General features: G+C 48.3%; 1 protein-coding gene across 3 annotated transcripts; it reads left to right on the top strand.

Annotated features, from left to right (window-relative positions):
• Positions 1-2100: 2100 nt before the first annotated feature.
• On the top strand, positions 2101-55637 carry MKI67 (marker of proliferation Ki-67). Of its 3 annotated transcripts, XM_088452207.1 has the most exons (21): positions 2273-2442; positions 6563-6674; positions 7163-7244; positions 8919-9034; positions 9226-9292; positions 9385-9415; positions 9501-10343; positions 10978-11207; positions 11675-13268; positions 13579-13700; positions 13781-13952; positions 20438-20566; positions 21134-21837; positions 22449-22491; positions 23117-23206; positions 30259-32067; positions 32146-35064; positions 35319-35495; positions 48993-49079; positions 49316-50896; positions 53393-55637. In XM_088452207.1, the coding sequence occupies exons 2-21, from the start codon at positions 6583-6585 to the stop codon at positions 53479-53481; spliced, it is 10977 nt and encodes a 3658-aa protein (XP_088308333.1). In that variant the 5' UTR covers positions 2273-2442; positions 6563-6582; the 3' UTR covers positions 53482-55637. The 3 variants fall into 3 exon arrangements, with proteins under 3 accessions (XP_088308332.1, XP_088308333.1, XP_088308331.1); XM_088452206.1 differs by lacking the exon at positions 2273-2442 and adding an exon at positions 2101-2226 and having other exon boundaries at positions 30259-35064; XM_088452205.1 differs by having other exon boundaries at positions 30259-35064.
• Positions 55638-71844: the final 16207 nt, after the last annotated feature.

Consider the following 71844-nt stretch of genomic DNA (forward strand, 5'->3'; position numbering starts at 1 on the left):
CGCTTGCGACGAGACCCTTGTGGTAGGGTTTCATTGCCGCAAGCCCCAGAGAGATTTCGGCTCTAACAGAGCCGAAATCTCTCCGGCCCCAAACGGAGGCGTTCACATGGGAACGCCTCGGTTTGGGCAGCCACTCCCCCACCAAAGGGGGCGTGCTGTCACTCAACATCGACAGCACGCACCCTTTGGTACGAGACCTGGAGCGACAGCTTGGCGTTCGCTAGCCGGGTCTCGCGCATGCGCTCTGGGCCACCATCAACCCGCTTGCGACCGGGTCTGAATTAGGCCCAGAGTCCTCAAGGCACCCAAACAGTTCAGGTTATAGAGATGTCCATGTTTGGGCACAGGTAGTTAAATCAAAGTGACTGAGGTACTAATTAATTCACCTGTAGTGAAGCAGAGATATCCTTAAGACCTGTACTGTTAAGGCACACATCCACTAGAAGACAGGCAAAAGACCGCACGATTACATTGTAATTGTGCAGTCATTTGTCAGTCTGTGATGTGACTACACTGAACGAGCAGTCGTTTAGTGTAGGAACATCAATCTGTAAACATGCTGAACCTGATGTCGTCAGGTTGTACAACATATTTGTTCGATGATAGATGTCTAAACAACCAGCGGGAGTGCATATCACTGGTTGTGTTAGACATTAACCTTAACGATTTTCAAACGATTATTGAACGATATCACTCTTTTTAAACGATTATTGAACTATATTGTTCAATTTAATCGTCTAGTGGACGTGTGCCAGTAGAGTACCTAGAGGACCACATTTAGGAACCTCTGCTCTATGAAACACTGGGCCTGATTCAGTGATGGATGCTGTTATCATTGCTGCTGCGTCTTTCAGCATACACCATCCCCTTAAGGGGTCTATTCATGTAGATTTGCTGACTACGGAGGGGCAAATTGCAGATTCCTGATCGGGAATCTGCGTGTGCGCAGAACATTCTGCGAGTCCCTCCTCTGCTTGTTCTCCTTCGTGAGACCGTGCAACACCATTCCAGGATGACGTTATTTTTTCAAAGAGAACGGTAAACTGAGTTCACTTTTGCTTTATGAATTGCAGGCAGATCGCTTTCCAATACTTGTGTATGGGGGAAGGGAAATTTTATGAAAACAGGGAAACAGCAGAAGAAATCTGCGATGTCTCCGCAGTACATGAATAGCCCGAAGCTGTGAAAAGCTTTTTTTTTCTTCCCACAGCTATAGAATGAAAATGGGCTTTTAACCGTTTATGCACTGGACGATTCACCCTACTTTCCTAAAGGCCACGAACAGCCATCTATAGGGTCCTGCAGTCTCATTTTTGGGGTCCAGGGTGGTTTCCCGACATTTTCATGCACTTCTCCCAGGTCACATTATGTAGAATTAGTCGCACGACCTCGCTGCGGGTAACCGTGAATTGGCTTTTTCCAATGGGCTCTCGCGTTTCAAGGGCGGGCGCACGCAACATATGCAAGTTTCCCAAACCTCGCTCCTTAATTGAATCGACCCCTCTACGCATTGGTTCCTGCATGTGCTCCAATAATTACGCTCTAATAAAAAGCAGCGTATTATTATTACACCGTACAGGGGCTTCACGTGCTTAATCTCCCTCATTGCTCCCCAATAATACAGGGACACGTGCTCCCGCACAGAACTGCCCCCTGCCATGCGGGCAATGACAGCTGCACGGTAACCCAATAACGTCGGGACGACCCAGTCACTGTGGGGAGCCCTCGCGCCTCCCTTCAAGGTTAATGGGGTTTATCCTTGCACACCAGGGAGCCCGGTGTCCGCCGCTGCTAGTACAGGGGCTGCGTCTCCTTCTCCCAGGCAGCTGGTACTTGTTTGCCGCCATAATGGATCGCATTCACTTCCCTCACTTTTCATCATCTTCTTTGTCTGAGCCGAGGACGGAGACTGCGCGCCTTCCCACCCACCCCCCCCTTCCGACCCCGCCCATCGAGGCCTCAGATTGGCTGCCGCGCCGCTCACATGCCCGCCCCAGGGCCAATAGCCGCTCTTCGCGCTGTTTTTTGAAAGGCTTTCAAATTTAATAAATATTCATCGTATACTTGCGCCGCGCTGAAGTAGTTCGGCCGGGCGTGATCTTGTCGCCCGCCCAGAGTTTGGTCAGTCGTGGAGGGTTGCGTTCTGCCGTGGATAGAGGGTCAAGACTCGGGGGAGGGTTCCGTGGGTCGCTGTGACCTGTCGCCAATGAAGAGATCGCCGTGGAGGTGAGTGAGTCGGCGGAAGGATACGGAGCGGCGGTTTGGCGCTGCCTGAGAGGGAGTCGCGCGTGCGCAGTGTGCGCTTCCCGAGCCCTGACGCGGAGGCGCCGATTCGTCAGTAACGGACGCGGCGGGCTGAGCGCTGCTGCTGGGATCCTCCTCCGCTCCGGTGCCCCCTGACCGTCCCCGGGCTCATGGACTGAGCGCCCCTAGTCTCCTCAGGTCAGTGTCCCCCCGCCGCTGCGTTCCTGCAGCAGAGAGCTGGCCGCTCTGCGTTCTCTTGTTTATCCCGCCATTTCCCGGGGTTCGTGCTGAGTCCTTGTGGTTCACTGCTACTGGCTGCCCGCACTGTCCCTGACTGCGGGGCTCTGCCAGGGACACGTGGGCACTGTGTATGTGTGTGTGCGCCCGAGGTACGAGATGGGCAGCAAGTGTGGGCGCCCTGGGTCCCTCTGTGGCTGCCATATGGGCTCTGCGAGGGAAAGTATAAGGGGGGCAAGTGCTGTGTTTGTGTATAAGGTGGTGGGAGGGGGGCACCCGCCGAGTGTGTGTGCGCCCGGGGTACGAGATGGGCAGCAAGTGTGGGCGCCCTGGGTCCCTCTGTGGCTGCCATATGGGCTCTGCCAGCGAAATGTATAAGGGGGGCAAGTGCTGTGTGTGTGCTTGTGTATAAGGTGGGAGGGGGGCACCCGCCGAGTGTGTGTGTGTGCCCGGGGTACGAGATGGGCAGCAAGTGTGTTCCCTGTCTGTGGCTGCAGTATGGTCACTGCCAGCGTAATGTGCACACTGGTATAAGGGGGGCAAGTGCTGTGTGCTGGTGTTTAGGGGTTAGGTGCCGTGTATATACCTGGGATATGAGATGGGCGGCTGGTATGTGTACCTGGGATATGAGATGTAGCTGTTTGTGTGTGTGTACTTGGGGTATGAGATGGGTAGCTGTGTGTGTGTGTGTACTTGGGGTATGAGATGGGTAGCTGTGTGTGTACTTGGGGTATGAGATGGGTAGCTGTGTGTGTACTTGGGGTATGAGATGGGTAGCTGTGTGTGTGTGTGCAAGAAGGGTATGAGATGGGTAGCTGTGTGTGTGCAAGAAGGGTATGAGATGGGTAGCTGTGTGTGTGTGTACTTGGGGTATGAGATGGGTAGCTGTGTGTGTGGGTACTTGGGGTATGAGATGGGTAGCTGTGTGTGTGGGTACTTGGGGTATGAGATGGGTAGCTGTGTGTGTGGGTACTTGGGGTATGAGATGGGTAGCTGTGTGTGTGGGTACTTGGGGTATGAGATGGGTAGCTGTGTGTGTACTTGGGGTATGAGATGGGTAGCTGTGTGTGTGTGTACTTGGGGTATGAGATGGGTAGCTGTGTGTGTGTGTACTTGGGGTATGAGATGGGTAGCTGTGTGTGCACTTGGGGTATGAGATGGGTAGCTGTGTGTGTACTTGGGGTATGAGATGGGTAGCTGTGTGTGTACTTGGGGTATGAGATGGGTAGCTGTGTGTGTACTTGGGGTATGAGATGGGTAGCTGTGTGTGTGTGTGTACTTGGGGTATGAGATGGGTAGCTGTGTGTGTGTGTGTACTTGGGGTATGAGATGGGTAGCTGTGTGTGTGTGTGTACTTGGGGTATGAGATGGGTAGCTGTGTGTGTGTGTGTACTTGGGGTATGAGATGGGTAGCTGTGTGTGTGTGTGTACTTGGGGTATGAGATGGGTAGCTGTGTGTGTGTGTGTACTTGGGGTATGAGATGGGTAGCTGTGTGTGTGTGTGTACTTGGGGTATGAGATGGGTAGCTGTGTGTGTGTACTTGGGGTATGAGATGGGTAGCTGTGTGTGTGTGTGTACTTGGGGTATGAGATGGGTAGCTGTGTGTGTGTGTACTTGGGGTATGAGATGGGTAGCTGTGTGTGTACTTGGGGTATGAGATGGGTAGCTGTGTGTGTGTGCAAGAAGGGTATGAGATGGGTAGCTGTGTGTGTGCAAGAAGGGTATGAGATGGGTAGCTGATGTGTGTGTGTGTACCTTCCTGGGATATGAGATGGGTAGCTGGTGTGTGTAATAGGGGTATGAGATGGGTAGCTGGTGTGTGTACCTGGGATATGAGATGGGGCCCTGGTTTGTATTTGTGCACCTTGGTATGAGATGGGCAGCTGGTGTGCCTTTGTGCCAAGGAAATTAGATGGGCTACTGTGTGTATGGCCTGGATACAAGATGTGCAGCTGTGTATGTCCATAGTATGAGTTGAAAGCTGCTGTGTGTGTGTGTGTGTCAGGGGTATGAGATGGCTAGTTGCTATGCGTACGTGTCCCAGGTATGAGATGGGCAGTTGCTGTGCATGTGCCAGGGTCTGAGATGGGCAGCTGCTATGTGTATGCGCTTGGGAATGAGATGGGCAGCTATAGAGTTCATGTTGCCGTAAAGAAGTTGATTACTATTCCCTGATTTTACTATTGGGATAAACAATTATTATGCAGATTACCTCAATCATCCATAATGTAGTATTTTATGACAAATGATTATTTATGGAGTCTGTAAGTTCATACCAATGTTTAATTGAGATGATAAATGCCAGGAGAGGGGCCACATGAAAATGTTGTTTGGTGGCTTCGTAGGTTTGTTAGATGTGCGGTTTGTGTCAAACTTATAATGGTAACACTATGTGGTTTTATGGCCTGTATGTTGTGGGCACGTGTAGCTGTGTTGTGACAGTGATCCCAGTTACTTAGAGGCCATATATAGCCTGTCAGGATGGAGGGAGCTGGACTTTGGTCACATGCTGTCTGCTTACCATCATTGCCATGTGCTTATCTCTTACTTTTTGTCAGTAGTGTCTCTAAAGGAGATTGTTCGTTTTATATTAAGTATTCAGATTCTAGTTGCCCATACACGTGGAGCCTGCTTTTCACCCACCTGTTTGAATACAACACAATTTAAAGTAGATTTTTTTTTTTCCCCCCTTTTATTTAACTTACAATCTGGCTCTTACTGCAATTTGAATATTGTCATCTGTTCCCTTGATCCTAAATACATTAAAGATAGACACTGAAAGATGAGAGGATTTATTTTTTATTTTTCTGGAGGCTGTAACGATCCAGAGTATATACAGTTTCCTACATACACACTACACAATTATAATTTCTATATGAAATGTATAAATTTTCCTGAAGATCGTTGTCGTGATGGTTTTTACATGGTTTGTCAGACGATGTCTGTATGCACTGCATTTGCTACATGATATTGGCTCGTCGGGAATGACCAATGTCATATAGCGCTCCTGATGGTGGGAGCCGATCTGACTGGTTCATGAACAGTATTCTCCCCAGAAATTTTTTCCAGCTGGGTGGCATCAAGAAGTAGGCGGTTGGCATCAAAAAGTAGCCGGGTGGGGACATTCGCAATAATAAAATGTTTTAAACTCTGACCTTATAGTGATTTAAACTTGAAATAACATTAAATATTAATTCTCCTTCTTATTAGAGGCCCAGTCGTCTGATTATGAAAAAGCTGCAAAGTCTATAGGATCTGTTCCTTTTTTATACAGCTCCCAGATACTGTCACCACTTGCAGGCTCCCAAAGTGCCGGGTGGTAGGCTGTTTCTTTTCGGGTCGTGCACCCGAAAAAACAGCCTGGGGAGAACACTGATGAACGACAAACTGCTTCTGGTAAAAGATCGGCCCGTTTATTACACATTATAGTGATGTTAACAAAGCTGTAACACCCAAAACTCTAATGGTTTTATCCATGGGGGGCGATTCAGTTGTTTAAGGCACTCTAATGGGTGCCCAATGTTGCAATTCCATTTGTTTTTGGGTGCCAATTATTGCACTTATCGAGCCTAATTATGTTGGGTTTAGCCACCTAAAATAGCTAAGCCTGTCTATAGTCCTGGTTAGGGTGCCCAAAACCAGATCTCATCGAATATTTTTGCTGGCCTCCTCAGGAGGGGGCGAACAGGAATGCTGGCTGTTATTGTGCCCAAACAAGGCAGCAATTTAATTGCTCTGACCGCCGCTGGCGAGGAACAATTGAATTTCCCAATATGTCAACGTTGTTAGGTCATTAAGCTTAACTTTTATATAAGCTTGTCTATTTGATTATTTTGAGTTGTTACATTAAGTTGCACATGTATGAAGGAGGAGCTAATGTTTACGTGATTGGGTGCAAAACTATTGTGGTGTAGTGGGTTTTGTTGCTGATGTATACTCTTCACCACTTACTCTGGCATATAGTACACCAGAGTAACATAAGTCATAGCTGCATTATCAAAATTATGTGATCATCAGCAGCTTGGTGTACCTCAAATGTCTAAACATTGTTGACTTGTTTTCGTTTGTTTTTCTTTTTAGGCAAGAAGGTTACGTTAAAGATGCCTCGCCACGGTGAAATTGTGGTCATTAAAAGAAATGGTACTGATGGAACACACTTCCCATTGACTGCAACTTCATGCTTATTTGGGAGGTACGTGGGTTTTATTGGGCTTTTTATGTGGTGTAGTGTTCACTCTAGGGCAGGCAGTGGACAGGGCCTTTCAGAAAATGGCCCTTCAGCACGTTCCTGAAAAAGGTGCGTGGGTCACTCAGAAAAGAGGTTGTGGCCTTGAGGTGCACCCCTTTTTGTCACTGTAGGCGGAGTGCCCTGCACTCTCAGATGTCAAGCTCTCTTCGCAGTGTGAATAGATGTCGTGCACTCCATCTATTCACTTGTCGTGAACTCACACCCCACCCCCACGGGATGCTGTGGCCCTTGGATGGGGTGGCGTTTTCAGTGAGGTGACACCATTAGGGCAGAAAGCATTTCAGATCTTTCAAATCGGGTAGGGCTGGGTGCCCCGCTAAACAGCCTAGCAGGAACACTGAGGAGTATATTTACTAATGTGCGGGTTTTTAGTAAATATACCCCTAGATGTGGTCAAAATGTACACATGATAATGTTTTTTCAATATACAGGAAAACTGAATGTGACATCCGTATTCAACTGCCACACGTCTCCAAAGAACATTGTAAAGTTGAAGTCAAGGAGAATGGGGAGGTAAATATTAGTTTACCTTTTTAACTTGTCATTAGCTGTAAAATTGTCGCATTATTTACATAAGGTGTTTTTTTTTTGTTTTGTTTTTGTTTTTCAAAAGGAGTTTCCATCTTCCCCATCTGCTGTTTAAAAAGCTAAATCTTACTGATTGCCTCATCTTGTGTTAGTAGTTTTGTGTGTTTGCTATGGAAAGACCCAGCCATTTCAAAAAGTAGTTTCTTGTTTGTACAATTTGCTGGCCTGACTGGCAAGTGATCTTTTTAAATATGAAAACAATGGAGACTTTGTGCATGAAGATTATTTTCTACAGAACAAAATGCAGTTTTTGTACATATGCTGCTGCAGGGTTTTATGTATTTAAAATTTACTTTAATGCCTTTTAATTTTTATTTAGTATTTCAAGTTTGTCACTTAAACATTTCAGGAAGCAGGAGAAGTAATTATTAAATTTTTCAGAGATGTAAAGTTATACTTAGAATCCCAAGCAGCTTTTCACAATTTAATTGAAAGCTTCTCTCTGTAATCTGCCATTAACTATAGGTGCCTAACGAGCATCCTGTTACCTTTAAGTGAGGTAGCCAGCTGCTTGTTGTGTGAAGGAAATTATCCCGTTCAGACTTCACCCAGAATATTTAGTTTTGATAAACTTTAAACATACGTTTGTTACCATCATTCCCTCTCCATGTCACAATCGTTTGACCCCATTCAAAGTGTCTGACGGAGGAATTCAATTAAATGCCATGTTGAATGGTGCCGGGAATCAGTACATGGAGCTATTGAAATTAGCTGTTCTGTTAACCTGCCTACTAGAGGATTTCTGCTTGCACTCTTCTGCTTGCGAGCAGAAATCCAATTAATCTACTGCCGTGATGCGGTTGCAGGCTTAGCTTGTACGCTAACAGCATCTCAGCGGGCACTTAAGACAGAAAATTACTTTTACCATGACTAAACCTGGAATTAGGCGCCGTAAACGGCATTATCGTTCTTAAGTACAGAGCGCAATGCAGTCAATTGAATAACTCCAGAGACTCATTCCCGGTGCTATTCAACATCACATTTAATTGAAGTTCCTACTAACAGTTAAAGAAATGAGACAATATATTATTGCTTATTTAAAAACTCAATCACTGATACATGATTTTGATTCATGTTCTTTGTGGGGAATTCAATAGTTTTGTGCTGCCCATAGCTCTGGTCTAAAGTGATAGGAGCAATTCAATTGTTTTTGCAAGTGGGCACCCATTACTTCTGCTCCTGAGCAAAAATCTGTGAAAAGGCATGCTCTTTGGTGTCGAGCCCAGTACTTTGCACTGGTTTAGCTGCTTTATGCTTGTATAACCGATGCGTTTGGGCGTGATGTGCGCGATAAGTAATAGGTGCCCATTAACTCGTGCCCACCGCAATAAACAATTGAATATTGCCCAGTCGCTTTAGATGGGAGATTGGGCAAAAAAAAAAAAAAGTTTAACACCCCTTTAATATTTGCATGCTCATACCTAAGCATTTGAAACTTATGCATGTTCTTTTAGAGCAGTCTAAACTTATATTTGCCTGTAACATTAAATTACTTTCAGCTGCATGTTGTCTTTTGAGATGTTGATGTTTGTTTTTGTGAGATAAGGACTAAGGTGGTAAGTTTATTTTACTAACACCGATACATGATTACTGTTTTAGGTTTTTGTTATCAATTTAAGCAACGTGAACCCAACTCAGCTGAATGGAACTGCTATTAAACACCCGGTATGCCTCAAGAATGGCGATGTTCTCACCATTATTGATCGATCGTTTAGGTAAGTGACTGCTGACTTGCATATCTGATGCTTTAAAAATGAAACCTTTCTGTTTAGCATTCCAGTAGCTAACTGTTGAGCATTTCTGATATTCCTGAAATTGTTTAGTTGAACTGCTTCAACAAATTAGGCTATAAATCTTTAGGAATGGGCAGAAGTAATGACGACAGTATAACCTGACTTTTTAACAGATTTCTGAAACCTGAGGCACATCAAGGAAGACGGCGATCCACAGGGCTCGATTCTGACACTTACAAGGTAGTTGTGTTTTCTGTGAAAATGTTTGAGATCGTTGCATTGTGCCAGTGTATCAATTACCTAATCAAGTTTTATTTTTCTCCCCCCTCCAGGTGTTTGCAAGTAACCAGTCTTCAGACACAAGTATGACTCTTATAACTTTATTCCAAAGTCTCTCTTCACTCCCTCCAGCCTTGTTATTAACAATTTCCTTTATGTTTTTAAATAGATGAAACTGTCCGGATTGATGAATTTATAACTAGTAAAACCCGACGAAAATCTGAAGGCAATACCGCCAAAACTACTCATACACGGCGATCAGTGCAGACTACTTCATCGGAGGCTTCAAAAGAGCTGTCGCCTTTTGGAGAACTATATAAAATGTTGAAAAGTGAAGTTGTGTCCCCAAAAAAAGAAAATAAAACGCCACTGAAGGATGGTGTCAGCTCCAAAAAATCACCTGTTCAAAAAAATTTCCATGCTAATGATAATTCCCAAACTCCTGTGTCCAGGCGCAATTCCCGAAGTCAATCAAGTGACAGCGCCACAACTCAGAGCAAAGAATTTGATGTGCAACCTAGATCGCTTTCTTCCGGCAGAATTAGAGGATCTTCTAAAAGTCCGTCAAGAAGTCCTAGCACTTCACAGAAACACAGCAATGCCATGGAGACTGAGAGTCCTAGAACCTTAACTAAAGCGGTACAAAATGAGTCATCCCATGGAGTTCTTGTACCAGAGCCTGTCCAGACTCCACAGAGAAGATCGGACAAACGGAACTCCGCGTCCCTGGAGCAAGCGATGCAAATTTCAAACGCAACTTCAGAGAAACGATCTCCCAGTAGGTCTGTAAGTGCTGAGCTAGCCAATGTAGCCTCTCCATCTGGGATTGATGGCAAAGCATCTGACTCTTCAAGTCATTGGCGAAGCAGTCACTCCGTTCCTGAACAAAAAGTACTGAACAATCCAGGTGGCAAATCTCCTGCACACGGCAGACGAAGTGTGTCTAAAGATGAAGCTGCTAAAGAATCACCATCCAAGACCGTCGCAACGAGAGATAAAATAAGTGGTGAAGGTATAGTCTTGCAGCACTATAAGTTTTCAACATTCTTACAATCTGACGTGTGGAGGAAACTGCCTGCGGGTAGCAATTGAATGTTTGTAGGCCTTCCCTACATGTGTACACAGAGCTGTTGAGCTGTCGCAGTGCTCCAGAGTCTGAGCACAGATAGCATGTGATATCTGCATAGGGGAGGGAGCTTGTTTCCGCCATATTGCCTTAGTACGTGGTTGGATTGATCACTTAAGCTTGTAATGCCTAGATAGTCACATGCGATGACAGAAAAAACACTATGTAAAGGGTTTAGGTAGGTAAGCTTTTCTGATTAAGTGCAGGTGGGGCAAATATTAATGATTTTTGGCCATAGAGTGGTGAAAACTCTGAAGTGTTCACCTGATTATTGCTGCTAAGTAGTCTGTCATATAAATGTTTCTCTTAATGCGACTAGTTTTATGCCCTATGGGCTGCCAGTTGTGCATTCTGATTTGCAGTGTTGAGCAGCATTATAAAGTTTTTTTTTTTTTTTTTCTTATACTTTTATTAAGTATGCATGTAATAGGTTCCAGTGTAACAGTTAACATTAAATGTGCTGAACATTGAGTACAGCTTTCTTATGCAAGGTCTCCACTGGTTTTATTCTTCATAATAGTTGAGAAGAGGAAATCCCCTAGAAAACGAAGAAGTGATGAACTTGCCCTGCCAGAACCGCCATTCAAAAAAAAGAGGGTCTCGTTTGGTGGACAGTTAAGTCCAGAACTCTTTGATAAGAGGTTGCCTCCAAATTCTCCACTCAAAAAAGGTGCAACTCCTGCTCGGCGAAGCTTGTCAATCAGTACTGTTACGAGGAAAAGCTTTGGCCTCAAGCAAGCAGTTATAAAGGTAGATAGGTTTTCTCTTGGGGTTCTTTTGTTTATTTTTTTAGATGCTTTTTTAGTATGATTACATTCATATCAAATTGAGCTCAAAGGGGTCAATCCTATTATGTGCGAGATGCTGTTGCAACTGCGTTAAAACGCCAGCAACGGACCGACACCCTTCGCTGCCCGCTCTGAGCACGAATTCAGCGAACCCAGACTGCCGTAAAGAGATCATCTCGGCTACTAGGATTGACCCCAAAGAATGCATAGCTATATTCAACAGATATTTTTATTTGTTTTAGCAATTTTTTTAGGTACCTTGCTTCAGTATTAAAAGTATAAACTAAAATAGCAATAAAAATGGTGGCTACTCTTCAATTTACAGTGTGAAATCATTGTCATTTTGCACTCTTCCGGTTTACAGTAATATTGGATATCACAGATATTGGGTTAAAGAACTGTCAGTTAAGTATCAGTTTTTCTCTTTAGGAAATTTTTGAAAAGTCTCTAAAGCAATCTGCAAGCTCTACAATGTCATCGAGACCAGCCAGAAGATCACCATCTTCAAGTCCAGCAAAAAGTCCTTTGGCTAGAAAGACACCAGTTAGTACTCCGTCCACAGTCTCTGCCAAGAGAACACCAATTAAGCAATCTCCGTCCACGAAGTCACCAGTAAAATCTCCGTCCATGATAACTGCTAAGTCTCCAATAAAACTCCTTTCCAAAACACCTACTACAGAGGCTCCGGCCAAGAGGTCGCCTGCCGCAAAATCCCCTACCCCGACCAAGAGGTCGCCTGCCGCAAAATCCCCTACCCCGACCAAGAGGTCGCCTGCCGCAAAATCCCCTACCCCGACCAAGAGGTCGCCTGCCGCAAAATCCCCTACCCCGACCAAGAGGTCGCCTGCCGCAAAATCCCCTACCCCGACCAAGAGGTCGCCTGCCGCAAAATCCCCTACCCCGACCAAGAGGTCGCCTGCCGCAAAATCCCCTACCCCGACCAAGAGGTCGCCTGCCGCAAAATCCCCTACCCCGACCAAGAGGTCGCCTGCCGCAAAATCCCCTACCCCGACCAAGAGGTTGCAATCCCCGACCAAGAGGTCGCCTGCCGCAAAATCCCCGAGGTCGCCTGCCGCAAAATCCCCTACCCCGACCAAGAGGTCGCCTGCCGCAAAATCCCCTACCCCGACCAAGAGGTCGCCTGCCGCAAAATCGCCGACCAAGAGGTCGCCTGCCGCAAAATCGCCGACCAAGAGGTCGCCTGCCGCAAAATCGCCGACCAAGAGGTCGCCTGCCGCAAAATCGCCGACCAAGAGGTCGCCTGCCGCAAAATCGCCGACCAAGAGGTCGCCTGCCGCAAAATCGCCGACCAAGAGGTCGCCTGCCGCAAAATCGCCGACCAAGAGGTCAAAATCGCCGACCAAGAGGTCAAAATCCCCGACCAAGAGGTCGCCTGCCGCTAAATCCCCGACCAAGAGGTCGCCTGCCGCTAAATCCCCGACCAAGAGGTCGCCTGCCGCTAAATCCCCGACCAAGAGGTCGCCTGCCGCTAAATCCCCGACCAAGAGGTCAAAATCCCCGACCAAGAGGTCGCCTGCCGCTAAATCCCCGACCAAGAGGTCGCCTGCCGCAAATTCTCCTACTCCGTCCAAGAGGTCGCCTGCCGCAAAATCTCCTACTCCATCCAAGAGGTCGATTGCCGCAAAATCTCCAAGCAATGTAAAATCTCAGTCTAAGACCCCTACAAAAAGAATGCTTGCTGCTAAATCTCCCACATCAGCCAAGAGGTCTCCTGTTGCAAAGAAAGTGTCGCCAGTAAAATCTTTATCCACAACTGAGACCCCTATAAAGCATTCTCCAGCCACACCATATACAAAGGGACGGTTTTCTGTTTCGCGTATCGGTACACCACCAAATGTTCTAGAACGAGTTGCAAGTGAATCACTCACAACAAAGACTCCAAAACAGTCGAGGAAATCAATAACTCTGAAGAAAACGCCGCAAAGAAGAAGTCGGAAGCTTGAAGCTTTTGAAATAATACGTTCTAGAAGGAAAAGTGGTGCCACTGAAGCCAATTTACTTGGTAAGGGTTTGTAAGCTTAATATGCACATAATTACCATTCAATTACATGTTTACTAATGTATATCAAACATTAAGGCAAATAAACTAAACACTTTGCTAAAACAAGTGATTTCAGTACTCGGTGACTTCTAAGGGAAGATCCTGTTAGTGATCTTCCCAAATAAACTATAAAAGCTTTAAGCCCAAATTAGCTGTAGGGCCATTGTAAATTTTAATGTTCTTTTGAAGGCAGGCCACGAGAGGGGCCATCACTAAAGTTTGTTTTGGCCTTTGTTTTATTTTAAAGTAGTATAACAATGTATCTTTTCAGTGGCTAAATCATGGGCTGATGTGGTAAAAATTGGAATTGCAAAACCCCAAAAGAAGACAAAAAAGCCTGTGCAAAAGATGATTACTAAGAAGAAAGTAACTCAGAAGAAACTGAAGTTAAAGGTATGGTTTTGCTTTCTAATGTAATTTGGCGCTTAGCAAATTGATGTTCGAACGTTTCAAGCTTTTTCTTCTGTTTCCAGACTCCAGTTAAAAAGATGAAAGACCAGTCAAGCACAGGACATGCAGATTCTCCTGCAACCATCCTGGTTGGTAGAGCTTATACAAGAACCATAAACCTAACTGGACATGTTCCTAAAGTTGTGAGGAATCAAGCATTGAAACGCAACACTGGTCACGATGAAAGCTTTACGGGTAAGATCTATGCGTCTGTCACTAGTGGCTGAAGTCACGCACTTCATAGTTCAGAGAGGCTGCCTTGCTTTATCATGTGTAACGTGCAGATTGGGGATTAAGCTATTTGGCATGCAGTTGGTACAATGTTAAAGTGCAACTTGTGCACTGCTTCCACTCCTATAAGCCCTATAGAGCAAAGTTGTAGGATGCCTTGTTTTTGTTTGAGAAAGTAGCAAATATTTAATCCTCTGAGTGTAATATTAAATGCTACAAATTTTACATTTATAATTAACAGAGTTGTAAATACCATCATTTAGATATCGTACTGGTACTTTACAGGGAATGTGGTCAGGATGCAGACAGATCTTGACTGTGAGGGTTAGGCTGCGGGAGGGATGTGTTGGGCTCTAGGAGGAGGTTTAGGCTGTGAGAGGGGTGGATTAAGGGGAAGTTTAAGATTTGGTTTATACTTACCGAAATCCATTGGGATTATAATAGTCTGGATGCTGCTGTTGGTAGTCTGACTGTCTGGATCCTGTACCCAACCCCTCTACAGGTGAGCCCTACATTTTTAATAATGACCTCATATCCATACTTTCTACTTCAGGGTCCATAGGGGGTCCACAGGGTTGACCTTGGGGTATAGGTTGGGAACCAAATCCGGGCACCACGCAGTTAAAGCTTTTAGCTCCCAGGATGCACTTGGGTCCACTCTCCCTATAACCCCGCCCCCCAGCCAGAGGCACCTCAGTTTAAGTTGGTGCCCGGCCGGAGTCGGGTCACCGTTACTGCAGGGGGGCTGCTTAGCAGCCCCTAAGCTTAAAAGAGTTTTATTTTATTATTTTTTTTTTTACTACTCTTCAGAGCGGCAGCGTCAGACTGTCCAATGGACGTCTGAGCTGCCGCTCCTACACCCCGCCGGCGCTGCGACGCCAGTACAGATCTGGGGATCGCAGCGGGACCCCAGAGTCTGTACTAGCCGGGCTCTGGAGGAATCCCTGGGCTGCTGCCGGATCGACGGGGACAGGTAAGTCGCGTGGTCACCGCTTGCGGTGACCCGCGTGTACATGCAGCCTTATGCCTCCGGTCTCTGGGGACAGACCGGAGGCGCTAGCGGTGGCGGCGGGCTCCCCCTCCATGGAGGCATACCCCGCGTGTCCACAGCCCACCAGGGATTATAGCGGCAGCGGGAGCCGGCATCCCGGGGGGTTAATTGCTAGCCAGGGGAGGAAGCCTTCCCTGTCTAGCGGCTCCTCCCCTCAGCTCAGCGCGCCTTTCAATACTACAGTCTGGCGTCGCTGAGCTGCTTCCTCCGCGGGCCACGCTTCTTCTGAGGTCTCCAGCGGCCATTTTCTCTCTGTGGTGCTGCAGAACTCTTAGGATGACAGTGAGCCCAGTCCCCCTGCGTACCTGGCCATTTTGGGTGAGTGTACACAGCGCTATAGCCTTCCCAGACACTGAATCTGGGCAGTTGAATGTAGCGACATTGTGCAGTATATTATATGTCATGCTTATGTATGTATATATATTTTTCTGCATTGTATGTGACTTATGCTAGTGCTGACTGTCTGCTTTTTCTCTCACCTGTCAGTGTATATCTATCCCTTTTCTTTATCTGCCCTAATACAGGTGTACCTGGGGTGGTTCTGAGACCTCACATATATATATTTGTTAATATCTGTGAGGTTTGTCACATACTGTTGCGTGCTGCACGTTGCCATATTTTAGATGGAACTGTGAGTTGCGTACGCTGATAATGGGTTCCTGCAGCTAATCTTAGCGTCAGTCAGGACCGGTATGGCGCTGCTTAATATTTCCGTCAAGATAGTCAGATATATCTGACCAGGAGATTGCACACGATACTGCACCCATTATTGCTATCCTGCAAGTCATAGCCTGCAGGAATTAGTGCGGAGGATTTTAACTCAGAAAGGTTTACGTATGCGGCACCATCTGGTGCCGGGCCCCTTGCACGACCCCCTTAAAGGGCGTTGTTTCTCAGGATCCTCTCCTTTGAGGATCGCCGGGCGGGCCCCATTGTCGTCACTCGCTTGGAGTTACTTCACCATACTGCCCTTTTGAACTCGGGGTATCTCGCAATTTCTTGCAATTTACCCCTGTGTCACAGACTATCGCTCCCTGCCGGGGTTTTTCACAGTACATGAATTACCTCCGATACCACATCGGTCTGTCATTCCCCTTGCAGGGATTACCACAACGGCCACCCTGGTGGATGTCGTTTTTATACGAAATACTAATTGGCGTGATATACGCCCTGTGGTTACTGACCAGTGGCTCTGCCGTGAACTGGATGGTATATTCGGCTCTTTCCCTCTCACATGGGGGGGAGCCGATCTCAAGTATTATTATCCCTGCTTTGGGGCTGGTAGCCAGGCTCATTCTGGATATAGAGAATGTCGATCCTGCACCAGTATCATACATCTCCCGTTTTCTGCCCAGCGGGTGGATCTCATAGCGGGAGTCTGGCTGTCCCCAGATACGAGGAGTCACAAAGGCCTCCTGTTTCCCATTCCCTGAGGGTCCTCACAAGTAATGGAAATTCCCTTCTGGGATGGATTTGTATGTTAATCATCGGGTTACAGGCATTAATACGCCTCCCATCCCGGCCTGGACGAATTTTTACGGATCCGTAGGTGGTAACTTTGCCTGAAATCAATGTACTCGTTTTCAGGGCCTGTTGCCCGTCCTACCATGGCCATCGCATGGTGATGCTTTTGTGACGTTTTTCCCCTCCAACACGTCTGAGGTTCAAATATCTTTTTGCCGCTCACAAAATATGCAGTGGTCATATGTGGGATTACCTCATGGGATGCCGGTCTTCTAACTTTCAGGGTTTCGGCGGCGTCTGTATCCGCCGCAGTACCCTATGGCTGCGTTATGGGAAAGCAGAGGTGCACACTCCTTCTAGGGGGAAGTTCTTGTTTGGTCCTGACCTTGACAAGATCGTTGCATCATTGGCAGTATCACTAATGGGGAGATACCGTCTTTAGCTACTCCCACTACATTCGGACTAACTCTGTTAAGTCTTTTTGTCCTCAGGGTCAGCCTAAAGGCCTGTTTTTTCCTAGGCTGTCGGCCTCCACGGGGGCCACCATATCCAGTACCGAGCAGTCCTGGACTTCCGGACGACCCTGTTTCTACACCTGAGGATATACCCTCAGCCTGACGGGACAGGTCTACATCTGGGGAATTTCCAGAGTGAGGTACTGATTCTCAACGGCCTCTCATTGCTCATGCAGCCTCCTCACAGGCATTGTTACACGGGCCCTTCTTCAGAACTGATCAGGGCCTTACAATCCCAGAAAGCTATACAGTCTTTGTGGTAAGCAGAGCTATTTCGGCCAACCTCACTATCTCAGTGAGGGACTGGTTGTTCTACTTTCTTTTTGGGGCGGTGACCGACTGGTCCTCCTTTGCCTATACTCTGTCTCAAATCCCTGAATCAGATTCCAACGGTGCCTTGACTCAGGTGGAATCGTCCATGCTCCATCATCCGATGTTTGGAACCTGGGGATTTTATGGTATATCCGAGTATTCAGGATACGTACCTACGGGTACATACAGAGCCCTCTCATCAGCATGGGTTCAGGTTTGCTGTGCCACAGCAACACTTGTAAGTTTCGGGCTCTGCCTTTTGGGGCTGTCCTCAACTCCACCGGGGTTTACCAGCTTTATGGATTTTCTGACAGTTCACCTGTTCAGTGTATCCGAATGCTCCTTTCTCTGGACGGTCTCCTACTTTTAGCAGGATCACCAAGGTACTTTACCGCCAGGTCAGGATAACCGGGGCTTCTTCTCGTCACAGAAAAGTCCTCCCTGCATCCCTCACAGGGTTTTCTTCATCTGGGAGCACTGCTGGATTCTCAGAATCTGAGAATTTTTCTGGCGTAAGACAAGATCTCCACTCTTCAACTTCGAGGGTGCGGATATCTACGCAGTCGACATATGTCATTACTCTTTGTGATGCGCGGTCTACCAGAGTGTCTACCTTTTGGTAGGGTGGAATGTGCTCAGTTCCATTCCAGGCCTTGCCATAATTGACTCCCCTCCAGATGGATCGAGTTTTTTCCATCGGATCGCTGTTCGAACGATGATACTTTCTACGGAGGCGAGTTGGTCTCTGTCCGGGTGGCTATGGCCATCTCGTCCAGGGTGTTCTTTGCTAAAGACAGTGTCTGGTCCGCATTCATTTCGGGGCAGTTGGACGTCTGTCGCTTCTGCCCTGCCACTTACCTTGTTGATACTTTAAGCTGTCTTGGACTTTCACTCTGGCCTAACCCATTTGTCACGGTTAACCTGAATAGGTTCAGTCCGACAGTGTCACAACAGTGGCTTCCATCTAGGCAACACTGGTAGTTGGGTGGCAATGTTAGGAATGTCACCCATTCTGACATAGTCCAAGGGTCTTCTCCTGGCCAACTCTGCGGTGTTTATTCCCGGAGCTCTCCATTGGGAAGCGGGCTTCCTCAGCCGTCACGGCGTGCATCCCGGGGACTAGTCTCTTCTCCAAGAGAGGTTTCAACTCCTGGTGAGCAGAGGGGGCCTCCCTGAGGGGATTGATCCCCATGGCCTTCTGACTCGATCACACATTACCGGTGTTACAGTCCAGCTCTAGGAGTACTGAAGCTACCTTCAGTGACTCTTTGTCAGTGAAGTGGTCCTTCCACTTTGTGTACCTGTGTCCTCCGGTCTCCCTTCTTCCTCGAGGTCTTCGGAAGTTTAATTCGAGACGGAGGGGCTTTCCTTCTGGGGGCTCCAGGTCGTCCCAGACATCATTGGTACTAAGATTTTCGGAGTCTCCTCCTCGATGCTCCGTTCCTACTGCTTCACTATCTGGACCTGTTGTCTCAGGGTCCTTGTTTTTCCCTGGATCTGGATCGCTTGTCTTTAACTGCGCCCCTACTGTGGTCCTCGGGCTTCCCTGGCTCTGTCTTCATTGAGATGTTTAGAGCAGATAGGCCAGACTTTGCTGGGATCTGCCACGGACTGTGGCATACATAATTCTTATGGTATCGTACCTGTCGATACGATCCTCCGGTGTCCAGGATTTCCAGATATTCTGGCATTCCTTCCAGCTGGCTTGGGTTTCACCCTTGGCCTGGCCTTCCTGACAGTGCGGATCTCTACACTGTCGGTATGGTTAAGATATGGAATTGCTCCGCTCTGGTATCCAGTTCATCCTTTGGAGTGTTTTCTGGATTATGTCTCCACTTGTCCTCCCTAGGGACTCCTGGGGAGTTAGTAGTGGTTCTTTGTTCCCTCCGGGGACAGTCAATGGAACCGCTGGTTGTGATAGCCATTACATGGTCTATTGTTTAAGCTCTCTCTCTCTCTCTCTCAGGGTGTTTAAATCAACCAGGAGAGTGTCTGAATGGGGAGCGTTCTCATGTGGCTCCCTCTTCTGGAGGGCATCATGTCAGGGTGTGAGTTGCTCTCGCCCTGTGTTTCTTCTTAAAGTGGTTTTTAGGTTCCATATTATTCTGGAACTTATGGTATGGCCATTCAGTTCCCAGTCCTCTCGGCTGTTGTGGCCTCATGGACTGTGGTCCGGCCTCTTTGGCTTTATGTGATCCGTTCAAGTTCCTTATGGTAAGCGGACTCCTTATTGGTGGTCTGCGGTTTCTGGTTTTAACAGGAAACGATGGCCGGCCTATAATGAAATGTTGACTGGATGGCCTCGTATGTCTTCCTCAGGGGCCTACCCATGGGTGGGCATTTCTGTCGTTGAGGCTTGTTTTTTTCTCGGGCCGTGTAACCCTCGTGGGCGGCTCGTCGTGGCGCCTCGGCTGTTTTGCCTTACTAGGTGTCCACGTGGTCTTCTGTCCATACCTTTTTAAGGTTCTAGGCATTGGTTTCCTTTGCCTCTCAGGATGCTTCCTTTTTGGCGACGGATTCTCCTCTCAGCACAGGAGCGTCCCCACCCTTGGTTGAACTGCTTTGGGACATCCCCAAGGTCAACCCTGTGGACCCCCTATGGACCCTGAAGTAGAAAACAAGAGATATGGTAAGAACTTACCTTTGTTATCTCTGTTTCTACGAAGTCCATAGGGTCCACAGGGCGCCCGCCCTGACGCACCTGGCTTCATATGGGCTGTGTTACTGGTCACCGGCTTCCCGTCTCCTTTTCTGTGAGTATGGTTCTAGAGTGTTCCAGTTTTCTCTCTCTTTTTCTCTCCTCCTCCGGCCTTTGGCTACTTACAATCTGAGGTGCCTCTGGCTGGGGGGCGGGGTTATAGGGAGAGTGGACCCAAGTGCATCCTGGGAGCTAAAAGCTTTAACTGCGTGGTGCCCGGATTTGGTTCCCAACCTATACCCCAAGGTCAACCCTGTGGACCCTATGGACTTCGTAGAAACAGAGATAACAAAGGTAAGTTCTTACCATATCTCTTGTTTTAAACACTCAAAAGTACTTGTACTGTTTAATACTGCTGAACTGTTTGGATATTGAAATGTCACTTACTATAAATCTTTTTTCACTTAAGGTATAACCGAGTTATTTAGCACCCCTGAAAATGAAAAGCAACGTAGAAGTAGCAGATTGGAAGTCTCTAAAACAGACACTCCCAAATCATTGCTCGTTGAGATGTCAATGCAGACTCCAGAGGAATCAGGTTAGTATTCATGTAGCTGTTAGTTCTAACCTTTGTCTGGTAATTGTTTAATTCAAGCTTGCCCTTATTGGCATTTGAACATTAAGAAAAACTTTCTTGTGAGCAAACCACAAACTTTGGTTTGTTTAATACTTGCAGATTGATGTGTGACAGTAATATGGTGCTACCACAACTGTTCACTCACCTGGCGTGGTTGCATCGTTTTCGCCCACACCAGGCAGTACTTTGACATAGTCGCAAGCGATGCAACCAGTCAGACGCACAGCTTAAGAAGATAATCTATCAGCAGCCACCACTAACAGCGGGACCTCACGGTCCCTCTGCATCCCTTCATCCTCCCCCAGTGTCTGACATGCTGTTGATCACTGCTGATCAGTCAGCGCGGCAAAACCTCCCACCCGGCGGCTGCAAATAGTAGCAGCCGCTGGGGAAATGTAATTTAACCACCTCTCAGCCCCACCAGTGTACAGCCATGGCCCCTGCTATGCCGATCTGGCTGCTCCCTCCCGGAAGGGGCAGCCAGCATGTCGGCAACCCTGCTTTAAATGCTCGTTTCTGTGTTTCCAGGTGAAATGGTGGTTTCTCCATTAACTAGTCATGCTACAACACAGCGCAAGCAGTACAGCCGTGAAGCGGTATCCCGACTTCTCCGAAGTCCTATTTCACCAGAATTGAGTAAAACCAGCAATGAGTTACCAGAAAATGCAGATGAAGGAAACTCAAAATCATTAAAAGAAAACCGAAAATCTGTAGATCTTTCTGGCGTCAGACACCTTATGAAAACGCCAAAACAAAAGGGGAAACCTGTAACCGATCCTCATGCACTGAAAAAACTGCTAAGGACACCAAAGGAAGCGGAGACCTTACAATCGTATAGCCGTAGATCCACTAAACTGGACATGCTTGGCATTGATCACCTCATGAAGACTCCCAAACAGAAGGCAGTGCCCGTGGAACAGCTTACTGGCGTCAAGCGCATTATGAGGACCCCAAAGGACAGAGGACAGCCAGTCGAGGACATGACTGGAATAAAACGCATAATGAAGACTCCTAAAGAGAGAGGGCAACCAGTCGAGGACATGATCGGAATAAAGCGCTTAATGAAGACACCTAAAGAGAGAGAACAACCAATTGAGGACCTTGATATAAGCCACGTCATGAGTACTCCGCCTCAGATTGCTGAGTCAGCTGACAATACCCGTCCAATAGAAGAAATATTTGGTATAAGAAATCTTATAAAAACACCACCAAAGAAAGCTGCTGTGGAAGAGGTAATATTTCTCTAGTTATTGAACTAAAATAACATTTCAACACACTTTTCATCTATGAAATTAGTTTTACCTTTTGTAGATATTTTTTGTCCTAGTGGCTTCAATGGGTTGTCATGTTTGCGTTGTAGAGTTTCATGTACTTTGAATCTGCCCTTCTCTCACAGCAGTGGCATATAGTGATCAGTGATCTGTCAGCTGCAGTTTTATGTATAGGGTCATCCAACTATTAACTACATTGTGTTATGGGAATGAGCACTCTAGCGTTTAGAATCTGGGCAAACCATTTCCTTCATCTTCATGGGGGACACTGAAACCTTGGGGCTGGCTCCTGCCACCCCCAGGGCCCATCATAATCATGACCGTTGTCCCCTATAAGCCATCAATGGCTTGTATAGAGCGGACTACGAATGGAGTATCTCCTGAGGTTAATGGCACCTGCAGCATCATGTCTCTGGTCACAACTCGTGATGAGGGAATTTGCGTTACTGTAGTCCTGAGGGATGTCAGTAGCCGCTCATCCCTCTGCATTAGTTTACTGTGTCTTGGCAGTAGATTTTAGTTTAGCCAAAAAATGTTCAGAGAGGAGAATAACGGTTTATTTTTTTTAATAGGCTGTATCTACCGATCCCAGAAACAGCAACCAGTCTGCAAAATGTAAGTATTTTAAAAATTGTAAAGTTTTCAATAATGAACTTTAATAGAATATTTTTAAACAAAATGCAGTGATATTCTATTAAACCGGAAAATGGATTGTTTTTTAAAAATGGGTGTGTCATGTAAAATACAAAACATGAATTTAAAATATGGGAAGGTTTTTAACTTAAGTCCGTTAAGTACAGATGGGCCCTCACACAGCTAGCGTCAATACGCCAGGTGACGCGACTGAGCCACTCCAAGAGGTGTAGTGTAGCGACTTTTTCTTTAACTTGTGCGTGTTCGGATCATAGAAACTGGGCTGCGGCTTTAACTGCTCAGGAATTCGTCTTAATAACGTATAAAGTCGCAGATAAAGCACAACGGAGCTTTGGCATGGAAAAAAGCTGCTGCCGCTGCATTGTAGCATTTTGTATACGGATTAACTCCTTTGCGCACAGATGTACAAATGTCATTAAGTTGATCATCATAATCTAGCAAAGTAGTTCTGTCGTATCCAGTCCTATATATGCGAATATTTGACGCGACTAAAACAATGTGTTTTAGGACACATCTGTGCATGAAGTTATTTAAAGTCTCAATTTTATTTTCTTTCAAACTAAATGATACTTTTAACTTTGGCTAGCACTGGAAGGCAGCTCTACTAACCCCCCAGTGAGAGGTAAAGGAAGATCTTCAAAACGATTGACACTTCCAGCTGGGACTGCTACATCAGGTACGCATCATATGCAATAAGTGTCTCAGTCCAAGTATTCCAAGTTTCTACTTCAGGGTCCATAGGGGGTCCACAGGGTTGACCTTGGGGGTATAGGTTGGGAACCAAATCCGGGCACCACGCAGTTAAAGCTTTTAGCTCCCAGGATGCACTTGGGTCCACTCTCCCTATAACCCCACCCCCAGCCAGAGGCACCTCAGTTTAAGTTGTGCCCGGCCGGAGTCGGGTCACCGTTTAGTGCAGTGGGGAGCTGATTAGCAGCCCCTAAGCTTTATTTTTTTCTAAAGGACAGAGTTTTTTTATTTTTCCTTTGGATTCTTCAGAGCGGCAGCGTCAGACTGTCCATAGGACGTCTAAGCTGCCGCTCCGTCACCCCGCTGGCGCTGAGACGCCAGTACAGATCTGGGGATCTCAGCGGGACCCCAGAGTCTGTACTAGCCGGACTCTGCGGGCGCCCAGGACTGCTGCCGGATTCACGGGGAGCAGGTAAGGCGCGGGTCACCGCTTGCGGTGATCCGCGCATTTGAAATGCAGTCCTGTGCCTCCGGTCTCTGGGGACAGACCGGAGGCGCCGGCAGTGGCGGCGGGCCCCCCATACCCCGTGTGTCCACTAGACCACCAGGGACTTAGTGTTCGGTGCAGGGAGCCGGCGTCCCGGGGGTTAATAGCCGGCCAGGGGAGACAGCCTTCCCTGTTATAGCGGCTCCTCCCCTCAGCTCAGCGCGCCTTTCAGTATCCATAGTCTGGCGTCGCTGAGCTGCTTCCTCCGCGGGCCACGCTTCTTCTGAGGTCTCCAGCGGCCATTTTCTCTGTGGTGCAGCAGAAATCTCTGGAGATGGCAGTGAGTCCAGTCCCCCTGCGTACCTCACCATTAGGTCAGTGTACACAGCGCTGTAGCCTTCCCAGACACTGAATCTGGGTAAGTTGCATGCAGTGTAATAGTGCAGTATATTATATGACATGTTTATGTATATATGTGTATATCTGCATTGTATGTGACTTATGCTAGTGCTGACTGTACTTTATTCTCTCACCTGTCAGTGTATATCTATCCCTTTCCTTATCTGCCCTAATACAGCTGTACTTGGGGTGGTTCTGAGACCTCACATTTATATACTTGTTAATATTTGTGAGGTTTGTCACATACTGTTGCGTGCTGCACGTTGCCATATTTTGAGTGGAACTGTGTGTTGCATACGCTGAAAATGGGTCCCTGCAGCTAATTTTTAGTTTCAGTCAGGACCAGTATAGCGCTGCTTGATCACAAGGCTTGGTCAGATATGTCTGACCAGGAGATAGAGCGTTATACTGCACCCATTTTTACTATCCTGCAAGCCATGTGCTGCAGGTGTTAGTGCGGAGGATTTAACTCTTAAAGGGTTCTGTATGTGGCGTCATCGGGTGCCGGTCCCTTTCACGACCCCCTTGGGCTGTTTGTTTTCTCGGGATCCTCTTAATTGCGGATCGCCGGGCGGGCCCCATTGTTGTACCTCACTTGGGGTTACTTCACCATACTGCCCTTTTCATCTCAGGGTATCTCGCAGTTTCTTGCACTCTTCCCCTGTGACACAGACTACCGCTCCCTACAGGGGTTTTTTCGAGTATATGAATTCCCCCTGGTGCCACAATAGTCTGTCATGCCCCTTGCAGGGATTACCACAACAGCCACCCTGGGTGGAAGTCGTTTTTCTATGAAACGCAAATTGGCGTGGTTGACGCCCTGTGGTTACTTCCCACTTGGCTCTACCGTGAACTGGATACTGTTTTGGGCTCTTTCCCTCTTACACGGGGGGGAAGCCTATCTCAAGTATTATTATCCCTGCTTTCGGGCTGGTAGCAGGTCCATTCTGGTTAGAGTGAATGTTGACCTGCACCTGTATCATACACCCTCAGTATTACGTGCATTCTGGGTCCCTGTTGCTGACTAGCGGGTGGATCGCAGGGCGGGACTCTGGCTGTTGCCAGATATGAGGTATTACAACAGTGTTTGGTCTCCTGTCCCAAATTCCCTGAGGGTCATCATGAGCCCCTCCTGGGGTGGATGGGCGTGTTACTCGTCGGATTACAGACGTTACTACGCATCCCATTCCTGCGTGGTCGGATTCTTCTGATCCGTAGGTGGTAACTCTGCCTGAAATCAGTATACTCGCTTTCAGGGGTTGTTAACCAACCATGCTATAGCCATGGTAGGATGGGTAATACTATTGCATACTGAGCTGATGTATTTGTAATGTTTTTCCCCTCCAACACGTCTGGGGTTCAAGTGTATTTGGTCGCTCACGTAATATATGCAGTTGTCATAGGTGGACATGCCTATATTGGATACCAGCTCCAAACTTTCAGAGTTCCGGCTGCGACGGTATCCTCCGTAATACCCTATGGCTGCGCTCTGGGAATGCAGAGGTGCAGATACCATCTATAGGGTATATCTGACCTTGACAGTGGCAGTACAAATTTCCCGCCGTCAGCTATGCTCACTACGGGGCCTCAGACTATTAAGTCTTTTTGTCCTCTGGGTCAGCCTAAAGGTCTGTTTTTTCATAGACTGTCGGCCTTTACAAGGGCTGACATATCCAGTTCCGAGCAGGCCTGGACTGCCAGCCGATCCTGCTTCTGAACCAACGGATATATCGTCAGCCTGACGAGACAGGCCTACCACTGGGAGATGGCGATTTCTCAGTTTGCCCGGTACTAGTGTCTAGTTGCCGCGGCTACGTGGGTAGGAGGGTACGCCCTCTCTTTGCTCAGGCGGCCTATTTCCATGTGATGGTACGCAGGCCCTTATTCGGAACAGGGCCTTACAAATCCAGAAAGCTATACAGTTGTTGCGGTAAGCGGAGCTAATTGGGCCATCCCCACTTTCTCAGCGAGGGACTGGTTGTTCTGCTTTCTTTCTGGTGCGGTGGCTGAATGGTCCTCTTTGGCCTATTCTCTGTCTCAATTCCCCGAACCAGTTCCTAAAGCTACCTGGGTTCAGGAAGCAATCCCTATGCTCCATCATACTATGTTTGGAACCCGTGGACTTTATGGTATCACTGGATATACAGGACGCGTGCCTACGGGTACTTACAGAGACCTTACCTCAGCATGGACTGAGGTTTGCTGTATCACAGCACTTACGATTTTTCGGGCTCTGCCTGTTGGGACTGATCTCAGCCCCACAGGGGTTTACCAGCATTTGGGATTTTCTGACAGTTCTTCTGTTCAGTATATCCCAATGCTCCTGTACCTGGATGGCCTCCTGCTCTTAGCAGGATCACCGGGGTACTTTACAGCCGGGTCTGGTTGACTGTGGGTTCTTCAGGGTGCAGACGTTTAATCAAGGGGAAAAAAGTCCTCCCTGCATCCCTCTCTGGGTATTCTTCACCTAGGAGCCCTGCTGGATTCTCAAAATCTGAGAATTCTTCTGGCTTAAGACGGCATCTCCACTCTTCCATTAGGAGTACATGGATGTCTGCGCAGTCGCCATATGTCTTTACACTCTGGGATGCATGGTCCACTATTCAGTGTCTGCCTTTGGAAGGGTGGAATGGGCTCAGTTCCATTCCAGGCCTTTCCATAATTGGCTTATCTACAGATGGAACGAGTTTTTTCTGTCGGATCACTGTTCAAACGATGATGCTCTCCCCGGAGGCAAGTCGGTCCCTTTTCGGGTGACTATGGCCATCTCGTCCAGGGTATTCTTTGCTAAGGACAGTGTCTGGTTCGCATCCATTTCAGTGCAATTGGATGTCTGTCGATTCCACCCTGTCAATTAACTTGTTGGAACTTTAGCCTGTCTTGGGCTTCACTCTGGCATAGCCCTTGTTTCCAGGTGAACCTGAAAAAGTTCAGTCCGACAGGGTCAGAACAGTGGCTTCCTTTTTAGCAATACTGTTCGTTGGGTGGCAATGTCAGGTATGTCATACATTCGGGAATTGTCTGAGGGTCTCCTCCCGACCATCTCGACAGTGTTCATTTCGGGTGCTCTCCATTGGGAAGCGGGAGTCCTCAGCCGTTACGACGTGCATCCCGGGGACTAGTCTCTTCCCCAAGAGAGGTTTCATCTCCTGGTGAGCAGGGGGGGGGGGCCCTCCTGAGGTGACACTCATGGCCTTCTGACTCTATCACACTATGGTGTTACAGTCCAACTCTGGGGATTCTGAAGCAACCTTCAGTGACTCTTTGTCAGTGAAGGGGTTCTTCCAATTTGCGTACCTGTGTTCTCCAGTCTCCATTCTTCCTCGAGGGAAGTGTTTCAATAGAGACAGAGATGCTTTCCTGCTGGTGGCTCCTGATTGCCCCAGATGTCAGGGGTACTTGGTTTTTCGGAGTCTCTCCATCGATACTCCATTCCTGATGCTTCGCTACCCAGACCTGTTGTCTCAGGGTCCTGGGGTTTGCCTTGGACCTGGGTCGTTTGTCTTTGACTACGTCCCTATAGTGGTCTTACGGCTTCCATGGCGTTGTCATCGTTGGAATGATTGGAGCACATGGATCAGCTTTTGCTGGGACCTACCACAATCTGTGGCAGCCATAATTCTTATGGTATTATACCTATCAATACGATCCTCTGGTGTCCAGGATTTCCAGATTTTCTGGCATTCCTTCCGGCTGGCTTGGGTTTCTCCCTCGGCCTGGCCTTCCTGACAGTGCAGATCTCTACACTGTCAGTATGATTAGGTTATGGAATTGCTCCGCTCTGATATCCAGTTCATCCTTTGGAGTGTTCTCTGGATTATGCCTCCATTTGTCCTCCCTAGGGTCTCCTTGGGAGTTAGTAGTGGTTCTTCGTTAACTCCGGGGAAAGTTAATGGAACCGCTGGTTGTAATAGCCATTACATGGTCTATTGCTTTGGCTTTCTCTCTTTCTATCAGGGAGTTTATATCAACCAGGTGAGTGTCGGAATTGGGAGCGTTCTCATGTGGCTCCCTCTTCTGGAGGGCATCTTGTTAGGGTGTGAGTTGCTCTCACCCTGTGTTTCTTCTTAGTGATTTTCAGGTTCCATATTATTCTGGAACTTATGGTGCGGCCATTCAGTCCCCAGTCCTCTCGGCTGGTGTGGCCTCATTGACTGTGGTCCGGCCTCTGTGGATTTATGTGATCCATTCAAGTTCCTGACGGAAATCGGACTCCTTATTGGTGGTCTGAGATTTCTGGTTTTAACAGGAAAGGATGGCCGGCCTATGGCCATATGTTGGCTGGACGGCCTCGTATGTCTTCTTCAGGGGCCTACCCATGGGTAGGCCTTTCTGTTGTTGCTGCTTGTTTTTTTTCTCGGGCCATGTAACCCTCGTGGGTGGCTCGCGGTGGCACCTTGGCTGGTTTGCCTTGCTAGGTGGCCACCTGGTCTTCTGTCTACACCTTTTTAAGGTTCTAGGCATTGTTTTCCTTTGCCTCTCAGGATGCTTCCTTTTTGGCGGCGGATTCTCCTCTCAGCACAGGAGCGTCCCCTCCCTTGGTTGAACTGCTTTGGGACATCCCCAAGGTCAACCCTGTGGACCCCCTATGGACCCTGAAGTAGAAAACAAGAGATATGGTAAGAACTTACCTTTGTTATCTCTGTTTCTACGAAGTCCATAGGGTCCACAGGGCGCCCGCCCTGACGCACCTGGCTTCAAATGGGCTGTGTGACTGGTCACCGGTTTTCCGTCTCCCATTTCTGTGAGTATGGTTATCGAGTGTTCCAGTTTTCTCTCTTTTTTTCTCCTCCTCCGGCCTTTGGCTACTTACAAACTGAGGTGCCTCTGGCTGGGGGTGGGGTTATAGGGAGAGTGGACCCAAGTGCATCCTGGGAGCTAAAAGCTTTAACTGCGTGGTGCCCGGATTTGGTTCCCAACCTATACCCCCAAGGTCAACCCTGTGGACCCTATGGACTTCGTAGAAACAGAGATAACAAAGGTAAGTTCTTACCATATCTCTTGTTTTTTAAAGGCAAGAAATATCTGGTGACACCAAAAAAACTGTAACCTTAATGTTTTACATACAGTAATTTCTGTGCTACTTTATGAAACTCTTCCCCAAGGTTGATCTTTCTAATTCGCCACATAATTAACCAGTGTCTGAATAATAAAGCGATCAACCACCTTTTTTGAAGTTTTAGCAACCTTGAGTACTCATTCTCAAACATATTAATTAATATCTTGCCCTGATGGCTGCTAACCATGCGCATACAAGAATGCTGTTGGCTTAATGAGAACGTGCTCAAATGCTTTCTCATTTTAAAGGACTCTTTCTGGGACATCACTAACATTGCCAGGGACTAGCTTATTGCCCAGAAGCTACCAAGACGGAATGTATAAATGTCCTAATACAAAAATATTAAATTATCGGGTATAGTAAAATATTGCAAATAGCATTACCAGTATTGAGTAAAACTGGCCCCACACAGCGATTTATTATTTTTTTTTTTTTTTTTACCCGATTTGGTAAATTTCGACGAATCCTGAGGACAAATTGTGTAAAATATGGTCAAATCATGAATTTCCACTCATGATTACGATGCCGATGCGCGTCCCTGCTCGTCGTACCTCACATCTTCAGAACTGCCATGTTGTAGGGCAGATTTGCCAATCTGGGACACAATGCACTGCATGCACGATAGATCTTTAGTCAGATTGGACATTTTTTACTCCAAATCGTGACAACTACGGCTGGGAAGCTGCCTGGGGGAGAGTTCAGGGGAAATCCTACACATTATGGGATTGAGAACACATCGCTATGTGTGTGGGCACCTTAACATTTTGGAAAGGAGGGAACACATATGAATGGCAGTATATTATTTGCTTGAAGAAGCTAAAAATGTAAAGCCATTATCACCATGAAAATGTGAAAGCTTGGTTATGCTGCAAATTGCCTGAGTATATAAGAGTTCAAGATAAACAAAAAACTGCATTACTATTTAGAAAAAATATGCGATGATCCATTGAATACTAGTTACAGTAGATGCAGAATTAATTGCTTTTCTATAGGACCTCACAAATCGAGCACAAACTAAATTGTAATCTGACATTTGATTTTCATCCAAGTATAGTACTTTCAATCTAACACTTGTGTTTCCTTCTCTGTTCAGAAGTATCTAAGGAATCTGTTCCAGTTTCTGATGGAGGAAGTTCACAGACACACAAAAGACGTCCTAAGAGCTTGGTAGAAATAACCAAGGAATCGGTGACTACACCTACACGCAGAGGAATACAGAGCAATGCAGAACTACTGAAGCAATTTGTGTCTGTGCCAGATGTTGGGGTGACTTCACCTACACGCAGTGGAAGATCTAGCTCTATAAAAGTACCCAAGGAATCTGATGTGGAGGTGACTTCTCCAAAACTAAAAGGAAGACCTAGCGCTGCAAAAGCACCCAAGGAGTATGTTGTGTCTGAGGGTGAGGGGACTTCACCTATACGGAGAGGAAGACCTAGCACTGCATCATTACAAAAGGAGTCCGTTCTTGTGTTTGATGGTGAGGTGACTTCACCCACACGTAAGGGAAGATCTAGCACTGCAAAAGTACCCAAGGAATCTGCTATTGTGACTGATGTGGAGGTGACTTCACTTACATGGAGAGAGAGACCTAGAAGCACTGGGGAAACTCCAAAGGAAACTGTTGTGCCAGATGAGCTGATTTCACCTACACGTAGAGGGCAACTTGGCACAACCGAATTCCCCAAAGAATCTGAGCCCGTGCCTGATGTGACATCACCCACACGTAGAGGAAGACCTAGCACTGCAAAAGTACCCAGGGAATCTGCTGCTGTGACAGATGTGGAGGTTACTTCTCCGAAACAAAGGGGAAGGCCTAGCACTGCAAAAGTATCTGAAAAGACAATATTGTCTGAGGTGACTACATCTAAACAGAGAGGAAGAACAGGAGATACTCCAAAGGAACCTGTTTTGCCAGATGAGGTGATTTCACCTACACGTAAAGGAAGACTTGGCACCACTGAAGTCACCATAGAATCTCTTTTAGTGCCTATTGATGTGACTTCACCTACACGTAGAGGAAGACCAAGTGTTGCGCAAATTCCAAAGGAATCTGCTGTTGTGACTTCTGCGAGACAAAGGGGAAGACCTAGTGCTGCAAAAGCACCCAAGGAAGTTGTTCTTGTGTCTGGTGAGGTGACTTCACCCACACTGAGAGGAAGACCTAGAAGCACTGGGGAAACTCCAAAGGAACCTATTGCTGTGCCAGATGTGGAGGAGACTTCACCTACACGCAAAGGAAGACTTGGCACAGCTGAAGTCCCCACAGAATCTGCTCTCGTGTCTGATAGTAAGGTGACTTCGACACACAAAGAAAGACCTAGAGCTGCACAAATTTCTAACAAATTGTTTACTGTGTTAGATGTGGAGGTGACTTCACCCACACGTAGGGGAAGACCTAGCACTGCAAAAGCACCCAAGGAATCTGCTATTGTGACTGAAGTGGAGGTGACTCCTCCAAAACAAAGGGGAAGAACTAGTTTTGCAGAAACACCCAAAGCGTCTGTTCTTGTATCGGAGGGTGAGGTGACTTCACCTACACGGAGAGGAAGACCTAGAAGCACTGGGGAAACACCAAAGGAAACTGTTGCTGTCCTAGATGAGGTGACTTCACCTACACGTAGAGGAAGACCTAGTGCTGCAAAAGTACCCAAGGAGTCTGTTCTTGTATCTGGTGAGGTGACTTCACCTACACGGAGAGGAAGACCTAGAAGCACTGGGGAAACACCAAAGGAAACTGTTGCTGTCCTAGATGAGGTGACTTCACCTACACGTAGAGGAAGACCTAGTGCTGCAAAAGTACCCAAGGAGTCTGTTCTTGTATCTGATGAGGTGACTTCACCTATACGTAGAGGAAGACCTAGTGCTGCAAAAGTACCCAAGGAGTCTGTTCTTGTATCTGGTGAGGTGACTTCACCTACACGGAGAGGAAGACCTAGAAGCACTGGGGAAACACCAAAGGAAACTGTTGCTGTCCTAGATGAGGTGACTTCACCTACACGTAGAGGAAGACCTAGTGCTGCAAAAGTACCCAAGGAGTCTGTTCTTGTATCTGATGAGGTGACTTCACCTACACGGAGAGGAAGACCTAGTGCTGCAAAAGTACCCAAGGAGTCTGTTCTTGTATCTGATGAGGTGACTTCACCTACACGGAGGGGAAGATCTAGTGCGGCAGAAGTACCCAAGGAGTCTGTTCTTGTTACTGATGGTGAGGTGACTTCACCTAAACGGAGAGGAAGACCTAGAAGCACTGCAAAAGTACCCAAGGAAACTGTTGTGCCAGATGATAAGATCATTTCACCTACACGTAGAGGAAGACTTGTCACAACTGAATTCCTAAAAGAATCTGATACTGTGCCTGATGTGACTTCACCCACACGTAGAGGAAGACCTAGCACTGCAAAAGTACCCAAGGAATCTGTTGTGACTGATGTGGAGGTGACTTATCCAAAACAAAGGGGCAGGCCTAGTGCTGCAAAAACACCTGAGAAGACTGTTCTTGTGTCTAATGAGGTGACTACACCTAAACAGAGAGGAAGACCTAGAAGCACTGGGGAGACTCCAAAAGAACCTATTGCTGTTCCAGATGTGGAGGTGACTTCACCTACACGCAGAGGAAGACTTAGCACAGCTGAAGTCCCCACAGAATCTGCTCTTGTGCCTGACAATGAGGTGACTTCTACACGAAAAGGAAGACCTAGCACTGCATCAGTACCCAAGAAGTCTGTTCTTTTGTCAAATGGTGAAGTGACTTCACCTACACGCAGAGGGAGACCTAGAAGCACTGGGGAAACACCAAAGAAATCTGTTTTGCCTGATGAGGTAATTTCACCTACACCTAAGGGAATACTTTGCATCACCGAAGTGCTCATAGAATCTGTACCTATTTATGTGACTTCACCTACACGTAGAGGAAGACCTAGTGCTGCACAAGTACCCAAGGAAACTGCTGTTGTGACTTCTCCAAAACAAAGGGGAAGACGTAGTGCTGCAAAAACACCCAAGGAGACTGTTCTTTTTTCTGATGAGGTGACTTCACCTACACGGAGGGGAAGATCTAGTGCTGCAGATGTACCCAAGGAGTCTGTTCTTGTTACTGATGGTGAGGTGACTTCACCTACACGGAGAAGAAGACCTGGAAGCACTGGGGAAACTCCAAAAGAAACTGTTGCTGTCCTAGATGAGGTGACTTCACCTACACGGAGAGGAAAACCTAGTGCTGCAGAAGTACCAAAGGAGTCTGTTCTTATTACTGATGGTGAGGTGACTTCGCCTACACGGAGAGGAAGACCTAGAAGCACTGGGGAAACACCAAAGGAAACTGTTGCTGTCCTAGATGAGGTCACTTCATCTACACGTAGAGTAAGACTTGGTGGTGCAAAAATACCCATGGAATCTGCTGATGTGGAGGTGACTTCTCCAATACAAAGGGAAAGATCTAGCATTGCAAAAGCTCCCAAGGAGACACTTCTTGTTTCTGATGGTGAGGTGACTTCACCTACACGAAGAGGAAGAACAGGAGAAACTTCAAAGGGATCTGTTGCTCTAGTAAATGTAGAGGTGACTTTGCCTACACGCAAAGGAAGACTTAGTATGACCAAAATTCCCATAGAATATCCTCTCTTGTCTGGCGATGAAGTAACTTCACCTACACGCAGAGGAAGACCTAGCACTGCAAAAGTATTTAAAGAATCTGTTTCTGTGACTGAAGTGGCGGTGACTTCAACGAAACAAAGGGGAAGGCCTAGAACTGCAAAAGTACCCAAAGAATCTGTAGTTGTGTCTGATGTTGAGGTGACTTCACCTACACGAAGAGGAAGACCTAGAAGCACTGGGGAAACTCCAAAAGAATCTACTGCTGTATCCAATGTGGAGGTGACTTCACCTACACGAAGAGAGAGACTTAGCACAGCTGAAGTGCCCACAGAATCTGCTCTCGTGTCTGACAATGAGGTGACTTCCACACGCAAAGGAAGACTTAGCACTGCAAAAGTTTCTAAGGATACTGTTACTGTGCTAAATGTGAGGGTAACTTCACCCACTCGTAGAGCAAGACCTAGCACTGCATCAGTACCCGAGGAGACTATTCTTGTTTCTGAGGGTGAGGTGACTTCACCTACACGGAGAGGAAGAACTAGAAGCACTGCAGAAACACAAAAGGAATCTGCTGTGCCAGATGAGGTGATTTCACCTACACGTAGAGGAAGACTTAGCACAACTGAATTCCCCAAAGTATCTGATCGCGTGTCTGATGTGACTTCACCCACACGCAGAGGAAGACCTAGAAGCACTGGAGAAACTCCAAAAGAATCTGTTACTGTACCAGATGTGGAGGTGATAGAAGTTCCTAAGGAAACTATGCCTGGTGAAGTGGCTAAACCGAAACGCAAAGGAAGAGCCAGAACTACTGGCGTAGTACCCGAAGAATCTGTTCCAGTTGCTGACCGTACATTAACTTCACCGTCACGTGAAGAAAGACCTAAAGGCAAGTCTGGAATAATGAAAGAATCTGTTTCAATTGCTGATGAAATTAGTTCAAAAACACGCAAAGGAAGGACAGGAGGTGTAGCAAAAGTGCCCAAAGAACCTATTTTAGTTGCTGATAGTGAGGTGACTTCACATACAGACAGGCGTAGGCCTAAAGTCACTACAAATGTATCTGATGAAGTAATGAAGCGTACCCTTAAAGGAAGGCCTAAAAAGACAGATATACCCGTGGAAACTTCAGCTCGTGAAGAAGTTACTTCTGTACTCATGAGTGCCGTTCCTGATGAGATGACCTCTGTTGCTCTCAGAGGAAAATCTAGAACCACTGTAGAAGTACACAAGGAGAAGCCGGTTTCTGAGGGCAAAATGACTTCACCCAAACTTAAAGGAAGGCCTGTCAAGACTGCACAAAGTAAGCTTCCTCGTTTTTTATGATCTGTTCAAATTGAAACAAATCTGCTTTTCTTATTGTAGGGAAGAGGGTTTATTCCTTCAGTTTTCCAGGAGGGCAAACTTTTACTTCTATTTGGGTTAGCCAAATAGAAGTATCACTAATGTGAAACGTTTAATAGATTAACCCACTACATTACTCTACTGCAGACTATAACACATACCGCAAGGTATTGTATACTCTGAAAGTAATGGGCCTTCTTTTTCGCACCCTAGGCAAACAAAACACAAGTGATTTGTCAATAACAGAATCTTTGACCCCGACACCAAAATCAAGTGAAAATGTGGAAGAATTAAACCAAGAGGCATTAAATGAATCGATCACAAATGTGTCTGACAGACCTTTGATACGAGGCAGACCGAAAAAAAATGTGACTGATCAGTCCGTGAAAGGTAGGAAACCAGGCAATTGTAGTTCCCTGTTGCTACTGGCTAAAATGTTGTTCCTTACATCCATATTGGGGTTAACTGTTGAACCTTATCAGCTCTAAAAACTTTTTTATACCCCAACGTACAACAGTCTTTAGAATGAATAGACCACAAAGCTCACCTGTTTTTCTACTTAGAGGATTTTGTTAAAGGGTTTTTTTTCTAGTAAAAGCATTTGTCACCCATTTGTAAAGCTAAACGTACCATCCACCCAGATTTCTGGTGTAGCCCAGTTCTGCGGGATCAGAAAACTCCCCTCATAAGGAAAGTACGGTGGCTGAGGATTCCTTGCACTTTATCAAGGATTTCATTATGCAGCAATGGTTTTTTTTTTTTCCCTAGAAATAGTAATGTTTCTAAATTCTATAGTCTGAGAAAGAGGTTGCAGTTATAGCCCATAAGGATTCAGCCAGACCACGCAACATCAGGGACGCAACACAGCGCTTCCTTGGCTTTAATGTTTTAGCACTGTTAGCTGTGCTCATGCAAGGTAAGGCAGATCAACTTCGCAGGTATGACTAAGAGTATGGTGCTGTCACAGGGGGTTAGTATAGTGCAGAGAAAAAAGGAAACAGAATATAATAGAAACTTCTAGATAATTCTTAAATATAAAGGATAAAACTTCCCCTGATCTGTGAGGAGGGGGCAGTATTCATACATGTGAAAACCAGATTAAACAGCCATAACATACGTATTCACATTCAGTATGTCAAAATTCAGTGCTGACTGTTTGTGTAAAATAGATGAAAGCAGGTTTAGGGGTTAATGCCCCAAATTTACACGATGCTTACAACCAAGCAGCTTATTCAAACGGTCTTTTTGTATATTTGCTATATGAAGCGCTTGCTTCAAGGGAAATCCTCAGGCATCTGATAATGAAAAAAACACATTAACAGTGTATTTTAAAAACTAAATATTTTATTACGCTAATTATAGACTAGAACAAGCTGTCATAGGAATGCTAGGAGGGGAGAGCAGAGCAACGCAGCACATTATAGCAGGGGAAGCTGCAGAACTGGTTAAGACTTTAAAAAAGAATTGCAGTTTTAAAGTAACCTTTTTTTGGAGTTGTCAGTTCATGTGGAACTTTGTGGCAATGGTCCTGCAAGTTGGGTCACTGTTGACCCGTGTGGGAGTAAAGCCGGTTACACACTACGACGGTGTGACCCAGCGATGGATTGATGCGATGGAACGATGCATTTCATGCGATATGACCCAATGTATGGTTACACGCTGCATGTTACACAACTGCGGCGTTCACGGCATCATCCCATCTGCCGTGCAGAACAGCAGATGGGACGTTGTGATGAATGATCCTCGTGAACGTGCATTTGGGCGTACACACTAGAAGATACATTGTATAGTGTGAACCCAGCTTCAGGCTACTTTCTACTTCAGGGTCCATAGGGGGTCCACAGGGTTGACCTTGGGGTATAGGTTGGGAACCAAATCCGGGCACCACGCAGTTAAAGCTTTTAGCTCCCAGGATGCACTTGGGTCCACTCTCCCTATAACCCCGCCCCCCAGCCAGAGGCACCTCAGTTTAAGTTGGTGCCCGGCCGGAGTCGGGTCACCGTTACTGCAGGGGGGCTGCTTAGCAGCCCCTAAGCTTAAAAGAGTTTTATTTTATTATTTTTTTTTTTACTACTCTTCAGAGCGGCAGCATCAGACTGTCCAATGGACGTCTGAGCTGCCGCCCCTACACCCCGCCGGCGCTGCGACGCCAGTACAGATCTGGGGATCGCAGCGGGACCCCAGAGTCTGTACTAGCCGGGCTCTGGAGGAATCCCTGGGCTGCTGCCGGATCGACGGGGACAGGTAAGTCGCGTGGTCACCGCTTGCGGTGACCCGCGTGTACATGCAGCCTTATGCCTCCGGTCTCTGGGGACAGACCGGAGGCGCTAGCGGTGGCGGCGGGCTCCCCCTCCATGGAGGCATACCCCGCGTGTCCACAGCCCACCAGGGATTATAGCGGCAGCGGGAGCCGGCATCCCGGGGGGTTAATTGCTAGCCGGGGGAGGAAGCCTTCCCTGTCTAGCGGCTCCTCCCCTCAGCTCAGCGCGCCTTTCAATAATACAGTCTGGCGTCGCTGAGCTGCTTCCTCCGCGGGCCACGCTTCTTCTGAGGTCTCCAGCGGCCATTTTCTCTCTGTGGTGCTGCAGAACTCTTAGGATGTCAGTGAGCCCAGTCCCCCTGCGTACCTGGCCATTTTGGGTGAGTGTACACAGCGCTATAGCCTTCCCAGACACTGAATCTGGGCAGTTGAATGTAGCGACATTGTGCAGTATATTATATGTCATGCTTATGTATGTATATATATTTTTCTGCATTGTATGTGACTTATGCTAGTGCTGACTGTCTGCTTTTTCTCTCACCTGTCAGTGTATATCTATCCCTTTTCTTTATCTGCCCTAATACAGGTGTACCTGGGGTGGTTCTGAGACCTCACATATATATATTTGTTAATATCTGTGAGGTTTGTCACATACTGTTGCGTGCTGCACGTTGCCATATTTTAGATGGAACTGTGAGTTGCGTACGCTGATAATGGGTTCCTGCAGCTAATCTTCGCGTCAGTCAGGACCGGTATGGCGCTGCTTAATATTTCCGTCAAGATAGTCAGATATATCTGACCAGGAGATTGCACACGATACTGCACCCATTATTGCTATCCTGCAAGTCATAGCCTGCAGGAATTAGTGCGGAGGATTTTAACTCAGAAAGGTTTACGTATGCGGCACCATCTGGTGCCGGGCCCCTTGCACGACCCCCTTAAAGGGCGTTGTTTCTCAGGATCCTCTCCTTTGAGGATCGCCGGGCGGGCCCCATTGTCGTCACTCGCTTGGAGTTACTTCACCATACTGCCCTTTTGAACTCGGGGTATCTCGCAATTTCTTGCAATTTACCCCTGTGTCACAGACTATCGCTCCCTGCCGGGGTTTTTCACAGTACATGAATTACCTCCGATACCACATCGGTCTGTCATTCCCCTTGCAGGGATTACCACAACGGCCACCCTGGTGGATGTCGTTTTATACGAAATACTAATTGGCGTGATATACGCCCTGTGGTTACTGACCAGTGGCTCTGCCGTGAACTGGATGGTATATTCGGCTCTTTCCCTCTCACATGGGGGGGAGCCGATCTCAAGTATTATTATCCCTGCTTTGGGGCTGGTAGCCAGGCTCATTCTGGATATAGAGAATGTCGATCCTGCACCAGTATCATACATCTCCCGTTTTCTGCCCAGCGGGTGGATCTCATAGCGGGAGTCTGGCTGTCCCCAGATACGAGGAGTCACAAAGGCCTCCTGTTTCCCATTCCCTGAGGGTCCTCACAAGTAATGGAAATCCCCTTCTGGGATGGATTTGTATGTTAATCATCGGGTTACAGGCATTAATACGCCTCCCATCCCGGCCTGGACGAATTTTACGGATCCGTAGGTGGTAACTTTGCCTGAAATCAATGTACTCGTTTTCAGGGCCTGTTGCCCGTCCTACCATGGCCATCGCATGGTGATGCTTTTGTGACGTTTTTCCCCTCCAACACGTCTGAGGTTCAAATATCTTTTTGCCGCTCACAAAATATGCAGTGGTCATATGTGGGATTACCTCATGGGATGCCGGTCTTCTAACTTTCAGGGTTTCGGCGGCGTCTGTATCCGCCGCAGTACCCTATGGTTGCGTTATGGGAAAGCAGAGGTGCACACTCCTTCCAGGGGGAAGTTCTTGTTTGGTCCTGACCTTGACAAGATCGTTGCATCATTGGCAGTATCACTAATGGGGAGATACCGTCTTTAGCTACTCCCACTACATTCGGACTAACTCTGTTAAGTCTTTTTGTCCTCAGGGTCAGCCTAAAGGCCTGTTTTTTCCTAGGCTGTCGGCCTCCACGGGGGCCACCATATCCAGTACCGAGCAGTCCTGGACTTCCGGACGACCCTGTTTCTACACCTGAGGATATACCCTCAGCCTGACGGGACAGGTCTACATCTGGGGAATTTCCAGAGTGAGGTACTGATTCTCAACGGCCTCTCATTGCTCATGCAGCCTCCTCACAGGCATTGTTACACGGGCCCTTCTTCAGAACTGATCAGGGCCTTACAATCCCAGAAAGCTATACAGTCTTTGTGGTAAGCAGAGCTATTTCGGCCAACCTCACTATCTCAGTGAGGGACTGGTTGTTCTACTTTCTTTTTGGGGCGGTGACCGACTGGTCCTCCTTTGCCTATACTCTGTCTCAAATCCCTGAATCAGATTCCAACGGTGCCTTGACTCAGGTGGAATCGTCCATGCTCCATCATCCGATGTTTGGAACCTGGGGATTTTATGGTATATCCGAGTATTCAGGATACGTACCTACGGGTACATACAGAGCCCTCTCATCAGCATGGGTTCAGGTTTGCTGTGCCACAGCAACACTTGTAAGTTTCGGGCTCTGCCTTTTGGGGCTGTCCTCAACTCCACCGGGGTTTACCAGCTTTATGGATTTTCTGACAGTTCACCTGTTCAGTGTATCCGAATGCTCCTTTCTCTGGACGGTCTCCTACTTTTAGCAGGATCACCAAGGTACTTTACCGCCAGGTCAGGATAACCGGGGCTTCTTCTCGTCACAGAAAAGTCCTCCCTGCATCCCTCACAGGGTTTTCTTCATCTGGGAGCACTGCTGGATTCTCAGAATCTGAGAATTTTTCTGGCGTAAGACAAGATCTCCACTCTTCAACTTCGAGTGTGCGGATATCTACGCAGTCGACATATGTCATTACTCTTTGTGATGCGCGGTCTACCAGAGTGTCTACCTTTTGGTAGGGTGGAATGTGCTCAGTTCCATTCCAGGCCTTGCCATAATTGACTCCCCTCCAGATGAATCGAGTTTTTTCCATCGGATCGCTGTTCGAACGATGATACTTTCTACGGAGGCGAGTTGGTCTCTGTCCGGGTGGCTATGGCCATCTCGTCCAGGGTGTTCTTTGCTAAAGACAGTGTCTGGTCCGCATTCATTTCGGGGCAGTTGGACGTCTGTCGCTTCTGCCCTGCCACTTACCTTGTTGATACTTTAAGCTGTCTTGGACTTTCACTCTGGCCTAACCCATTTGTCACGGTAAACCTGAATAGGTTCAGTCCGACAGTGTCACAACAGTGGCTTCCATCTAGGCAACACTGGTAGTTGGGTGGCAATGTTAGGAATGTCACCCATGCTGACATAGTCCAAGGGTCTTCTCCTGGCCAACTCTGCGGTGTTTATTCCCGGAGCTCTCCATTGGGAAGCGGGCTTCCTCAGCCGTCACGGCGTGCATCCCGGGGACTAGTCTCTTCTCCAAGAGAGGTTTCAACTCCTGGTGAGCAGAGGGGGCCTCCCTGAGGGGATTGATCCCCATGGCCTTCTGACTCGATCACACATTACCGGTGTTACAGTCCAGCTCTAGGAGTACTGAAGCTACCTTCAGTGACTCTTTGTCAGTGAAGTGGTCCTTCCACTTTGTGTACCTGTGTCCTCCGGTCTCCCTTCTTCCTCGAGGTCTTCGGAAGTTTAATTCGAGACGGAGGGGCTTTCCTTCTGGGGGCTCCAGGTCGTCCCAGACATCACTGGTACTAAGATTTTCGGAGTCTCCTCCTCGATGCTCCGTTCCTACTGCTTCACTATCTGGACCTGTTGTCTCAGGGTCCTTGTTTTTCCCTGGATCTGGATCGCTTGTCTTTAACTGCGCCCCTACTGTGGTCCTCGGGCTTCCCTGGCTCTGTCTTCATTGAGATGTTTAGAGCAGATAGGCCAGACTTTGCTGGGATCTGCCACGGACTGTGGCATACATAATTCTTATGGTATCGTACCTGTCGATACGATCCTCCGGTGTCCAGGATTTCCAGATATTCTGGCATTCCTTCCAGCTGGCTTGGGTTTCACCCTTGGCCTGGCCTTCCTGACAGTGCGGATCTCTACACTGTCGGTATGGTTAAGATATGGAATTGCTCCGCTCTGGTATCCAGTTCATCCTTTGGAGTGTTTTCTGGATTATGTCTCCACTTGTCCTCCCTAGGGACTCCTGGGGAGTTAGTAGTGGTTCTTTGTTCCCTCCGGGGACAGTCAATGGAACCGCTGGTTGTGATAGCCATTACATGGTCTATTGTTTAAGCTCTCTCTCTCTCTCTCTCAGGGTGTTTAAATCAACCAGGAGAGTGTCTGAATGGGGAGCGTTCTCATGTGGCTCCCTCTTCTGGAGGGCATCATGTCAGGGTGTGAGTTGCTCTCGCCCTGTGTTTCTTCTTAAAGTGGTTTTTAGGTTCCATATTATTCTGGAACTTATGGTATGGCCATTCAGTTCCCAGTCCTCTCGGCTGTTGTGGCCTCATGGACTGTGGTCCGGCCTCTTTGGCTTTATGTGATCCGTTCAAGTTCCTTATGGTAAGCGGACTCCTTATTGGTGGTCTGCGGTTTCTGGTTTTAACAGGAAACGATGGCCGGCCTATAATGAAATGTTGACTGGATGGCCTCGTATGTCTTCCTCAGGGGCCTACCCATGGGTGGGCATTTCTGTCGTTGAGGCTTGTTTTTTTTTCTCGGGCCGTGTAACCCTCGTGGGCGGCTCGTCGTGGCGCCTCGGCTGTTTTGCCTTACTAGGTGTCCACGTGGTCTTCTGTCCATACCTTTTTAAGGTTCTAGGCATTGGTTTCCTTTGCCTCTCAGGATGCTTCCTTTTTGGCGACGGATTCTCCTCTCAGCACAGGAGCGTCCCCACCCTTGGTTGAACTGCTTTGGGACATCCCCAAGGTCAACCCTGTGGACCCCCTATGGACCCTGAAGTAGAAAACAAGAGATATGGTAAGAACTTACCTTTGTTATCTCTGTTTCTACGAAGTCCATAGGGTCCACAGGGCGCCCGCCCTGACGCACCTGGCTTCATATGGGCTGTGTTACTGGTCACCGGCTTCCCGTCTCCTTTTCTGTGAGTATGGTTCTAGAGTGTTCCAGTTTTCTCTCTCTTTTTCTCTCCTCCTCCGGCCTTTGGCTACTTACAATCTGAGGTGCCTCTGGCTGGGGGGCGGGGTTATAGGGAGAGTGGACCCAAGTGCATCCTGGGAGCTAAAAGCTTTAACTGCGTGGTGCCCGGATTTGGTTCCCAACCTATACCCCAAGGTCAACCCTGTGGACCCTATGGACTTCGTAGAAACAGAGATAACAAAGGTAAGTTCTTACCATATCTCTTGTTTTACCCTAAGAGGGCAAAGTTCATGATGTACTAAGTCCACCTGTCTTGCCTGGGAAAGCTAGCAATCTGCTCTTCCTATCCTGTGTGTCTAGGTTTGGTTAGGTGTTTATATGGAATTAACACTGAGTTATGTAAAGTTGGTGCAGTATTTTCATGTTTTCTTTATCCCAAAAAGTTGACCCTCATATAATTTATTTTTCTACTTCAGGGTCCATAGGGGGTCCACAGGGTTGACCTTGGGGTTATAGCTGGAACAGGATCCATGGGCACCACACAGTTAAGCTTTTAGCTCCCAGGATGCACTTGGGTCCTCCTCTATACCCCGCCCCCGAGCCACAGGCACCTCAGTGTAAGCTGGTGCCCGGCCGGAGTCGGTCACTGCGCAGGGGGGCTGCAGGAGCAGCCCCCAAAAGCTTTTATTTTAAGTTAAATTTTATTTATTTTTAATCTATTTTTACTACAGACGGCAGCGAAGGGCTGTCTGTACAGACGCCCACGCTGCCGCTCTGATCCCCGACTGGCGCCGCGACGCCAGTACTGATCTGGGGATCGCGGCGGGAGGACAGAGTCCGTACTAGCCGGACTCTGTCTACCTCCCAGGACTGCTGCCGGAGTCGCCGGGGATGCAGGTAAGCCGCGCGTCGCTGGCTAGCGGCGGCGCGCGGAATGCCTTAAATGCAGTCCTTTAGCCTCCGGTCCGGGGGACAGACCGGAGGCTGCTGGCAGTGGCGGCGGGCCCCCCCATAACCCGTGGGACCACTAGACCACCAGGGATAACCGGCAAGCGGGAAGCCAGCATCCCTGGGGTTATGGCCAGCCAGGGGAGGAAGCCTTCCCTGTCAGCGGCTCCTCCCCTCAGCTCAGCGCGCCTTTCAGCACGCAGTCTGGCGTCGCTGAGCTGCAGTTACACGGTCACTCCTCCTCTGAGGTCTCCAGCGGCCATTTCCCAGTGGCAGCGCAGATCTCAGGGAGCACGCGGACCGGTCCCCCTGTGTACCTCTCCCCTAATTAAGGACAGCGTACACAGCACTATAGCCCTCCCAGACACTGAATCTGGGCAGGTTGATTGTAGTGTAAAGGTGCAGTGAGTATATCTTCCTGCATGGTATGTGACTTTTTGCTAGTGCTGCCTGTCTGTGCTTATTTTCCGCTTACTGTCAGCTTATACCTATCCCTTTACTTCTCCTACAAGCCCTGCAGGTGTGTGGGGGAGGGGCGTTTCTACTGACCTCACTTATATAGATCACGTATTTGTGAGGTCCGTCACATACAGTTGTGTGCTACTCAGTGCCATATTGTGGGCTGTTGTTCAGCACACCGGTGAGTGCGTTTTACTTCTACCCTGGTGCCAGATATATAATATATTCTGTCATGTCAGACGAGGAGGTTGAGCGCTCAGTGGCTCCGGTGTTGGCCTCCTGCGGACGCTGTTCTGCAGGAGTAGATAGGGAGGATTTGTCACAGGATGGCCTGTGTAGTCGATGCCAGGCTCCTGGCCCATCCAGACCTTCTCTGGCGCAGGAACCACCGTGGGCGATGTTTTCTCAAGTGCTGGTGTCTATTGCGGACCGTCTGTCGGTCCCGACTGCTCTCCCTACTAGGGCGGTGCCCCAGCCGACCATCCCCCATTCCCCGGGTGTCCCGCAGTTATTGCGGAGTCCTCCTGGGTCTCAATCAGTTGGTCCCTATGCGGGGTTGCCTATGTATATACAGGCTTCCCCTGTGCCGCAGCAGCCTGTGGTACCTTTTCAGGCCCCTATGGCGACGCCTCCACCATGGGTGGATGTGCTCTCCAACTCCGTGCAAAATTTGGCGGCCGCTTCCTCGGCTTTTCAGTCAATGTTGCAGACTGACATGCCTTCTAGGATTTCTAAACGCCCACTCATGACACGGGCTGCTCAGGTATCGGACTCAGAGGGTTCCTCAGATGATGGGGAGGTCCCTGATGACACTGACTCGGACGCCTCGGTCCAGGAAATGGATACCAAGTCGTCCATTAATGTGCGAGCACTAGTTAGGGCGGTGCGAGCTATTCTTCTTATAGAGGATGAGGCACCGGTTCCTAGGTCGAAGTTTCCTAGTTTCAAAAAAACTAAGGTGGCTTCTGCGGTGTTTCCCCTGTCGGATCAGTTGACGGATCATATGGCGGTAGCTTGGCAGGCGCCCAGTAAGAGATTCCTTCCTCAGAAGCGGTTGGCTTCTAATTACCCCTTCCCTGAGGGGTGCCTCGGGGCGCCACCTTACCATTACCGTCGATATCCTCGCTGAAGGATCCCACGGACAGGAAAGTTGAGACTTGCTTAAAGTCTATTTACTCCCTCTCCGGGGCGGTGGCCCGACCGTCCATGGCCATTTCCTGGGTGGCCAAGGCCATTGAGGGGTGGGCCAATGCATTGGAAGATACCTTCCCGGACGACGCTCCGGATGTCCAGCGGGCGTTGTTGGGACAAATGAGGGACGCCGCTTCTTACATTGGAGAAGCTTCTTTAGATGCTAGTCTGCTGACCTCGCGGGTATCGGCTGCAGCGGTGTCTGCCCGCCGATCCTTATGGTTGCGGTCCTGGAGAGCGGACTCTGATTCAAAGAAAGGTCTGGAGGCCTTACCTTTCAATGGGGAATTACTATTTGGTCCGGACTTGGACAAAATAGTGGACACCCTGGCTAAATCCAAGTCGGCCTTCCTCCCTTCGGCGGCACTGCCTGCTAAGGTTCGGAGTTCGGCTTTTCGTTCCTTTCGGGTTCAGGGTAAGGCGAAAGGTCAGTCCTTCCCGAGACAGTCTGCGAGTAAGACGGCCTCTAAACCCAAGAAGCAAGCCTGGAGTGCTCGGCGCCCTTCTTCCAAGCAGGAAGATAAACCTGCGGCCTGATGGGACGGGCCTCCCTCTGGGGGACCTCAGAGTGGGAGGCCGACTTCTTCTATTTGCCCAGTGCTGGCACAATACCACCACGGATGCCTGGGTTCGAGAAGTGGTCTCCCAGGGGTACGCCCTGTCTTTTCGGCACAGACCACTACACCAGTTTTTCTGCACAAGTCCTTCTCAGGACAAGACCAAGGCGTTACAGGTTCAGGAGGCTATAGAGTCCTTGCTGAAAGCAGGGGTCATTGTTCCCGTTCCTCTATCACAACGAGGGACGGGGTATTATTCGTCTCTGTTTCTGGTGCAGAAACCCAATGGTTCTCATCGCCCTATCCTCAACTTGAAGTCTCTGAACAAATTCCTCAGAGTTCCCAAGTTCAGGATGGAAACGTTACGTTCCATCATTCTGGCGATGGAACCGGGGGATTACATGGTGTCCCTGGACATCCAGGACGCCTACCTCCATGTTCCGATAGCATCTTCACACCAGCGGTATCTGAGGTTCGCTATCCTTCAACACCACTATCAGTTCCGGGCGCTACCCTTTGGTCTCTCCACGGCACCGAGGGTGTTCACGAAGATTATGGCGGTCATGGCCGCACATCTTCGGAACCAGAATGTACGGCTGCTGCCGTACCTGGACGACCTCCTGTTGCTGGCGAGCTCCCCGGAGATACTGCTTCAACATCTCCACCTGACGATCGCTTGCCTGCAAGCACACGGGTGGTTGATAAATTGGAAAAGTCCTCTCTGATTCCATCACAGCGGATGGTTCATTTGGGAGCCCTGCTGGATTCGCGTCAGCAAAGGATCTTCCTGACTCCGGAGAAGGTCGCTTCACTACAGCTGCGGATACGCAGTTGCCTGAGCCGTTGCCGCCTGTCGGTCCATTCGGCTATGAGAGTTCTGGGGTCCATGGTGTCGACATTCGACATGGTGGAATTTGCCCAGTTCCATTCCCGGCCCCTGCAGGGGCTGATTCTATCAGAATGGAACGGGTTACCTCACCGGATCCGCTCTCAGGTGCTGGTGTTGTCTCCGGACGTTCGGCTATCTTTGGCTTGGTGGCTTCAGACAGCTCATCTGGTCGAGGGGCGCCCATTTTGGATCCCGGACTGGGTCCTGCTCACGACGGATGCCAGTCTCCGGGGTTGGGGGGCAGTGACCGGCTCTTTGTCGCTTCAGGGTCGTTGGTCAGCGGAAGAAGCACTTCTCCCCATCAACATCCTGGAACTGCAGGCAGTATACAAGGCCCTGCAGTCGTCCGGCCCCGCTCTTCATGGAAGGGCGGTACAGGTGCAGTCCGACAACGCCACCACGGTGGCGTATATCAATCACCAAGGCGGAACTCGCAGTCAGGCAGCGATGTCGGAGGTGTCTCGTATCCTGTCTTGGGCGGAGGGTCACATTCCAGCGATCTCGGCGGTCTTCATCCCCGGAGTCCTCAATTGGGAGGCGGACTTCCTCAGCCGTCACGACGTGCATCCCGGGGAATGGTCGCTTCACCCAGAGGTGTTTCAGCTACTCGTGGACAGGTGGGGACTGCCGGAGCTGGACTTGATGGCCTCCCGTCACAATCACAAGTTGCCCGTTTACGGGTCAAGGACAAGAGACGCAGGTGCAAGTCTGGTGGACGCGCTGTCGGTGACATGGACGTTTCACCTGGCGTATCTGTTTCCTCCGATATCCCTGCTTCCTCGGGTTCTGCGGAAATTCAAGCAGGACGGCGGCATGCTCGTGCTGGTAGCTCCGGCGTGGCCCAGACGTCCTTGGTACTCCGATCTGAGGAGCCTCTCCATCGACGCTCCGTACCTTCTTCCTCAACGTCGGGACCTGTTGTCTCAGGGGCCCTGCCTTTACCCGGATCTGGGTCGGCTGTCTTTGACGGCATGGCTCTTGAGACAGCCGTCTTGAGGTCTCGGGGCTTCTCCAGTTCGGTTATTGGTACGATGCTCAGGGCACGCAAGCCTGCTTCAGCACGGATTTATCACAGAGTGTGGCATACTTACTTTCAGTGGTGTGAGTCCAGACTTTATGATCCTCAGGTGTTCCGAGTTTCTAGGATCTTGGAATTTCTTCAGTCAGGATTGGATCTCGGCTTACGCCTTGCATCTCTGAAGGTTCATGTGTCCGCCTTGTCCGTGTGGTTTCAACGGCGGATTGCAATACTACCAGACGTTCACACCTTTTTCCAAGGTGTTCTCAGGATCCAGCCTCCCTTTGTGCCTTCTGTGGCTCCTTGGGACTTGGCGGTGGTGCTACGGGTCCTGCAGGGTCCTCCGTTTGAGCCTCTTGAGGCGGTGGAGCTCAAGTGGCTGACATTTAAGACGGTTTTTCTCCTGGCAATTGCTTCGGCCAGGAGGGTGTCTGAATTGGGGGCGCTTTCCTGTCGCCCTCCTTTCCTGATTTTTCACCAGGACAGAGCGGTGCTCCGCACTCGTCCTGAGTTTTTGCCCAAAGTGGTCTCGAAGTTCCATATTAATCAGGAACTTGTTGTGCCAGCTTTTCAGTCCCCTGATCTTTCAGCTGGTGAGACTTCCTTAGATGTGGTCCGGGCGCTTAGAATTTATGTAGACCGGACGGCTTCGGTTAGGAAGTCTGATTCCTTGTTTATCCTCTTTGGTTTTCACAAGAGGGGTTGGCCTGCCAACAAACAAACGTTAGCCCGTTGGCTTCGTTCCGTTATTTGTGAGGCTTATGCACAGGAGGGCTTACCTGTGCCAGCCTCTGTTAAGGCTCATTCCACTCGTTCTGTGGGTCTCTCTTGGGCCGCTAGACGTGGCGCTTCTGCTGTTCAGCTGTGTAGGGCGGCCACTTGGTCTTCAATTCAAACGTTTTTGAGGTTCTATGCGTTTGACACCTTTGCCTCTCAGGATGCATCCTTTGGGCGCCGGGTACTCCTTTCAGCACAGGAGCGTCCCCGCCCTTAGTTGTACTGCTTTGGGACATCCCCAAGGTCAACCCTGTGGACCCCCTATGGACCCTGAAGTAGAAAACAAGAGATATGGTAAGAACTTACCTTTGTTATCTCTGTTTCTACGAAGTCCATAGGGTCCACAGGGCGCCCGCCCTGACGCACCTGGCTTCAAATGGGCTGTGTGGCTGGTCACCGGTTTTCCGTCTCCTATTGCTGTGAGTATGGTTTCTTGTGTGTTCCTTCTCTCTGTTCCATATTCTCCTCCGGCCTAGGCTGCTTACCAACTGAGGTGCCTGTGGCTCGGGGGCGGGGTATAGAGGAGGACCCAAGTGCATCCTGGGAGCTAAAAGCTTAACTGTGTGGTGCCCATGGATCCTGTTCCAGCTATAACCCCAAGGTCAACCCTGTGGACCCTATGGACTTCGTAGAAACAGAGATAACAAAGGTAAGTTCTTACCATATCTCTTGTTTTACTGCTTTAGGTAAACTCAAATCCATTGTGGAAGATAATAAAACTTCACCTGTCCGAAGAGCTAGAAGACTTAAGAATGCCGAAGCAAAATTGTCAGGTGAGCAGAGTATTTAGGCAGACTTTGGGGTTTATGTATCAAGCAGTGGACCAGTGCAGAAGTTGCAAATAAGCACACAATCATATCAGCATTTATAAAGTACAGTTGATAAAATAATAAGAGCTGATTGGTTACTATGGGCTACTTCCCCACTGTTGATTTTCACTGCTTAATATATAGGCCCTTTTATTTGTATATCTGTTAAGCCAGCAGTAATCCATTTATTTTATTTATAGATGCAGATTCAAACATCTCTAAACCAGCAGAGATTTCAAAAGAAAACGTCAATGATGATGCTAATGACCTTGCATCGGTAAAGAGTCCAGAAACGAAGAGTCTCAAGAGATCAACTAGGCGGGGAAAGGATTTGCCGCCCAAAGAATCTACTGAGGTGCAGGCTACGACTTTACGTGGAAGGCAGAGTAGAATTGCTTTGAGAGATAACTCCGTTGGTACGGGCACTGTGGGCAATTCTGAAACAGTGTTACCTGGAACTGTTGAGGTGTCCCAAAATGTTACACCAACTAAGGGAAGGTCTAGTACTGCAAGAGAAAACCGTGATATACATGAGCAGAAGCAGGAATTTATTGCTCCTGTTACTAAACAAAGAGGAGCAAGAAGAAATCAAAACTTGCAAGAAAGCTCCAACCTTAGTCATGAAGAGCAGACCAAACGGGACACCATCATAGAAACTGAAACTTCTACAAGAGGGACACGGGGCAAGAAAAATCTATCTGAGATCAATAAACCCCAATTAGTTGAAGTAAAAGAAAAAAGGTCAGCAAGAAGCAAAGCATTACAGTCTTCAGATGAACAGCCTATTTCTATTGAAAGTTCATCTAGAACAAAATCTGTACAATGGCACCCTCTAGTGGTCACTGGTGAAAATGCAAAAGGTGAATCGACTGCACAGGACTCTAACAAGGTATCTACCCGTGGTGGTAGGTCTAAGGGAAAAATCAGACTTGATACAACAGATCTGGTTGTCCCAGCTAAAAGGCCTCGTCGGGAGACACGTCCAGCAAACACGGAGGAGAAAATGGAACAGTCAACAGATTCTCCCTCTCTAACCCTTGTTGCTAAAGAAGTTCCTGATAAACGTAATAGAGGAGCAGCAAAATCACAAGAGAGACTATCGGAAATTAGCACTTCAGATTTGCCCAAGACAGAAACGCCAAAGAAAACCGGCTTGGATGTAAAGATTTCCGCTGATTCCCAAGCAGCTGAAGAATTGGGAACTAAAAGGAGTACTGGTAGAAGAATGCTTAAAACGCTCGATGTTCAGTCATCCTCTCTCGTTGCGCCGAGTGCGTCCAGTTTTGAATCTTCAGAGCCTGTGAATCTGAAGACCTCAAAGCAGACACGTGGACGAAGGGCAACATCTAAGGGATTGAACAGTGAAAATAAAGAAGCCGAGACGCTCCCTGAGCACTTACCGTCTAGAGGAAAAAGAGCAGTGGCTGGTGATAAAGAGACTCCTACTGAGAAGGAAAGTAAACCGTCCCCTATTAAACCTAAAACCCAGAGGAGAGGTGCTTCGAGTAAAGAGAGAGTCGATGAAGCAGTGGGTACTTCAGTAAAACCCGCCAGAGGAGTAAAAAGAAAGATTGTAAGCGTTGCAGCTAAAAGTGACTTTCCTGAGGAATCTCCTTCCCATCCCAATCTAACTACGCTGCCAGATATAGTAAATAGCCCTGCAGGTCGTGGTAAGAGAAATACAAGGAATACCAAAACACAGAAAGGTGAAGAGACACAGACGACATTGACAGAAAAGCAGGTGGCAACAGCTAGTTCACCAGCAAAAAGAAGTAAAAAAGGTAATTTAATTTATTTGTTTCCCCCCACTTATACAAAATAAATATATATTTATATTTTATCTCTCTCACACCACGTTCTTTTACACCTTAGGCCGGTTAGCCAACTGTCGTCTAAAAAGTTGAGATTTGGAAATTGCTAAATTGTGCATGCTTAAGTGCTGCATTGCTACCTACTGAAATTTTACTAATTTTCCTCTACTCCTAGCCAGGTCCCCAGGGGCTGAACCATAGAGCAGTTTTATCTGGGGCTCTTAGCATTGTAATTATTATTATCCTTTATTTGGCACCACAAGGGTTCCGCAGCGACTCACAAAGTACATTAGCAAATGAGCAAAGTCATAAAACAGCGACTTACAGTACAAGACAATACAGAATAAGAACATGGTTTATAAACATTGCTGCAGCGATCATAACACTCAAAAAAGCAGCAGGGCGTCAGCTGCCAATTAAGTGTCCTTGTAGAGAGTTTTGAGTAGATGATCGTATGAGTGAGGGAAGGAAAAGCACGTAACGGAAGAGGGCCCTGCTCGTGAGAGCTTACATTCTGTAGGGGGGGGTGACACAGATAGGGTAGACAGTGAGGAGGAAGCATTTATGCAGCAGGTTAGAATGGGAGCTGGAAGGATTTGAAGTAGTGAGTCTTGAGACCCCGTTTGAAGATTTGTGGAGAGGGAGAGAGTTCCAGAGGAAGGGAGCAGCATGGGCAAGATCTTTGAGGCAGGAGTGGAAGGAAGTGATCAATAGGCAAGAGAGCTTGGATGCATTTGTGGGAGAGGGAGGGAGATTAGAGTGATGTAGATGAAGGTGTGGTGAAGTGATAGGGAGAGGAGGGTGGGTGCTGAGCTTAGTGGTTGGGTTGTAGGACCATTGTGGGGGAGAAAAGAATGAAAGAGGATTAATGGGAGATGAGAAGTAGGGAAGCAGAGGGGAAGCATACACAGACAGAAGGTGAGGAAGAAGGTGGAGGAGTCTAGGGGGAAAGGGTAGAGGTGGGGGACCAGGGAGCAGAGGTGGGAATAGGGGGCAGAATAAAGGATTAGGTAGGCACTGAGTAAAGTGAGAATTTGAAGAAAACATGGTCACGTTGTGGATGAGGTAAGAATAGTGTATGTATGAGAACGACCGTGTTGAAGGTTTTTAAAAAATGCTGGCGAAAGAACACCGTTGGTGAATGCGTATGCTTGATGATTTTTTTTTTTTTTTGAGTGGAATATACATGTTTTGAAAATGAGTAATAAAAAAAGTTCAAAGTTGTGAGGCTAGGCAAAAGCAATGGTAAATCAGACCGTATATGCAAGGTTTAGAGGTTACTTTGCATTGGTTCAAAATTCAAATAAGAATTTTAGTTTTTAGTGAAAAAAGAGGCAGCACAAATAGTAGCAAGTGAGATAAATGTCTTTGCAATGACCAGACAAAGGAGTTCAGTGTTGCATGTCCTGGCTATGCAGGCAGCAGGTGTTTGTTGTGAAGAGGTAGTGAACTCACACTTGATGCTCCATAGGTGTCCATATGCTGTATTGATAGCAGTTTAGTTGTGTTTAATTAAATGTTCTTTGTTTTCCTTCGGTTTAACACTAGTCTAACGCTGACATGTTCCCTAAAATCTATTTTTGCACTTTTGATTCTGCACTTAGGAGTCTGCTAACTCCAGCCAAGGCTAAACAGCCTAGTGAATGATATTTAAGTAGAGATGTTGCCAAGTGTGCATCCTAATTAATGACAACCCCCCCACTGGCCAGCCAATACAGACCCAGCAATAAAATGGCTTAAACATGTAGCACATACCAAACATTTAGGACTTTAGATTGTGTGTAGGCATGATTGATCTTAAGACTGGAGATAGTACTTATAGCAATTTATATACAATATTATAAGACTGCAGCAGACTTCAGATATTAATTTGTCGATTACCTAAATCTAAAATTCAAATCAGCACATCAGTAGTAATGTTCTGCAGCAGACTTCAGATCATTACAGCAATTTAAAGTGGTTGCCCCTTTTAAAATGGAGGGGGGTACTAATCATAAGCTTCCATGATCTTTGAGGTAGTTTGCTTGAAACAAAGCTGGGTAAACACTGGTAATCGTTCCAACTTTACCAACGGTCTCCCTTGTACCTGGAACAAGTGATATTGAGCGTGTACACTGTGCAGTCTTGCTAACGACCGAACGATATATCACATTTATACGTATATAATGAAACTTATAAGTCACGACGTCCGGTTGGCCGTACACACCAAACGATGTGCACCTTATTGCTAGCGTTATCAGGTTTGATGTGCAGTACATCAAACATGACAACGTTGCCAGCAACCGCAGGTACCTGCATATTTAGCGAACACACTGAGTGATATAGGTGAATTAAGCCCGACATCGCTCCAGTGTGCACCTTGCTTAACTTTAAACCTATATGGTTATAAAACAGTATGAAGGTTTGATGTAAAGTTATAAGTACACATGCTTACGTTATTTTTTTTTTTCATGTACTTCTTCCCAGAAACCACCTTGACTGCAGCTCCTAAAAAAGGGAAATTAGATGAGAAGTCAGCTGCAAAGACCAGAACAAGCACACGAAACCGGAAATAGCGGAACTCGCCCACTATTCACGATTGTAAAATAACTTCAAACCTCTTCAGATAGATATTACGTTTTAAATGTAACTTAAGTTACTAGATGTTTTAAATCTTTAGCACTGCTTCTTAATTCAATGAAATTGTACATTCATTTTTTTTTTATATATATTCTAATTTTTTTTTTTTTAATCTTCGTCATGAAAAGCTGGTTTTAAATCTTGTGCAGGTAACTCTGACTGGAAATTGGGGAATACTTGTTTGCCATTTCCAAAATTAATTTTTATAACATGGTTATTCTTGCGCTTTAACATTTAGCTTGGTTTATATGTTTAATAAATGAAACTGCCAGTCTATATTTTTTTATATATATATTGAGGTTTTTTTTTTTTTTTTTTTAAATAAAGTATTGGAATGATTGTCACATTTTGTAATTTGCCTTGCTTAGTAAATGCTCATTGTAATTCATATCATTCCACTCTGGCTAAGTCTGTAGTTACTTAATGCCAAAATCACCGTCATGTCTTAATAATCTGCCATTTTAGACCTCTGAACCAGCTATTTAAAGGTTTTGTTTTTGGTTTGTGCTATCTAATATATCCTGTCAAACTTGGTAGCTGAGATAATGTTTGGTCACTGCTGTTTCTATTTAAAACATTGAAACGTTGAGATCTGTGGAACTTAGGAGCAGACACTTAAAAATATTTTTACAATGCATAAAGATGAATTAACATTTTATATTAATGTTTTGTGGCTTGTGGTGTGAATATAGCGTGTTTTTGTCCTTTTTATTTTGACGTGTTACTGTTCACAATCCATTTTGAAAGGCTAGGGAATGTTAAAGCACAGTAGAGGCAGCCACTATGAGCTGAATCCAATTTGATGTGGGTACCTCCAAGGAACTCTGTTATGCCAGTTGTTGCCCCAGGCCTGTAACTGGTTCCAAGTCACGTGAATATTATGGGACGCGACTGCCTCCAGTGTCTAGTACTCCTTTCACACAGGTAAAATTACCCGGTAAACACTTTTACCCAGTAATTTGCTGAACAACACAGGGTTTTTTCTGTGTCCAAGGGTGTAATTCCTGGCTCTCCGACCCTGGTTTTTTTGCAGGGTCGAAGACGCTGGAGTTATGTCCTGGGTTGACCCTTTCACACAGCAAATTACCAGGTAAAAGTGCTTTACCCGGTAATTTTCATTTTCCTGTGTGAAAGGGGTTACTAAACGGAACCTGTGCTTCAATTGCTGGATAAAAGCCTGGTCTTTTGCTAGTTTCAGTGTGAAAGTGGTATAAGACAGCTGCTTATCAAATATTGGTAATATTTAAGACTGCTTTCCATGTTAGAGTTTTGTATATAAACAAAGGAAAAAAAATACATTAAATGCTATATTTAAAGTGATCTACACGCTGACTTTCCTTTTAACTTAATACCCATTAGTAATTACATTGGCAGATTATTTGCTTTTGTTTGCCGTTTTTTATGGGTAATGTAAAGCCTTTTACTTTGCTTATATACATGATGAAGTTTGTTTTGGTGAAAAATTGCCCCTTCCCTCCCCTTTATACCATACTTGTTTGTATGTGCTTGATAAGTTGGTCTACAATACATCTTGTGTACTGCTGCCATGAAACCTTGGCTTCATTTCTCTGACACTAAAGATGTGTATACACTAGGCAATCAGGAAAGACAGTCCGATTACGACATCGTAATCTACTGCAGTTCCTGATCACCTGTAGTGTGCACTGAACGATCAGTCGTTAAGTGCAGACACAGTCCATGATTCCTGGACATGCCAATATGTCATTATCGGCAGATTGGCCTGCATATTCAGGCGATGGACAATGTCGGAAACGACCAGCGGGAGCGCTCATTGCTGGTCGTTTCTGACATAAAAATGCACGATTACTGAGCGATTGTACGATTACGATGTCTTAATCGTGCAATCGCTCAGTAATATCGCCCAGTGTGTATGCACCATAACACTGCAATCTACTGCCAAATAGTAGTCATCTTGCAAATGTTTTGAAAAATATGTGGATGTTTCCCCTTTAAAGGACAGTATGGTCTTTAAGTATAGCATTTTTAGTTGTTACATTGTGTAAGTTGAATTTTATGAAACATGATTGCTTTGTACACACCAATCAATAAACTAAAATATATATTTTCTGGATGGTTAGTAAATTGAATATTAATTTTTTTTTATGACTAGTGTCCTTTCAATTGAATTTGAGGGTTTTTACTTTTTCATGGACAGGTAATCCTTACTACATTTTGGCTTAAGTAGTTGCATGCCAGTAGTAGCAAGAATGACAGACAAACTATATAGATATGGGGGAGGGCTGTTAACATCACTATAGCAGACTATATTGCTAATGCTGTTTTAGATGCAAATTTGGTCTTTGGCCGGTATTCCTGCCTCTTGTGTGGGATCCTAGTGTACTTCTGGCTTACAAGTTTGCGTCTGAGAGAGATTGAGTTCATTCCCTATTTGTCAGTAATGTTTACTGATCCTGAATTGAGGAAAACAATACAGGCATTGGTAGGAGCTTCTTTCTACCCGCTAATGTGTAAATATCTAGACCAGAGGTTCCCAAACTCCACCATTACAGTGCATGTTTAAAAGGATATTCATGCTTTAGCACAGGTGCCTTAATTAGTACCTCAGTCAATTTTATTTAACAATTTGTACTCCAGAATGTATATCTTTAAAACCTGGACTAATGGTGCAGTTAGGGAACCTCTGGTTTCTTCAGGGTCCATAGGCTCAACAGGGTGTCCTTGGGGCATAGCTGGATCCTGGGCACCACGCAGTTAAAAACTTTGCTCCCAGGATGCACTGGGACCATCCTCCTCTATACCCTGCCCCTGAGCCACAGGCACCTCAGTTCTAGTTGGTGCCTGACTGGAGTCAGGTTACTGTTTTGAGTAGAGGGGCTGTTTAGCAGCCCCAAAGCTGTTTTTAGGAGTTGATTGGTTTTTTTTCTTTTGACTCTGCAGAGCGGGTAGCAGCAGACTTTTCATAGGATGTCTGCGTTGCCACTCCGTCACCCTGCCAGTGCCATGACACCAGTACAGATCTGGGGATCTCATCGGGACCCCAGCGTCTGTGCCAGCCGGGCTCCGCGGGATTCCCTGGACTGCTGCCTGATATACTGGGACAGGTAAGAGCAGATCACCGCTTGCACTGATTCGCATGTTATGCAGCCTTTAACTCCGGTCTCTGGGGACAGACCAGAGGTGGTGGCAGGCCCCCCATACCCTGCATGTCCACTAGACCAGGGCTGGACAATTTTTTTCTAAAATCTAGGAGCCAGACCACTGTCCCTCCCTGAAATAAATTACAGAAGTGAATGAGGAGCACAGCTATATTAGTCCACAAAATGGATACAGTACAATGGAGGCCTCCTCACTGCTCTGCCCTGCTCCACCCTCCAGTAATAACGGACCACATTTCACAATTGTGCCAGGAAAGTACAACAAAACCCTCCTCCCCTCGTCACACCACTATCCCTCTAAAGCCACTCCGCAAACCCTGGCCACGCATAGACCCTACTACCGGAGAGCTCAATGCAGCTGGAGACAGTAGACAGCTGGGATGTGCAGGAGGATCTGCGTGGACTGGGACAGACAGCAGGGATTAGAGCAGGCCAGGATGGAGAGGAGTAGTCAGTGCAGGTCGGGATGGACAGAGGCACAGCAGTCACCGCAGATGACACTCAGCACATGCACTCCTGTGCATGATCTGAACACCTCAATACTATAGGCACGAATCCCCGCTGGGGCTGATGAGGATCTGCTTCCTCCCTCACTGCGAAATCTGGCAGACTGGGATTTGTCAAGCCCTGCACTATACCACCAGGGACTTGGATCTGGAAGTGGGAACCAGCTTCCCGGAGGTTAATTGGCAGCTTTCCCTGTTTAGTGGCTCCTCAGCGTGCCTTTCCGCTAGGTCTGGCATTGCTGAGCTGCTCTCCTACAGCCACGCCCCCTCTGAGGTCTCTAGCGGTCATTTTCTCTGGTGCATCGCAGGTCTCTGGACAAGCGTGTGGACCGGTCCCCCTGTATACCTCTCCCCTGGGGTTAGTGTATACAGCACTATAGCCTTCCCAGACACTGAATTTGGGTGGTTGATTGTAATGCAAAGGTGCAGTAAGTAATTCTATTTGCATTGTATGTGATGTATGCTAGGGCCGATGATGCATTGTCTGATGAAGAGGCCGAGTGCTCTGCTGCACCCACTCTGCTCTCCTGCAGGAGGATTTATCTCAGGTTGGGCTATGTGTGAGAGATGCTATCAGTTACCTGGTCCCTCAAACCCCCTAACAGGACAGGATCCCGCTTGGGCATTTTTCATCAGGTGCTGGCCTCCATTGTGGATTGCCTGGCGGTCCCGGCCGTTTTGCCCCATATGGGGTTACCCCAAACAGCTAGCCTTCCCTCTCAGGGTATCCCACAATTATTGCAGTCTACTCCTGGGCCTCAGACTGTTACTCCCCATCAAGGGTAACCGCTTTTTCTACTTCAGGGTCCACAGGGTTGACCTTGGGGTATATCTGGATCCATGGGCACCACACAGTTAAAGCTTTCACTGCTCCCAGGATGCACTTGGGTCCGTCCTCTTCTATACCCCGCCCCCGAGCCACATGCACCTGTTTTAGTTGGTGCCTGGCCGGAAGCTTTATTTTAAAGAGAAGTTTTTAATTTTTTTCTTTATTTTTTAACTATCGGAGCAGCAGCATGACTGTCCTTTAGGACGTCCTACTCCCCGCTGGCACCGTGATGCCAGTACAGATCGCGGCGGGACCCCAGAGTCTGTACCAGCCCGGCTCTGGGGACTCCCTTGGCTGCTGCTGGATCGCTGCGTGCAGTGGCCCGCGGATACTTTAACATGCAGTCAGAGGCCTCTGGTCTCTGGGGACAGACCGGAGGCGCTAGCAGAGGCGGTGGCTCCTCCTCTCTGAGGAATACCCCGCTAGACCGCCAGGGTAGTAGGCTGGAAGCGGGACCAGCAACCCGGGGGTTAATTGCTAGCCAGGGGAGGCAGCCTTCCCTGTCTAGTAGCTCAGCGCGCCTTTCAGCACGCAGTCTGGTGTCGCTGAGCTGCTCTTATCTCTCGGCCACTCCTTTTGAGGTCTCCGGCGGCCATCTTTACTGGCAGGCATCACAGAACTTCCAGGCGGTATCAAGTGGACCGGTCCCCCTGTGTACCTCTCCCCTGCTGAAGGACAGTGTACACAGCGCTATAGCCCTCCCAGACACTGAATCTGGGCGGTTGTTTGTAGCGAAAGGTGCAGTGAGTACTAACTTTTCTGCATTGTATGTGGCTAGTGCTGCCTGTCTGTGACTTATTCTCCTTACTGTCAGCTTATACGTATCCCTTTCCTTCTACGGCCCGGCAGGTGTGTGGGGGAAGGGCGTTTTTCTGGTAACCTCACTTATATAAATCACGTATTTCTGAGGTCAGTCGCATACTGTTGTGTGCTACACAGTACTATATCTGGGCTGTTGGTGTTGCATACTGGTGAGTGTGCGGGTGTTAACGAATACGTATCACATAAGAATTACGGTGTTAAGTATTTACTGTATCATGTCTGAGGAGGAGACTGAGCACTCCGTGGCTCCTGTGTTGTTTTCCTGCAGATGCTGTTCTTCTGGAGTTGATAGGGAGGATTTATCTCAGGATGGTCTATGCGGGTGGTGCCAGCTGGTATCTGGCCCCTGTAAACCCCCTATGTCACAGGATCCTCCTCCGGTTATCGGTCAGAACAACGGTCCCTTCTAGGGTGTTGCCCCAGCCCACTATTCCGCAAATATTGCAGTCTCCCCCCCCGGCTCCCAGACTGTGGGTCCTTATACAGGGCTGCCTGTGTATGTCCAGTCTCCCCCTGTGACTCAGCAGTCTGTGGTGCCTTTTCAGAGTTTTCCTCAGGCGCCTCCTCCACCTTGGGTGCATGTTCTCCAGCTCTGTACAGAGTCTGGCGGCTTCTTTGGCTTTTCAGTTGATGTTGCAAAATGATATGCCACCATCTGCACCACCCCACACAATCTCCACACCAAAGTCACCCACCCAGACGTTAGTCCAATACTCCCAATCCGCCTGCCCATCCACAACCCCGCATCACCCACAGTTCCCCCAGTCCAGTCGCCCTCCTCACACACCATACAACCCCATTAAGTCCAACACCCACACTACTCGCTCAGCCCATACACCAACACATAATCCCATTTATACGTAGCACACTACACACACTCATTATCACCAACCCCGACCTACTCGCTCACTCCCCCTCCCCCCCTATTCGCTAGCCACCCCCTGTGCGGCTGGTTCATCTCCCGGCGTCATCCCATTGCATTCATCGCTTTCCACCACCCCCGCGTCCCCACAACACCATATCGCCCGCAGCACCTGCACACCCAGCCATCACTCGGCTTCTACATGTAATCACCCAAGCCGATACACCCACTCTCCCTATCAAACCGGTTCATCCTTATGTATTAACCATCCACACATACTACTACCCACCACTCTCGTCACCTCCCACAGACCTGTACACTTCCTATCCAGTCCGCCCACACACCTGTCATTTCCCTCTCCCGTCCGGCCAACGCTCCTTCAGATTTCCATTACACACACCTCCCCCCGCACCGCAGCACTTCCGGCACCAAGCCCACTCACCCCCGCCCAACACTTGGTGACCTCAGCTGCAGGAACCACGAGGAGCCGTTCAACACCGCCAGCGGACGGCATCCCATACCCGGATATTCACCCTCTGTTGTCCCGCTGCACCACATGCACAGGGAACCGGCGCGCATCCCACATCACGGAGCTGCCACCCCGTCGCAGTCCGCCTTACCCAGCCCGGGTCGTCACCACGCTGACTCAGTCTGCGACACCTCCCAGTCTGCCAGCACAAACAATATCGCCGTTATCAGCAGCACCAGGCACAGCCGCACCAGGAGCCGCAGCACACAAAGAACGGCCAGCTGATCTGGCGCTACACACCACTAGAGACTGCCGATCACCATCCCCTTACCGCAACACCTACCGGTAGGTAAGTTGTACTATTTGCGGGACGCCGCCACACCATCCACCCCTAACAGACTTCCACCACCACATTGCCGGGCGATAAGACTGTCGACCAAAGGTCCAGCAGGGACAACGTGCTGGTCCAGAACTGCACGGTAAGGAGCCCCCTAAAAGGGTCTACCCACCTTCCCCCCCTGTGCATCCATCCTGCTCTACCCCCACTGCCCCTGGGTCACTTGTCCTCAAGCAGCATTGTGCCTACTTAATAAAACCTTTGACCCAACACCACCGTCTAAGTCTCTCTGTTAAACAGTTTACTCTCACCTACTCACATTATACACCGCCTCATCTAATAGAGAGCGCGCCTTACCCATATTCTACCAGTCTTTAACCAAGGTAGGAACAGGTACTCCTACCATAGGTGCAGCACTCTCACACTCCCAACCCCCAGAGACACGCACATTCCCTCTCCCCCTCCCTCCCCCCCCACCCCTACAGTTATACCAGTGAGCGCGGTTCACCCTCCTTCATGCGTGATCTTTTTAGTACCTTGAACCGCAGCACATGCCCCTGCTTCAACACTTCATTACCTTAGACAATTTCTATTTAACACTCACATGGGCATTTTTGATCTCGGAGAGACTAGACTAGATAGGGCCAACCATCTACTTGCAGAACTAGAACACAGAGTCACTCTACAATACAACAGCTCATCATTCTGCAAGACATACCTACAACTTGAGAAACTCACAATGAGAGAATCAAAAATCTGGTGGGACTCGCACATCCTTCAATGGTACCTCAAACATAACATTACACCAAAAGGTCTCATCATCCACAAAGCACCGACAACCCTGAATTCATGTCCAAATGGAACAAAACTCTACATGACTGCTCCGCACAGCTCATACAACTCATCATAGACAGACACACACAAAAACTCCAGCCCTAGAAACCCAGATAACCGAACTCTACATTGCCCTAGAACCATATAAGCAGGAGGACGAATTCAAAAACCTAGTCACCCTCACGAGACAGAAGCTTTACAAAAGTGAGGAATCGATCATAGAAAAGAAAAAAGCCCAAATCATCAGAGACAAATGCAACAGCCCCAAACCCCACAATAAACAGAAGCACCCCAACCCCCCCCTCCAGACCAACACACAGTCAACAAACAAAAGGGGCCACAACACTCACCCCACCAAACTCAACCGCAAGAACACCCCGAATTCACCTATTTACAAAAAACTCAACCTCACATACCAGGAATACATGACCAAAATCCACAAATCCCAACGCACTGACACAACAAAAACACCGTTAGAACACGCAGATCCAGACACAGCCTCCGACACCGATATCTCCTTCAGTATACATGAAATAGAGGACCCATCCGACACAGAGAACTACGAAAACCTTGCAAGACATTCAATAGAACAAGGGTGGGTAAACACACAGAGGATCGACACACAGCAGACCATCAACAGAACACCACACCTTACAAAGAACACCCACACCCATCCCAAGACACCATCAACAAACCCAACAACCAAGATGACGAATGGGCACTCCATTTTTTAGAATTGGAGGCAGGCAGCCGCACATGCCAAGCCACAACAAGAACCAACACGACCGAAAAGAAAACTAGACCAACGAGATGAGGGTGCAGAGGAGGACAAACAACCAAACCCCCCTCCCTCGTCCCGCACACCACCACTTCTGACACTAAAGGGATCTTCAATTTAAGCAGCCAGACACTTACAGATAGTGACAAGACACTACTGAACAAAGGCCTCAAATTTGCCCCCAGTAATAAAACAACAAATTTGAAACCTATTTAGACCTGAACAGATTTGTCCATAAACTGACCCTCAAAAAATTCTTCGCCAGCAACCCTCCCACACATGATACCACGACAGACCGTTTCAAACACACCACACTTAAACCACCTTCCAAATTCTTCCCCAGCCACCTCAAGGGTCACCTAATACATATCTTCCATCACTAGGTGTTCAAAGGTATCAACAAATTAAACACCCCCATTAAACACCACAACAATAATCTCACTAAAAAAGAGCTAGCTTCACTCAACAGCCTTAGAAACAACCATGATCTCATCATCAAACCCGCAGATAAAGGAGGAGGAATAGTACTACTGGACAAAGCAGACTACATTACAGAGTCCCTCCGCATCCTCAAAAACTCCAACAACTACAAAGTCTTACACACAGACCCCACACACAACTTTTTAGCAAGAACTCGCACGTATACTGACCACTGGCAACAATTCAGGCATCCTCTCTAAGCAGGAACACAACTATCTACACAACCCTCACCCAGTTATTCCCGTTTTTTACTATCTCCCCAAAATCCATAAGAACACAACCCACCCACCCGGCAGACCCATCATCTCAGGCATCAATTCCATCTCCTCTAACCTTTCTGAATACATCGATCACTTCCTCCAACCATATGTCAACAACGATCACATCTGAAAGACACAACAGACATTCTCAAGACACTAGAAAGGACACCCTGGGGCGATGACCACTGGCTCGTCACCAGTGACGTCACCTCACTCTACACCAGTGTTGGCGAACCTTGACACTCCAGCTGTTATGGAACTACATAACCCAGCATGCACTGCTACAGTTTTGCTATTAGGGCATGCTAAAACTGGCAGAGCATGCTGGGATATATAGTTCCACAACAGCTGGAGTGTCAAGGTTAGCCAACACTGCTCTACACCATCATAGACCACAAACACGGACTGGACAGTACCTGGCACTACCTCCAACAAGACGACTCCATGGACCCACTACAGACAGCTTTCATCCTCCAAGGTATAGACTACATCCTCACACATAATTACTTTTGGTTCAACAATGACTTCTACCTACAACAAACAGGAACCGCGATGGGGACCAAGTTTGCCCCCAGTTATGCCAACCTGTTCATGAGCCAGTGGGAGAACTCCCACATATGGACAGGTCATGACTGGCAGGCGAACTTGGTCCTCTAGAGGAGATGCATAGACGATATCATCTGCATATGGAAAGGACCAGAATCCACACTGTTAGAATTCAACTACATCAACCATAACGACAAAAATCTCCAATTTACCACAGACTACAGCAGAACCTCGGTAAACTTTCTAGACCTACAGATATTCATAAACAATGGACAAATACACACTAAGACCTTCCAAAAACCCGTCGACGTCAATAGCTACATCTTATCAAGTAGTGGTCATCACCCCAACTGGCTCAACAACATTCCCATAGGACAATTCAAAAGACTCAGAAGAAACTGCAACAGACTACATATCACAGGGAGAAACACTCAAACAACAATTCGCAGAAAAAGCATATCACATACCCACACTACAGGACACAATGGAAAAAGTAGCAGAAGAAGCAAGAGCACCACTCCTCGAATACAACAAACCCTGCACCACAACGACACCGGACCACCCCGCTTTTATCACAGTATAACACCCACGCCAACGACATCAAGAAAATAAACAAACATTGGCACCTTCTACAGAAAGACAAAACACTATCTGATATACTACCGCCCAAAGCCAAAGTTATTTACAGAAAAGCACCGAACATGCACAACAAGCTAGTTGTAAACCACATTCCCCCACCAATACACACACAGACCACAATAGACAAAGGAACACTGAAAGGAGGCTTTTACCACTGCGGGACATGCTCCAATTGCACAAGCCTACACTATAGGAGTACAAAACCGACCACATCCTTTACCTCCTCACAGACGGGCACCACCTACAAAATACGGGAACACATCACATGTCACACAAAGAATGTCATCTATCTCATACAGTGCCCATGCCACAAGCAATACGTAGGGAGAACCACCAGACCACTACATACCAGAATCAAGGAACACCTCAGAAATATTAACAAATCAGACAGCCATAACATACCGGTACACTTCCTCGAGCATCACCAGAGCAGCACCATAGGCCTACAATTCATAGGGATCAGACACATGCAAAGGAACTGGAGAGGGGGGGACCACACGAGAATACTCAACAAGGAAGAACTCAAATGGATAATCACACTCCAAACCCTCGCACCTAATGGTCTGAACATCGACAACGAGATCAAGTCCGTTATTAGCAAGTAACCACCTTTACCCCCCTCCTCTAGATAATGATATTGACCCACTTCTGTTATCCCTCCTCCCACACACACCCATACAACCACACCCAGCCCCTTTTACACCCACAACATATCCACATCCGACTCATCCAGTTACCAGCCCCCACCACCGCACCTACCCGCAACAGCACCCCCCCAGCCCAATAACCCGCCAGAGACATCTGCACCACCCCACACAATCTCCACACCAAAGTCACCCACCCAGACGTTAGCCCAATACTCCCAATCCGCCTGCCCGTCAACAACCCCGCATCACCCACAGTTCCCCCAGTCCAGTCACCCTCCTCACACACCATACAACCCCATTAAGTCCAACACACACACTACTCGCTCAGCCCATACACCAACACATAATCCCATTTATACGTAGCACACTACACACACTCATTATCACCAACCCCGACCTACTGTCTGACTTCCCCTCCCCCCCCCCCCCTATTCGCTAGCCACCCCCCGTGCGGCCGGTTCATCTCCCGGCGTCATCCCATTGCATTCATCGCATTCCACCACCCCAGCGTCCCCACGACACCATATCGCCCGCAACCCCTGCACACCCAGCCATTACTCAGCTTCTACATGTAATCACCCAAGCCGATACAACCACTCTCCCTATCAAACCGGTTCATCCTTGTTATGTATTAACCATCCACACATACTACTACCCACCACTCCGCTCCCCGCGTCGTCACCTCCCACAGACCTGTACACTTCCTATCCAGTCCGCCCACACACCTGTCATTTCTCTCTCCGGTCCGGCCAACACTCCTTCAGATTTCCACCACCCTCTGACCACGCCCATTACACACACACACACCTCCCCCCACATTGGCCATTTCCGGACACACCCACCCCAACTTTTAAAACGCTGACAAACCATGTAACAGTAACCTCCATGATTAAGGCACAGCCGAAACGCGTTGGGGATCCACATCAGCCACCATCAAAGAACCACGTCCTGGAACCCCATTTGATCGCCAGAGACAACCACCCCCTCCCCCCCGCCGCGCACAGTGACCGCTAATCACAAGGAGCCGCCAGCACCTCCGGCGAGCGGCACCCCCGCCTTGTGGCCCCAGCACTTCCGGCACCAAGCCCACTCACCCCCACCCAACACTTGGTGACCTCAGCCGCAGGAACCACGAGGAGCCGTTCAACACCGCCAGCGGACGGCATCCTATACCCGGATATTAACCCTCGGTCGTCCCGCTGCACCACATGCACAGGGAACCGGCGCGCATCCCACATCACGGAGCCGCCAGCCCGTCGCAGTCCGCTTACCCAGCCCGGGTCCAGTCACCACGCTGACTCAGTCTGCGACACCTCCCAGTCTGCCAGCACAAACAATATCGCCGTTATCAGCAGCACCAGGCACAGCCGCACCAGGAGCCGCAGCACACAAAGAACGGCCAGCTGATCTGGCGCTACACACCACTAGAGACTGCCGATCATCCCCTTATCGCTACACCTACCGGTAGGTAAGTTGTACTATTTGCGGGACGCCGCCACACCATCCACCCCTAACAGACTTCCACCACCACATTGCAGAGCGATAAGACTGTCGACCAAAGGTCCAGCAGGGACAACGTGCTGGTCCACTGCACGGTAAGGAGCCCCCTAAAAGGGTCCACCCACCTTCCCCCCCCCCGTGCACCCATCCTGCTCTACCCCCACTGCCCCTGGGTCACTTGTCCTCAAGCAGCATTGCGTCTACTTAATAAAACCTTTGACCCAACACCACCGTCTAAGTCTCTCTGTTAAACAGTTTACTCTCACCTACCCACATTATACACCGCCTCATCTAATAGAGAGCGCGCCTTACCTATATTCTAGCAGTGCCACCAAAGACGTCCAAGCGTCGTGCCATGGGTTCACTGACTGCGCAGTTGTCGGACTCGGAAGTGTCTTCGGATGACAGAGATCCATGAGGACTCTGATGCCATGGGGCAGGAGGTTGAGACTAGGTCCTCCATTAATGTTCCAGCATTAGTTAGGGCGGTGCGGGCTATCCTCCATATAGAGAATGATGCGCTGGCCCCTAGGTCGGAGTTCCCTAATTTCAAAAAAGGTAACTTCTAATGTTTTTCCCGTTTGATCAATTAACGGATCATATGGCGGTGGCCTGGTAAATACCCAGTAAGCAATTCCAACCACAGAAAAGGTTGGCGTCTAATTATCCTTTTCCTGAAGCTCATTGCAGGAAATGGGAGACCCCACCGGTGGTGGATTCCCATGTCACCTGCTTGATCAAAAGCGCAACGCTGCCATTACTGTCTATCTCTTCTATAAAGGATCCCACGGACAGGAAGGTGGAGACTTGTTTGAAGTCCATTTACTCTCTTTCAGGGCCGGTGGCTCGCCCGTCCATGGCTATCTCCTGGGTGGCTAAAGCCATTGAGAGCTGGGCCAATGCCTTGGAGGATACCTTTACTGACGATGCTCCGCATATCCAGAGAGCGTTAGTAGGACAGATGAGGGATGCGGCTTCCTATATTGGGGAAGCGTCATTGGATGCCAGCCTGCTAACTTCTAGGGTTTTGGCTGCGGCTGTGTCTACTAGTCTGTCCCTGTGGCTGAGGTCCTGGAGGGCTGATGCAGATTCTAAAAAGGGGCTGGAGGCCTTGCCTTTTAATGGAGAATTGCTATTTGGTCCAGACTTAGCCAAGGTATCTACTATTTTGTCCAAGTCCAAGTCTGCTTTTCTCCCTTCGGCCTCTGCGCCGGCTAAAGTGAGGAGCTCTGCTTTTCAGTCCTTACGGGTTCAGGGTAATGCCAAGGGTCAGTCCTTCCCGAGACATTCGGCGACCAAGGCTGCTCCTAAGCCCAAGAAGCAGGCATGGAGTGCTCGGCGCCCTTCTTCCAAGCAGGAGGATAAACCTGCTGCCTGATGGGACGGGCCTCCCTCTGGGGTACCTCAGAGTGGGAGGCAGACTTCTCCAATTCGCCCAGTGTTGGCACAATACCACCACGGATGCCTGGGTTCGAGACGTAGTCTCTCAGGGGTACGCCCTGTCTTTTCGGCTCAGGCCTCCCCACCAGTTTTTTTTGCACGAGTCCTTCTCTGGACAAGACCAAAGCTTTCCAGATTCAGGTAACTATAGAATCCTTGCTACAAGCAGGGGTCATTGTTCCCGTTCTGCAGTCTCAACGCGGGACGGGGTACTATTCTACTCTTTCTGGTGCAGAAGCCCAATGGTTCTCATCTCCCTATCCTAAATTTGAAGTCTCTGAACAAATACCTCAGAGTTCCCAAATTCAGGATGGAAACGTTACGTTCCAGCATTTTGGCGATGGAACCCGGGCATTACATGGTCTCCCTGGATATCCAGGACGCCTATCTCCACGTGCCCATAGCACTGGCACACCAGTGGTATCTGAGGTTTGCTATCCTGCAACATCACTACCAGTTTTGGGCGTTGCCTTTTGGCTTTTCCACTGCTCCGAGGGTGTTCACCAAGGTGATGGCAATTATGGCCGCCCACCTTCGGGGACAGGGTATACGGCTGCTGCCGTATCTGGACGATCTTCTGCTGCTGGTGAGTTCCCCGGAGGTACTTCTTCAACATCTCCACTTGACCATTGCTTGTCTTCAAGCACATGGGTGGTTGATAAATTGGAAGAAGTCTTCTCTGATCCCATCACAACGAATGGTCCATTTGGGAGTCCTTCTGGATTCTCGTCAGCTAAGGATTTTCCTGACTCAGGAAAAGGTGTCCTCCCTGCAACTGAGGATACACAGGATACACTGAGCAGTGGCAGGGTGTCGGTCCACTCGGCCATGAGAGTCCTAGGGTCAATGGTGTCGGCATTCGACATGGTGGAATTTGCCCAGTTCCATTCCAGGCCCCTGCAGGGGCAGATTCTATCGGAATGGAACGGGTTACCTCACCGGATCCGATCCCAGACATTGGTCTTGTCCCCGGAAGTGCGCCTGTCTCTAGCTTGGTGGCTTCTGCCAGCTCATCTCATCGAGGGTCGTCCCTTTTGGATCCTGGACTGGGTTCTGGTCACTACAGATGCCAGTCTCCGGGGTTGGGGGGCAGTGACCGGCTCGTTGTCTCTTCAGGGCCGTTGGTCTGCGGAGGAAGCAGCTCTTCCCATAAACGTGCTGGAGCTGTGGGCCGTGTACAGGGCTCTGCTGTCGTCAGGCACCGCTCTTCAAGGAAGGGCAGTTCAGGTGCAGTCTGACAACGCCACCACGGTGGCGTACATCAATCACCAGGGAGGAACTCGCAGTCGAGCGGCGATGTCTGAGGTGTCTCGCATCCTGGCTGGGGCGGAGTGCCACCTTCCTGTGATCTCAGCAGTCTTCATCCCGGGAGTCCTCAATTGGGAGGCGGACTTCCTCAGCCATCACGACGTGCACCCAGGTGAATGGTCGCTACATCCAGAGGTGTTTCAACTTCTCGTGGACAAATGGGGACTGCCGGAGTTGGACCTGCTGGCCTCCCGTCACAACTACAAGTTGCCCGTGTACGGGACAAGGGACGCAGGCGCAAGTCTGGTGGATGTTGGTTAAATGGGCATTTCAGCTGGCGTACCTGTTTCCGCCGATCTCCCTGCTGCCTCGGGTACTAAGAAAGATCAAACAGGACGGAAGTATGTTTCTGCTGGTGGCTCCAGCGTGGCCCAGACGTCCTTGGTACTCCGATCTCAGGAGCTTGTCCATCGACGCTTCGTACCTTCTGCCTCAGCGTCAGGACCTGCTGTCTCAGGGGCCCTGCATTTACCCAGATCTGGGTCGGCTGTGTTTGACGGCGTGGCTCTTGAGACAGCCGTTTTAAAGTCCCGGGGATTTTCAAGCTCTGTCATCAGTACCATGCTGAGGGCGCGTAAACCTGCCTCCGTTCGGATTTACCAGAGTGTGGCACACTTACTTTCAGTGGTGTGAGTCCAGAAAATTTGATCCTCAGGTGTTCAGGGTTTCTAGGATTTTGCCGTTTCTTCAGTCAGATCTTGACCTGGGTTTACGTCTTGCTTCCCTGAAGGTTCATGTATCGGCTCTGTCTGTGTGGTTCCAACGTAGGATCGCTACATTGCCTGATGTTCACACCTTTTTAAAAGGTGTTCTTCGAATCCAGCCTCCCTTTGTGCCTCCAGTGGCTCCGTGGGATTTGGCGGTGGTTCTTTGGGTCTTGCAGGGACCTCCTTTTGAGCTTCTTGAGTCGGTTGACCTCAAGTGGTTAACACTTAAGACTGTTTTTCTCCTGGCAATTGCCTCAGCCAGTAGGGTATCGGAGTTGGGGGCACTCTCCTATAGTCCCCCCTTCTTAATTTTTCACCAGGACCGAGCAGTGCTTCGCACTCGTCCTGAGTTTTTGCCTAAAGTAGTCTCTAAGTTCCAGTTTTCAGTCTCCTGATCTTACAGCTGGTGAGGCTTCGTTGGACGTTGTCCGTGCTCTCAGACTTTATGTTGACAGGACTGCTTCTGTTAGAAGGTCCGATTCTTTGTTTGTCCTCTTCGGTTTTCATAAGTGGGGTTGGCCTGCCAACAAACAAACTGTTGCCCATTGGCTTTGTTCTGTTATTCGTGAGGCTTATATACAGGAAGGTTTACCTGTTCCGGCCTCTGTTAAGGCTCATTCCACTCGGTCTGTGGGTCCTTCTTGGGCTGCTAGAAGTGGTGCCTCCGCTGTTCAGCTGTGCAAGGCAGCCACTTGGTCTTCAATTCAGACGTTTTTGAGGTTTTATGCGTTTGACACCTTTGCCCCTCAGGATGCATCCTTTGGGCGCAGCATTCTCCTTTCTGCACAGGAGCATCCCCGCCCTTAGTTGAACTGCTTTGGGACATCCCCTAGGTCAACCCTGTGGACCCCCTATGGACCCTGAAGTAGAAAACAAGAGATACGGTAAGAACTTACCTTTTGTTATCTCTGTTTCTACGAAGTCCATAGGGTACACAGGGCGCCCGCCCTGACGCACCTGGCTTCAAATGGGCTGTGTGGCTGGTCACTGGTTTTTCCGTCTCCCATTTCTGTGAGTATGGTTTCTTGTGTGTTCCAGTCTTCCTTCTCTCTGTTTAGTCTCCTCCTCCGGCCTTGGTTGCTTACCAACTGAGGTGCCTGTGGCTTGGGGGCGGGGTATAGAGGAGGACGGACCCAAGTGCATCCTGGGAGCAGTGAAAGCTTTAACTGTGTGGTGCCCGTGGATCCAGATCCAGCTATACCCCAAGGTCAACCCTGTGGACTTCGTAGAAACAGAGATAAAAAAAGGTAAGTTCTTACCCTATCTCTTGTTATATGCAGTCGCTTCCGGTACCAAACAGAATGTTATTCCCTTTCCGGGATTTCCGCAAGCTGTACAACCACCCTGGGTGGATGTTTTCTCTAGTTCAGTTCAGAGTTTAGCAGCTTCGTCTACGGCCTTTCAGGCCACGTTGTGGAATGAAAAACCTCATAAGGCATCAAAACGTCCTGTAATGTCATCCCAGTTTACACAACTATCAGACACAGATGCGTCATCAGATGATGGGGAAGTGTCTGATTTGGATTCTCCTGCACAGGAGGTGGAGCCTAAATCAGCTATTAATGTTCCAGTGTTGGTAAGGGCCGTTTGATCCATACTAGATGTTTAGAGGATGACGTTCCTGCCCCTAAATCCAAATACCCTGAGTTTAAACCGCCAAAGGTGACTTTGGCAGTTTTCCCTCTCTGACCAGCTGGCATACCACATGGCAGAGGCCTGGCAATCGCCTGGTAAGAGGTATCAACCGCAAAAGCGTTTGGCCTCATGTTATCAGTTTCCTGAGGGTCATTGCAAAAAGTGGGAATCGCCAATGGCAGTAGATTCTCATGTTACTCACCTAATTAGGAGTGCTACACTGCTGCACTAGGGATTAGGACCCGCAGGTGTTTTGTATTTCCAGAATATTAGCATTCCTTCAATCTGGTTTGGACCTCTGCCTGGCCTTGTTGAAAGTGCATGTATCTGCACTGTCTGTGTGGTTCCAATGAAGGATAACTCCGCTCCCGGATATCCGCACCTTTTTCCAGGGTGTTCTCCAGTTTCAACCTCCCTTTGTCCCTCCGGTGGGTCCTTGGGACTTGGCGGTAGTTATTCGGGCCCTCCATTTGAACCACTAGATTTGGTGGAAATTAAGTGGCAACGGCTAAGACTATATTCTGGCAATTGCATCTGCCAGGAGGGTGTCAGAATTGGGGGCG

This window comes from Taudactylus pleione, unplaced genomic scaffold (assembly GCF_031769625.1).
Source record: "Taudactylus pleione unplaced genomic scaffold, aTauple2 ptg000034l, whole genome shotgun sequence".
Taxonomy (NCBI): domain Eukaryota; kingdom Metazoa; phylum Chordata; class Amphibia; order Anura; family Myobatrachidae; genus Taudactylus; species Taudactylus pleione.

What these genes read in the sequence shown, in the direction of transcription:
- MKI67 (XM_088452206.1), top strand. Translation starts at nt 6,583, where the DNA reads ATGCCTCGCCACGGTGAAATTGTGGTCATTAAAAGAAATGGTACTGAT. An exon ending in TCAAGCAAGCAGTTATAAAG is followed by an intron (nt 11,208 to 11,674) that starts GTAGATAGGTTT and finishes TTTTCTCTTTAG; the next exon opens with GAAATTTTTGAAAAGTCTCT. An exon ending in AGCTGGGACTGCTACATCAG is followed by an intron (nt 23,207 to 30,258) that starts GTACGCATCATA and finishes TTCTCTGTTCAG; the next exon opens with AAGTATCTAAGGAATCTGTT.